Genomic DNA, 60948 nt, shown 5'->3' with positions numbered 1-60948 from the left:
ATAAATAAGTATTTGCCCAATGAAGAGGGAGGGCTTTGCCAGGGCCATACTAATTTATCATGTCAACTTCACTATGGGGACTGTTTTCTTTTCAAGGGCCAATGTAAAAAAAAAAAAAAAAAAAAGAAGAAAGCACAATGTGATGTGTTTCAAAAACTGCATATCTGAAAAGTTTCAGGCTGCAGTATGCCACCCAAGGAAATCAAATGTAAAGTTCACTGCCTCGTCCTTTTCTTGGCATTGTGTGAATCACAGCAAGGAGATTTGAAGATCAGCTGTGGCTGTGATGCTGGTGGCCAGGCTGTGGCATGGCCGGGACCCTTCCTCATCCCCACCGACCCTCCTGCACCTTTGGGCCAGAGCCCTGATCCTGCCTCTGCCTTCTGCGTGCTGTGGTGGTGGCACCTCAGGACAGGAACACCCCTCTGCTGTGCCAACCCTGCCTTGCAAAAAGAGATGCCAGTCCCTGGGGAGACCAACGGAAATTAATTATGTACATTTTATGTGCACTTATTTGTACAAATATTGTTAAGTAATAATTGATGAGTCCAGCAAGAAGAGCTTCAGCTGCAGCCACTCTTTGTGATTTTGCTTCAGTCTTGCTTATCTGAACTTCCGGTAGCATTTTACAAACTGCAGCGCTTGTGTCAGGTGTTGCTGAAGTCTGTGTCACTGCTGGAAATCAGGCGTGGCATTAATTCTCTCAGAGGCTGTCTACTTCCAGGTAGCTTTTTGACTATGACTGCAGTTTGGCATGGTTTTGTTTCCCTGCAATATGTTAAGGCGTGTAATTGTACAGGTGTATATAAAAACAAACAGTATTGGTGTAGTTGCAGATTTTCAAGGAATTTCAACACGGCATCCATGGGGAAAAGCATTCAAATTATTTAAATCTGAATTCCTGCCCCCAGCCCACAGCTTTTAAATCATTCGGGCACATGAGAAAGCGTTCACCCCTGCTGCTGTAGCACTTCAGTAGGATTTGGGTGCCAGGGTCCCTCTGCAAACGCCAGCAGAGCAGGGTCCCTCTGCTCTGCCTGCCGGCCACGGGCTGAGTGCCGCCCTGTCTCCCTGCCGGCCAGGTCCCTCCTGCCTGCGGGGCGGCAAGGACCCTGGTCTCTCACGTAGGAGCCCCGCTCTAGGTCCAGTTATGCGAGGTCAGTCTTGGTGCTGGGATTTGCAGAGCTGGCAGCCCGCAGCCTTGCGACTCTTAGGTGGGAGCGCTTGCCACAGATGGAAGCAGAAGCACACCTGTCTTGGTGCAGCGTGCAACCGTGTCCTGTGCGTAAGGTGAACACCAGTCTCCTCTTGTACCAGTACATGGTGGGTCTGCTGTGCTGGGGCTGGTTGGGGGCTGCATCACAATGCCAGATGTGATGGCCGTGCACCCGCGGTAGGCAGTAAGGCACAGCCTTGCCAGTCTTGTGCTGCTGCAAACTGCCCTGTGGTCGCCAGCACCCGCTTGCTCAAGCAGTTCGTTATCAGGGGTCACTGCTAATTCGAGCAGCGCCTGAGCTAGCACAGCCTCCAGCTGGGGTGACTGGCAGGCTGCCCACTGGCACCAGGAGCCCATAGTCACCTGCACTGGGCTCCTACTGCTCCCTTCCTGGGAGCCGGAGACTCGGCAGCGGCGCAGACAAAACCGGGATTTGCTGCTCTACGCGAGAGGGGTCGAGGGCCAGGGAGGGCGTGCTGGTCCTACAACAAGAGGGGCAGGAGGTTCCTGCCCTGCTTTGGTGCAGGCAAAGCCAAGAGCGAGATCAGTGCTCCCCGGCTTTGTCCCTGCCCAGAGCCTGGGCTGAAAGGCTCTTTGCAAAAGTCTGCCGAGTTCTCTTAACAAGGGCAAGGGCAACAGCTAGTCTTTACAAAGGAAGCTCACTTAGTCCTTTTCTAAAGTCTTTCAAAAGTCACAGTCTCCTTCAGAAAGGCAGTTTGCCCAGGTAAACAGTGTAGGCTGACAACACAGCAGTGAAAGAACCGAATACAGAAATATTTACCACCTTTTTACTTTCTGCTTCTGCCAGGAACCGCTGCATCCCAGCTGGAAATGCCTCAGCAGGGAGAAGGTGCGTCCATGAGGACACAGGGCCTCCTGAGCAGACCCGGCTAGCGTGGTGGAGCTTCATGAACACCTCTGCACACGGATTAAAGGTAAAGCGATTTCCTCATAATTTGTAGAGTTTTCTAACAACAGCAGCAAGTTCTTAGGGGCAGGAATCACTTTCTCTTTTGTCCCCAGGGTTTGGCACAGTAGGGTTTGTGCAGGCACAGCGTCTGTCACTAACGTGGATGCACATAAAGCACTGCCCTCTCACACTGTACTGCAGAGATGAGTAACACGCCTATCAACTGTACTTGCACTTACACCATATTTAATCCTGTTCTGGTTGCTCTGCTACGTGTTCATAAAAAACCAAAAAGGAAACAGAAGCACAGAGCAAGCCAACAGATGTCTACCTGACTCTTAATTGGATTTTATGTGTCCCCAGTGTAGCAAATACAGCATTATTTACAGCCAGGCTCTGAGAATTAGATACATCTGGAGGAGTGGCAAAACCTGAACCGGGCTGCAAGAGTTGATAGATGAACTGAAATGAAGAGCTGCCCCATTTTCCCCTTCTTATCTTCTCCCTTCCCACCTACGTACCTGTTCCCCAATGTGTGTTGAATCAAACCAAGATATTGCCCAAGGGAATGCTTATAAAAATGAAAAATACCAGCAAAAAAAAAAGATAATTTCTGCTCTTGTGGTGCTTCATCAGCATTTTCTACTTGTACGGCAATGATGGTAATAAAAAGGCTGCCCTCTGCTCTCAGCTATAATTTGGATAATCAACTGAAAGCTGTAATGAAACTGTCTGTGATTGCTTTCTGCTGGGCTGCTAGTGCACAGAAACTCACTGGTGGGGAGAATTAAAAGTTATGGCTCTTGCTACAGGGATACGCCACTGTGTTCCAGAGGAACACGTGCCTTGTGATTCTCCTCGGTGTGGCTTTATTACTGGCAAAACTTACAGCGCAAAGCAGAGCGGTATAGGAACTTGAGCCTTTTTTTTGCCTTTTTTTTTCCCAAAGTTGTTAAGCTTATCCAGGTTGACAGTGCCTAGGCTGGGTGGACTTGCACACACCGAGGATTTCGGAGGTGGTAATGAGGCCTCTGGCCTTAAAATCCCAGAGGACTTTGGAGCGCGGTAGCAGCAGTGGCTGCTCTGTCCGTAGCTGCCAGAGCCCAGGGAGCGATGGGCAAGCCAGGTTTTACCTCCGGGAGGAAGGCAGGAGCCACGCCGTGCTTAGAGTCTTTGCTTTCTGGGCTCTGTTGCGGGCATTTGGGGTGCACGGGACCGTGGGTGCTGGCGTTGCGCAGCAGCAGACCCGGAGCTGAGCCGTCCCGGTGCGTGCCGTGCCGCGTATGCCCCGGCGAGCGGACCCAGCGCGGGGTGTGAGCGCTCCGGCGCCCCCCCTCCGGCCGCTGTGCCCTTCCAGGGGAAACCCGGGGGTCCCGGGCGTCGGGAGGGCCCCGCTGGGCGAAGGGGAAGGAGCCGGGCTGCAGGCAGCGGTGATGCAGCGCCCGCACCGCCGTGCTCGGCCGCCGCGGGACTCGCTGTCCCCGGCGGGGGCGGGGCCCGCGGCGGCGGGGGGCGGGGCCCGCGGCGGGGGGCGGGCCCACGGGCGTGCCTGGGGCGGGGCTGTGGGCGGGGCGCGGGCACGGCGCGGCGCGGGGCCGCCCGCCCGGCCCAGAGCGCAGGTGGCGGCGGTGGCGGTGGTGCGGTCACGGTCCCGGTCCCGGCCGGGCCCCGCTCCCGGCGCGGCGGCAGGAGGTGCCCGGGGCATGCGGCGGCGGTAGGACGGGCGGCGGCGATGGGCGGCCGGGGGCTGCCGGTGCCGCTGGTGCTGGGGCTGCCGCTGCTGCTGGGGCTGCCGGCGGCGGGGCGCGCCGCCTCCAAGGCGCTGGTGTGCCAGGAGATCACGGTGCCGATGTGCAAGGGCATCGGCTACAACCTCACCTACATGCCCAACCAGTTCAACCACGACACGCAGGACGAGGCCGGGCTGGAGGTGCACCAGTTCTGGCCGCTGGTGGAGATCCAGTGCTCCCCGGACCTGCGCTTCTTCCTCTGCAGCATGTACACCCCCATCTGCCTGCCCGACTACACCAAGCCGCTGCCCCCTTGCCGCTCCGTCTGCGAGCGGGCCAAGGCCGGCTGCTCGCCCATCATGCAGCAGTACGGCTTCGCCTGGCCCGAGAGGATGAGCTGCGACAGCCTGCCGGTGCTGGGGGACACCGAGGTGCTCTGCATGGGATACAACCGCACGGAAGCCACCACCCTGCCGCCTTTCTTTGGGAAGCCCACGCGCCCGGCCAAGGATGCAGCCAAAAACCTGACGCCGCTCGGGGGGCAGCGTCCCTCGGGGCCGGACTGCGGCCGAATCTGCAAGTGCAAAGCGCCCCTGATCCCCATCTCCAAGGAGTCCCATCCGCTCTACAACCGCATCAGCACCGGGCAGGTGCCCAACTGCGCCATCCCCTGCTACCAGCCCTACTTTACCCAGGATGAGAAGACCTTCGCCACCTTCTGGATCGGCCTGTGGTCCATCCTCTGCTTCCTCTCCACCTCCACCACCGTGGCCACCTTCCTCATCGACATGGAGCGCTTCAAGTACCCCGAGCGTCCCATCATCTTCCTCTCTGCTTGCTACCTCTTCGTCTCCTTGGGCTACATCGTGCGGCTGGTGGCAGGGCATGCCAACGTGGCTTGCAACCCAGAGCACCACCACATCCACTACGAGACCACAGGTCCTGCCCTCTGCACCGTGGTTTTCCTTCTCCTCTACTTCTTCGGCATGGCCAGCTCCATCTGGTGGGTCATCCTGTCCCTCACCTGGTTCCTGGCAGCGGGCATGAAGTGGGGCAACGAGGCCATCGCTGGCTACGCGCAGTACTTCCACCTGGCTGCCTGGCTGATCCCCAGCGCCAAATCCATTGCTGTGCTGGCACTCAGCTCCGTGGATGGTGACCCAGTGGCCGGGGTTTGCTACGTGGGCAACCAGAGCCTGGAGAACCTGCGGGGCTTCGTGCTGGCACCACTGGTGGTTTATCTCTTCACTGGCAGCCTCTTCCTGCTGGCTGGCTTCGTCTCGCTCTTTCGCATCCGCAGTGTGATCAAGCAGGGCGGCACCAAGACCGACAAGCTGGAGAAGCTGATGATTCGTATCGGCATCTTCACCGTGCTCTACACCGTGCCCGCCACCATCGTCATCGCCTGCTACATCTACGAGCAGCACAACCGGGAGGCGTGGGAGCAGGCACAGAACTGCTCCTGCCCAGGGGACCCCCGCCGCCCCAAGCCCGACTACGCTGTCTTCATGCTCAAGTACTTTATGTGCCTCGTGGTGGGCATCACCTCTGGCGTCTGGATCTGGTCCGGCAAGACGCTGGAGTCCTGGAGGCGCTTCACAGCCCGCTGCTGCCGGACCAGGAAGCCCACGGGCGCGTCCGTGTATGGCGAGGCCAGCCCGGCGCTGGCGGGCAGGACGGTGCTGCCCAGCATGGCCTCCTACCACAAGCAGGTCCCACTGTCCCACGTGTGACCGGAGGGAGCCTCGGTGACCCCAGCTGCAGGGAGGAGAGGGTTGCAAAGACCCTGGGCCACAGAAGAGGGGGTGGCAGCTGGGCCACCCCCAGCATCCTCAGCCCCGATGTGGTGGCGCTGCCTGGGACTGAGCGTGTGCGCCCGCCGGGCACGGAGCAGCCGCGGCCCCGGGCAGGGCCGGGAGAGGTGCTGCCAGCGATTGGGGGCAGAGGGACAGGGAGGCCTGGAGCCTGGTACCGCTGTGTGTGCCCCATTTGGGGTCCCACACCCTGTCTGGGGTCCTGGGGTGCTGCTGCCTGCAGGCCGGTCAGGTGGCAGGGAGCCCTGGAGCACTGATTTGTATCCCACAAGGAGCTCTGGGCAGGTCCCGCTGGTGCCGGGGAGAAGGAGAGGGCTGCAGCAGGCAGGGCGGGTGCCGGCCCCCGACCCCGGGTGATGGGCTGGCACTGGCACTGAGCCGCTCGCCAGGGCCCGGGGGAAGGCGAGGGGCCCGGGAAGAGCTGGCTACGTCCGTGCCCCCTGGGCAGAGTGTGACGGTGCCCCCGGAGCCCCAGGCACCGCTGCGCGTTGCGGGGGAGAGGGCTGGGGGGCCCCCGGTGCCACGCTGGCTCTGGCCCCGCTGGGGCAGCAGCGCGTTGAGCTGAGCGGGAGCTGCGCGGGCCGGGGGCTTCACGGGCGGTGGCGGTGCAGGAGGAAGGGGCTGCGGAGGGGAAACTGTCACGCGGCCCCCGAGGCGGGCAGGGACAGGGTCCCAACTGTCTGGAGCGCAGGCGGGGAGCAGGGGACCCCAGACGCCCCTTCTCCCAGGGGGGAGCGTGTGCCGGCTCTCCCCGGGCAGGGGGCTCGGGGCTGGGCAGGGGCTGTGCCGCTGGGGCTCAGCTCTGCCGCACCGACTCCTGGGTTCGAGCCGCCGCTCTGCCGTGGGCAGCCAGCTCCACCACCGCCCGTGGAGCAGCTCGCCCCAGAGAGCCGGCGAGGGTGCCGTCCCAGCACGGGGTTCGCAAGGAACACGGGGCACCCCTGGCTCCGGCACCGAGAGCGGCCTCCTCCTGAGCTGCCCTGCACTCTGGGACGGGGCCGATGCTGTTCCACGCCTCCGCAGCGGGGTGAGTTTCTCGCGTCTCCCTCACGCCGTGCAGGTTCCCCGGGGTGAGGTGGGCAGCCCCGGCGCCCTGCCCGTGGGACGCGGCGCAGGAGCTGGGTAGGGCACAGCCAGCCCTAGGGAGGTGGTTGCACTTCTGCATGGGGGGGTTTTCCAAGCCAGGCGGCAGCCTGTCTTTCCTGGGGAGCAGCTGGGTTTACCAGTCAGCCAGCTTCAGCACTTCTTGCTGCTTGTTTTAAAGCTGTGCCTCTGTTGGAGACAGTGCCAGGCTTGAGAGTGAGCAGTTAATTTAGGAAAACTCAGCAGAGCGCTTGAACTCCCTTTCCTCCGGCTTTCCAAGCTTTTTTTCACTTTTCCGGGTCAGGCAGCAGCAGAGCACTGACAGGACCGGTGCCTGGCATTAAGCAGTGATGACAGCTGGGTTTAGATAAGTAGAATGATGAGGGGGTCGGGGGGGGGGGGGGGGTCGGAACAGGACACACACCCTTGTTGTCACCCTGTTTCACCAAACACGGTGAGGGGCTTTGTCTGCGGCATGGGATGGGGCACAGGGGGTGAGAGGTGGCTGCCTCTGGTTTCAGCTCGCTTGTGAAACCACTCGATGTTTTTTCCCCCACCCCCCCCCACCCTGCGTGGTGATCATGTACGTAGTGCCCAGCCATTACGTGAGTCCTTTTTGCCCTCCTTCAAGCGTGGCACCCTGACCTGGCCACTTGAGCACTGGAGAACAGCTGCTGGCTTTGCTCCCGTGGGACTGCAAGGACCCGAGGTTGTTCTCAACACCCTCGGACCACTTCAGTCGAGAAGGTTTCCGCCTCATTTTAAAACCAAAGCCTGGGAAGTGAGGGGAAGCTCGAGTGGCTCATCCACTGATAAAGGCCTTGCCAAGCCTCCACGAGTGCCACTGGGGCATTCTGGCCAGAGCAGCCAGCGGTGCAGGGACGGGGGCTTGGCAAGGACTGCGCTGCTGCACATATCAGCACTCCTGCGACAGAGTGCTCGCTCCTTCTGGCGTGCTGCAGTACTTCATCGTGGACAGACTTGCACCTTGTGTTCCACACTGTAAATAGCTGTATTATAGCCCGGGTTGTACATACAGGAGCCGTAGCGACCTTTGAGACAGGTTTGGGCCCAGTGTGTTCTCGGCAGCGGGGCAGGTCAGGCGCAGAGACGCTGTGGGTCATCTCATGCTGTGATCCAGGGCATTAAATGACTGCAACCTGCGCCAATCCACGCCTTGCTGGACTCCTCTCTTTCTATAGTGCCTTTTGTAGATACAGCTAAAACGCACATCATGCAATACAAGGAGCAAAACCATGTCAAAGGGGGTGCTTTGTTGGTTTTGTTTTTTTTTCAAAGTGCAACTGACTGTGTAAAGAAAGTTTCGTTTTGTTTTGTTTTGTTTTTTAAATATAAAAAAAATAAATCCAAGATTAGGTACAAACTGTTGCCTATTGAAAAATGCAAGAGCATTTTCAGTTTTGAGCTAACAAACAGTTGGTTAATACAACCAACTTGTGTTTGAGCCTGGCTTCTCAGCAACAAGTGGCCGGGGAAGGAGCCACTACCATGCGCCCTGTGCGCTGTGGCCGATTTACTTGTTGGTTTTTGCCTTTTCCGTTACAGATGGTGTTCAATGTTGTTTAAATAACTGTACTATATTTTGTGAAAAGATGAAGAAATTTTATTCAAAGAGAAGTATTGAGATTAGTTATTTATGAGGACTAAAAAAAAAAAAAAAAAAAAAGAGTGTGTGTTGTTTTCTTTGCTTCTGCCAGAGTATTAATTTCCATAAAAGCTTAACTGGGGCGGGGTTGGGGAGGCATGTGGTGGAGGGCCCTGGTCACGGGGGATGGTGGGGGACTGATGAGACACCTGCAGCTGCGTGGCACAGGAATAGCATGTTCTGTCTATGCGAGCCCCACACAGCGCTGCCCTCGGCATGCTCGGTGTGTGGGGGCTGTCATGCACCTATGCCCTCGCCGCTGACGTGCGGTGGCCCAGCACGGCGCTGTGCGTCTGGCCTGGGTGCAGCAGCCCGGCTCTGCACTGAGCTGGGTTCAGTCCTCAGGGGCTGCCGTGCTGCTGGCTGGTGCCCATGACCTCCCTGACAGTGTGTTTCCTTGACAGGCCAAGGTCACACTGCGCTGGTAGAAGAGGGTTAACTATCAACTTTTATTGGCGTTCTGCAGTTTGCACAGTATCAGTCTCTGCCCTGCGCTGAGATCAGGCCCTGAAGAGGTGCCCTTTGATACTTTTCAGGCCAAGCAGCTGACAGCTCTTAGCCAAGCAGGATGCTGCGTCCGTGTTGCCATCTGCTGTGCGCTCTCTGGTGCTGGGAGGAGCACTTTAGGGAGGACAGCAAGGGGTTAAGGCTGGCTCCGTGGTGACTCATGGTGCAGGACTCTGCTATCTAGTTAGGTGTGTAGGCACACACCAGGTCCCACTAGATAGGATCTCTTACCTGGAAGCAGCATTCCAGCACCCAGTGATAAACCTGACAGCTGCACAGCCTGACTCACCAAGTCCTCCAGTGATCTGATCTGCTCCCACCATGTTCACGTACCAGCAGAACACCCTGTCAGGGGCTAAGCCTGTCCTGCACAGGGCAACTGTTTTGGGATGTGGAGGGGACATGCACCATCTCAGCAGGGGGGTTCTTATTGAGGAGCTGTGGACACTCGCCACCTGCCTCCAGAAATAACTCTGGCAATTGGCTGGCCACCTTGTTGCCACCCTGGCCTCCCAGGAAGCCAGTGTGTCCTCAACTCCTCAGCAAACAGGAGTTTGGCACCCCTGTCAGCCACTACCTACCCTGAGCCACTGTTCTGGTGCACGGGAAGGGCCATTACTGCAGGCAGCCATTTGCAGCTCACCCACAGGATGCTGGTCCTGTGCGCAGACGAGTGGTCGCACACAGCCTGGCCTAATGCTTGTGCTGCTGTGTTGCTGTCGTGCTCTCCATGTCCCATTTGGTCAACGTCAGCCATCCTCAAGGCAGTCACTGGCTTCCCTGAACAGTGTAAATGCAGCACTTCAGGTGGAGTGGCACGGTGAATGACACCGACAGCCTAGGGACCATGCTGAGTCTCAAATAGGCTTTAATACTACAGAGCAAGAAGCGATTGATTCACAAAAAAAAAAAAAAAAAAGGGGGCACCTCAGAGGCAGCCCAAGACTCTTCTAATCCTATGGCAAGCAAGTCCATGTTCAGCCAGTTAAATGCTTGTTCCCCAGCTGGTCACTTGGGGAGGTGTTAGTAAGTGCACTACAGTCACGCTGTAATTCACTGCATATTGTCAAACAACTTACTTGGTGCAAGTGTAGTTTTCATAGCTAACATTAAAGAAAGTCAGTCCTACATAATGGTGCTGTGCCATCTTGCTGTGGGAAAACTAGTGCAGGATAGGGGCAGGGGCCCGCTCGGTGCTGAGCTCTGAACACTCTAGGCTCACCCTGCCCTACACACCCCTGCCAACCCCTGTGTGAGCTCTTGCCCCAATTGCGCTTCTATCCTCTTCTGCTTGCTCAGGGTATGCTTGCCACCTATACTCTCATCCAGAAGTGATGGTCTTAACATTTATTCCATCCCTGAAGTGCCTGTCCTTCTAACTGCCAAACCCACGCTGAAGTAGTTCTCATAAAATTCCCTTAGAAACAAGATACACAGTCCCTGTACACAAAGGGAAAGGGCTGCTGGAGCCCAAGGGCATCACATAGCCCACAAAGGCATCCATGACTTCTCACCCTGGCTGACCACTAGCACACGATGTCTGTGTTACTGTTGGTGCTCACGTTATTCCTGCTGGGCCATAACACAGCTATTGTCTCTGCAAACAGTGTTTACTGCCAGATGGAAGTGCTGCCCTGGAACTGAATGCAGGCAGAGGTCACCTCAACAGAGATTAAATATTATTCAGCTGTTGGGTAAAGAGAAACAAGGTACATGGATCCTTGTCAGCAGAGGTAGGTAAAAATCTAATTCCAGTATTCTTACTATGATTATAATTTTTCTTTTACCTTTTTAAGAAGAAAAGCAGTGCCAACATATAAAGAATAGTTAAAGCTAGAGGGTAACCCCCATCCCTCAGTTCATTTTCCAGCAGAGGCACCTGGATGTAATTCCTGCTGAAAGAGTCACTGCTCAGCCCTTCAGAAGGGAGCTGTATGGTTTACTTTCTATTGTTTACCCAAGAAATGCACTAGCTGTGTTTTCCAGATTCTGACTCTTTTAGGGGGACCAGAAAGTTAAATGGAATTGCTATTTTTCCTCTCTTAAAAGAAGCTGAGTTGTAGTTGAGCCCTGTTTAGCATCTGCTGAACAGATCAAAATCCTATTGTCAAGGCACTCTAGACTGTGCTACAGTAAAACCAAAGCCAGTTAAGGTTGGACGCAAAATTAAGTTTGGAGCAGCAGTCTCCCGCATGATACACTGCAGAAGCAGCCATCAGCTTAAGCTGCCATTCACCTGCCATCCACATCAGCAGGAAGAGCCTCCATCTCATCTGGCAAAAAAGGTAAGCGACTGCTCCGAGTTCCTGCTGAGCACCTCCCAGCTGCATTTGCCAAAGCCCGCAGCAAAGTGCATGCACTCACATCTCACAAAGGTGAAGGCACCTGGCAGTGCAAAGGAAGGAAAAGCTTGTTACCAGTTAGGTCACAAGTCAGTCCAGGAGTTGGTCACTTGTAACTTCCAATTTAGTGCCTAAGTGAGGACTCGACTTAAAAAACACCAAGTGATCCCCAGAGAGGCAGGCCCTAAAGGACATATAAGTGCAAAGAAGCTGTGAGTGAGTAGTTATTTGAGCAGCCCGAGTCAAATTCTAAATCCAAACAGCGTGTGGGAATAGCCAGGCAGCCACGCAAGACTCTATCAGGCCTGCAGCTGAAGCAGGCTGCCTGGCCCTGCCCCACGCTGCTGCCCCACGCTGCTGCCCCAGTGGCTCACAGTTGCCGAATGACCTCTGCTGCTGGCTCCCCCGACCTTCACTAGTCACTGTGCTAAAATTAAGGCGAGGGGCTGCTACTGGGAACGGAGAGACCTTAACACACACCACTGGGGATTTTTTTCTTTCTTTTTTCAAACTTGAGAGAAGCTGCATAGCACCAGACACTTGTGAGGGGGAATGAAGTCAGACAGCTGTACAGAACACACAATTCACCTTTAGCTTTAATTAAAATAGAGTTTATTAGCTTTTCTTTTAATACAAACATGAGAAAGGAAAACCACCTGAAGATGTAGCGTTATTTTCAAAATTGAATTGTGATCAATACCTGAAGTGCCAAGTTCCATGGACTGGCGAGCCAGGGGCCGGCGTATTTGCATACCGCTAAAGGCTGTACACATTGTTTGACAGTTGAGTGCAGCCACACGGGTGATTACACTCACCCAGCCCCACTCTCAAAGGAAGGCGTATGGGCTCGCGATTCAGTGTAAGTTTCTGGGCCTTGGCTGGAAGAGGAAGTGCACAAAACCCGTGCCATTCGGAGGGAGATCCGCTCCTAGGACAAACTGCCTAGAATCTATTTGGATCCAAGAAGGGAAGATACTACAAAGACTTGTAACAGGAAGAGTCTAATAATACTTATCCTGTTTAGAGTTCAGCTTCAGAGCCTGAAAGTAAGCTCCATTCCAAAGTCTCAGAAAGAGCAAAACCCAAGCCTCTAGAGCAGCTGCACAAGATAAAATTCACTTTGCAAAAAAAAAAAAAAAAAAAAGGTTTTATAGAAAGCTTTTTGATAATTCTCAATTGAACACTGTTTTTCAGTCTACCTTGTTAGGTAGTCCAGGATTCTCAAACTCATTACTGTCTCATTATGAATGTAAATCCCTCCCAGGAAACAAAAACCCGAGGAGAGCCAGATGGATGCACACTATCAGCTTTAGGAACTCCACTGTATATAGCACAAGAGATCTCGGCAGAACTCAGAGAAGCAGTGCTGCACACCTGCCATTCACCACTGGATTGCTACACTGTTTGGGATGGTGATGATGTTTCCAGAACAACTTTCTCATTCAATGCCTCAGAAAAATATACAGATTGCGTCTCTTCCAGAGCAATAGAAGTATCAGAAAATGAGAGAAGCACCATAATTCACAAGAAATGCAGCATGGACCCTATACATTTTAACAATACATAAAACCATATCTCTGCCCCTAGTCAAAACATTCAAAGTCTTTTGACAATCTCTACTGGAGTAAAGTTGTGGGTGCAGAGTGGGAATTCCTTCCAGCTCGGCAGCTTCTTGGTTATGAACAGATCACCAATAATAGCAGCTTTTAGTAGCCAAACCAGGGAAAAGCCGTCAACATGTGTCTATGCTACTGTTTTCAGGTCCAGAGTGGCTTTATACTTTAAGAGTCTCATGTTTTGTTTTGTTTTTGTTAACACTGCATCAACCTGAAATACAAATGCAGCGAGACTCTGGATGACAAGGGGAGAGGAGGGAAGAACATTGTAACTATAGTCATGTGGTTAGTGTTTAAATTCTAAAATTTAAAACTACTATTATTAAAAACTCAAGAGTTCACAGCTATAGGCCTACATAGTAAGCAAACATCTGTGGGGGAGAGGAGAGAAGTTTGTTTTTGCACCTCTGGATACATTAGGAGGAGAGAGTTGATATGACAAAAGGCCTTGTCTTTTGCACCAAGTACGCTCCTCAGGCTCTGGGCTGCCTTGGCCAGTTTACCCTCCTCTCCTCCTCTTGCTGGAAGACACCATCACCGCTGGCGTGTGTGCATGGAGTGGTGGTATTCCTCCGATTCATACAGATGCTGGTTTGTGGTGCTGCACCTTTCTCTCTCCTCAGGAGAGGATGGCATTAGAACGGCGGATACCAACTAAATTATCAGCACTGAAAGATCGCCTCATAGCAGCTTTTGACAAGTCTTTGTATTTGTCTTCACACAGCCGGGAGATAGCCTGGATACCATGTTCAGATAGAAAATGAAAAGCACGCATTAGAAAAAGTTTGAACATTTCAAGGAAGCTTTCATAAGTGTAATACCAACAGAGCGGGCACTCTGTAGCAGTGACGATGGCCAAGAAGGGAAGGTCAGCCCACTGCTCAGTGGCATGGCAATAGCCATGGCACTTTAATACAGCTTTTAAATATCAACACATGTGGACAACTTAGTATTTAACTGCTTTTTCACTCATTTATTGGCTTGCCTCTGCTCTGCTTATCTAGCTAGTCAAGCAGCCTTTATTCTGGTGCAGCTATTCCAGTAACAAGCCTAATTATTTAAATCCTAGTAACACATGATTGTCCAGAAAATACTGTGTTTCCCCCCTGCAAGGCCTATTTCTGATTGGAGCCTTCAGGCATTATCAATGCAAATAAGAAAGGATACCAGTAATAAAAGACTGAACTGAATTTCAGTCCTGAACATTTACTTCCATTAATAATTTACCACCTATCACCAGATGAACTTTGGGAGTCCTGCAATCGGCTATGAGCCTGCACCTTCCCTTTAAGGCAGCACCCATTCAGCACAGCCCAGTGTTCTGGAAGTTCAAAAGGTGAAAAGCACTCCGAGCATGAATAAACTCCTAAGTGTGTTTTAAAATAATTATTTACATTTATTTCTGGAGGCATGCATTTGGCTCAAGAGTGGCATTCTTTGAGACACTGGCTGCACGAGCTCCCAGTGCAAGACCAGACAGACTCTCCATCCTTTCTTAATGCTACCACATTAATCATAAAGCAACCTGGCTTGACATATTTAGCCCCAGTCGCCCATATGGTGTAAATCGGTTTTCAGTCCCTGGAATACTAATTCACTGCTTCATACAGGCTCCTATCAGCTGCTTGTGTGCTTCTAACCAAAAAGATAGAATTAAAGATTTTAGCAAATGGTTTAAATATTTATCATGTTTTAGAATTAAAAACCAAAATGTCCTATATACATGCATTAGTAAGTGCATTATGGTAAATCACAAACTGTACTGAAAATAATTACTCTGGTTTTAAATACCAACCCCCTAAATGCTAGCAAAGAAGAAACAAAACAGGCTCACAGTCTGTAAATCATCCACTTATGCCTGGGCATTGAGCAGTTCAGTAAACAATTTCCTGTGGAATATGAACTGCCCTACAACCACATTTACAATTAGTGACAGTGTTAGCTTAAAGTGCAGGTAACAAGGGTGAGACAAAGCAGAAGAGCTGCATTGCTTAACTTTAAATAGAGGAATTTGTAGGCATATCATACCTATCATTCCAAAGGACCAGGAGGGATCACACTTATTCCCAAAGCTCAGCCACTTCTGAGCCAAAATAAAAAAAAAGGCACTCCGCAAAATTATTGGGGGTGGACAATGGAACACTATAAGCCAAGAATATTGTAGCACACCCCTCTTCGAAAGGGGCTATGGTACACAGGGCCTGCAGTAATGCCTTTGTTGAAAGGTCAACAAAACAACATGCAGAGTCATCAATTAAACCTGGACAGATGAAAGGTTGCATTGATCCAACAAGAAATTTTGCCTGGGAACGCAGGTAATTTAGGTATTTTCAGAAATATCTTACGTATCTCCAACAACCAGGAAGAAAGACTGACTCTGCAAAAGTTCAAGTTTTTTAAAAATGAGCCTTCATACTGAAGAAGGCTGTGGGGACTCACAGATGGGCAGCCTTTCCCATCGAGCAGAAAGAGCCAGTAATCTGTATTTACACTCCTCTGGATATTCTGAAGGACTCCTAAGAAGTGGCTACTCCAGAAGTTTATCTTAAAGCAACATTTCTTTGGAAAGGTGAGGTTCTAAAAGTTGTGAAAAAAAAAATTCTTATTTCTGCAGCTGTCCCTAGACAAATGGTTTATTAAACCATGAGAGCAATAAGAGTGCTCCCTCTAAATTTAAAAGCGGCTGTGCAGTGGGATGCAGTGGGAAACCTTCAGCTGGTAGTATTTAGAAAGGTCTGAGTGTGACTGTCTCTAGGTGCTTGGAATACAGACTGTGACCAGGGAAGGAGAGACAATCCATTACATATGACACTAATCCTTTCAATCTTAAGTAGCCTAGCTGAGCTACAGTTCCCAAAATAACTTCCATTTTATTTTGTGATCCGCTAGACTTCCGTAATCTGTCCCTTCGTTTCCTCAGAATACTAGCTTAGCCTAGGCATGGTTTTAAGTGCTAACTGTAGTTATAAAGGGGTTAAATTAGCCTGTAATACACTAATTTAAAAGCTTTTTAGTTTTTCTAACTGCCACTTAACATGATTAACCACAGATGCTCTTACTGCACATACAGAGTCCCCCGCTCAGCCAATCTCAGACCATTACCTCCAGTTTCTGTGCTCTCTCTTTACTGAGAGGCTCCAGCAGAAAGCTCAGGTTATTGTCATCTGCTAGGGAGCGAAGATCGAAGTAGTATTTGGCGTAAACACTGGCAGGAACATTGATATTAAACTGCAGTAGCTCCAAGAAGTGTCTTTCCATCTCATTCCTAGGAGGCACAAGGGATAGAAGACAAAGGAAAAAAAAGATTGTTTTAGCTGGCTGAAAACACTGAGGAGACCTCAAGCTTGTTTTTAAAACCAGCAACTTTGAAATAGTCATCAAGAGCTCCGCATTATTAGTTTCGAGAGACAGGTCATTCACTAGTGCTCAAAACAAGGTGCAGCTTTTGAGTCCTGGCACCTCCGTCTCAGAGAGAAAGGTAAGCGCCCTGTCGTGCTCTCACTCGGCTGACCGGAGAGGTTCATTCTTCGGAGTTCCATTAGTGCAGCTGTACAATTCATACGCCATTCTCACTCTCATACGGCCCCACACTATAGTGATCAGATGAAAGGAATGATGTATGCTGTTTATTAGCTCTGAAGAACTTGCAGACATTTTCACCAGGCTGATAACAGGAAGGGGGTTTATTGAAGTAGAGGCAGACTAACAAAAGGAGTAGGCAGATCACCACGGCAACAAATGGATCTATGAAGAGCTGCTGCTATTATCTCACAGAAAAAAGCCTCTTGAAGCAACATGGATTCATCTCCAATAAATAAATAAATAAGCAGCATTAGGTGGGAGAAGGAATTTTCTCCTCAATAGCATTAGGCAGGATAACAAAGTACTATGTCAAAGGGCACTGTCCAGTTTTTACTCACTCGTCTGTTTTCACTGGGCAAAATACTTGGAGGAAAGTGGGAAGAGAGCCATAACATGAAAAAGGCTGCCTGAGCTACTGTACTGTGGTCAGCTAAATCGGAGATGTTCTACAGAGGAAAAATAATCTACAAATTAACCTAAAAGAAACTGGTGGTACTCAAACCAAGCAATTCAGTTCAACACAAACTCACAGTGACTGTTACTCCTGGTAGCAGACCTGTCTCTACAGAATTTAGCAGCTGTGTAGGCCAACCAAGAATACAGCAGGAGACAGGTTGCAGAAATTCAATGCCAAGGCTGTTCTTGCTTTTTGGAAGCTTTTAAAATGAATGTTTTCCCTATCAGAGAGAGGGAAATAAATGAAGGAATCATCCAGGTTGTGTCCTGTATTGGACAGCAGGTCTCAATATGAATAGCAGCTTTGTGCTCGTTTCCAGCATGGTGGACTTGAGTATCATTGAACCTAGTGCCAAAATTAATTTCCTGTTCATATGGTCATAAGCCTATAGAAATGTAAATCAGATAATGTTTTGATGATCAGCTGATCAGAGCTTGATTTACCCTGTGAATAAATGCTCTTCAATACCTCTTTTGTACTGACTACACTAATACATTTTAATTGTGTAAAAATACAATTCTTCATTGGATTAACAAGTCTATTAACAGTGGTTTAAAACCTGGAAAAGGATAATGCCCATGTGTTTTCTGTGCCTTATTTACAAATATATGTAGCCAAAAGAATGAACAGCATGTGTCCCCTTACAAGCAATCATAGCAAGATTAGCAGCTGCAGAGTTAATTTTTCAGTGATTATGGATTCAATCTCATCAAAGCAAGTAAGTTTTGACAGGAATTACTTCCAAATATCGATTTAATTTCCGTAGATTTTTTTCACCATAAGTAAAACAAAACACAAACCACCACCACCACCCCCAAAAGAAAAACCCCTTTAAGTAAAAAAACAAACAAACAAACAAAAACAAACAAAAAACCCACACCACACCTTTGCTGTGGCCAAATGAGAAAAAGGCTTATGATAGAAAACCATAAGATGGACACTTTACCAATGTTAAGCAGGAAGCAGCTATGGTAAATGAACTCATCTGCCAGTCGTAAGGCTTGGATCTCGTATCCTTTAACAAACTTTAATGCACTATAGCAGTTTCTGAGAGAGCCACACAGTTGTGAAGTGGGGCTGCCAAACAAGTGTCTTCAAGCAGTAAGGAGAGCGTGTTTGGTGGGGACGAGGTGCACCTACCTTCAGAAGAGGTGTCTGGCTTGTACACATACACACATGCGCACACACACGGATTTGCAAATTGGGTGAACCCAATAGCCAGATATAAACCCTTAGCCAGTTCCACAGTGATGTAACTCCCATGCTTGGCTTGCAGTGGCTCAACAAGAGCAACCATCAGATTAGTCAGACCATTCTAGATACATAGAGCCAAGAGGAAAATTCACAGAAAGTTTGTGAACAAAACATGCCACCAGGCCTTGTAGCCAAATCTTTACTGCACGGGAATGGCTCACCCAGGGAGCAACACCTGGTAGAGTCCTGCCAAGCAATCTTTAGCCAGGGAGCTGCTGGGGTTTTGTGTGGATCTTTTGGCAGCATCACCAGCTATCTCCAGCTTTAGAATGCAACTGTGCCTGGAATCTTTTGCAACTGTTTTCTCTCAGTAACACTTGTATTCAGAATACCCAATACTCACCATCAAGTGACTAGTTTAAAAAATATCAGACCTACTAAAGCTGACAATTAATTGTACCAACTACTAATTGAAAGTAGACTTACAAACTTAAAACTCAGTTTTGCTGAGTATTTTAAGCAGTTTTCCAAGGTCCTGATCATGGTGATGTTATACAGCCCAGGAACAGTGAAGTCTGCCAAGCTGCAGCACTGTGGGGACGGGGATGGACACACCTGGGCCACTGTCAGAAAGGGATTGTACAGTTTTTGCCATATCTAAATTCAAAAGTCTAAGTAATTTCAAATAAGATTGGATTACAAAAATCTCATCTTCAAATTGGAGGAAAAAATAAGCCTAAATTCGGTCTATTTTCCCTACCACCATCACTGCTTTGAAAATGTAAGTACTGACAATTTCAGGAGACCCAGCATCGACAATAGAGAATAAACATCCTGCTTGTTACAGATATTTTCAGTGCTATCAATTTGATTTGTCCCAAATAGGGCCAGAAGAAAAGACATCAAAAAGAGCAAGATGCATACTCCAGCACTCCTAGCATCGCTGACCCCACTTCAACCATCTCAGAGTTATTTGCAGCAATGCTTCAAGTATGTTCCTCAGACAGATAAGCACTCTGAGCCAGGCTGAGTGAAGATGTACATTGCATAAAACCACTAATTATCTTTCCTGAAAGCAGGGGGGGCACAGCCCTGCATTTGGAGACAAAGAAATCCCAGGCAAGGGGTATGTATAAAACAAGGTACTATGTTTGCTGTTGCTGTTTGCGATGTGAAGTAACCTGAATAACAGTAACTACTTTGGTGCAGATAACTCCTCCGTATTTAAAGATGCCACCCCCCACCTAAAAGGAGGAAAACTGGATATTCCTCTTCCTAAGGAGTCCCAGCTAAATAATTCCTTACTATATTTTAAACATCAGCTTCAGACTGAATCCAGGGAAGAGAGCCTGGGGTAAGAACAGACACTCTCACAAAAGCAGCCTCCAAGTGCTGTGTGCAAACCTGTACCACCTCAGTCTGCTCCTGTACTAGAACTCACTGTCACTACATAGGCCTGGACAATTACAGCACAGCGCTGTGATAAAACTCAAACACACACATAAAACCTGTCATGAAGTTTATTAAGGCCAGAAAGCCTGACATGAAGCTAGCCTTCTAGCATTTCTACCACTGTGATAAGGAAAATAGGGGAACAAGCTGGCAGATAGAATTAAAACAATGTTGACATCCCAGAGCTCTCAGAGATAAAACTTTGCAAGAAACAAACAGAAAATCTAATGGGCCAAATGCAGTCCACGTAAACACACCTCCAGCCGTCATATGAGCCTCAGGCCACAAGGGTGAACATCCTCTGAAACTGCAGGAATTGTAGGGCTTAAAGCTGACTGCACAAAGAAATGAGAGCAGATTCTAAATTTCTGAAAAACTGAAATCTACATTTGACACAAGAATATATACAAGGAACAGCCTTACATAAACAAGCAATAGTAAGATTGAGGATTTTGTTCTCAGAGCTGTATGCAAGTCTAAGAACTCACCCAAAGAGGATGAGCTGTAGCAGTAGCTGGATGTAACACATGCAACCACAGATACTGACACAAGTGACACCTGTCTGCCAGCAGCAGCAGCCAGGAATTCAGACCTTGAGATATTTAGGCCTTAGCTGGATACAAGAGCAGACACATAAGTCACAAGTTACGGCTTAACTTGCAGTTTTTCAAATTCTAAAACAGAAAAGGCAGGAAGCAAGTTTAGTTGACTTTTTTTTTCTTCCCAAAAAGACTTTTGATAAAACTACAGATTGGGCATTAAAACTACAGATTAGAGTTACACCAATGCAAAAAAAATCAGTGGAAACAAGCAGCCAGTCCCATGGTTCATCAGTGGGGGAAGAGAAGGTAAAGAAAACTAACTTTGAAGTTACTCACCCCTGTCATTAGAAATATTAATACAGATTTGTCTCAAAGCAGAGTTATCCGAAGTTTCCTATGTTAAAGAACGGAATGAGGCCAGACACCAGCTGTACATCACGTACATATCTTATAGTACCAGAAAGAGACATTTTTTCAGTATGATCACAAAATTTGCTATTCCAAACAAAAAAAAAAAAACACAAAAAAACAACCAACCCCCCAAAACCCCCACCACTGCAGATTAGCCAAACCTTGCAACTTACATGTCCTCAACAGTAATGTCCTTCAATATTTGGCAATAATCCACATTCCATACAGCCTGATCATCCCAGACTTTAGAAGCCAGCAGAATAGCTCCTAGGACTATCCTCTTCCAGTTACTAGGGCATATGTCAATCTCTGCATAGGTTAGAAGCCTTTCCAAATAAACCTATAAAAAGAAAAAACCAGTTTTATGTTTGTAATTAAGACTTGGAGCTGAGTTCTAAGCAGCAAACATGCCAGTCCTACTTTATCTCATTAAGTGTCAAAATAAGTATTAGTGATTACTACTTACACTTTAGAATCCAAACTTTCAGGAGTTACAGGTTCCATTTTTTAGTACAACACAAGAACTGGACCACCAAGGTATACAATAAAGATACTAAAGAATCAGTTCTGAGCAACGAGCATTGCTGGTTCAGGGAGACAGTGCTAGAGTTCTTTCTGTGGCCGAGTCACACAGTCACTGACAGGTTCTTATTAGGGCCTATCTGGGATAGTAGATCACTCAGCATCACACTGGCCTTTCATCACAGTGAAGGTTCAGCACTCGTAGCTTAAGAGGAAGTGCTAAAAATCGGCACTGTGATCTCCGGTCATGGGAGGGAGATGCATTAATTGCTATCTTTCCACAACAAAAGGCGTTATAGTGCTATTTCTACCTTACCCTGTAAAGAACAGACTTCCATCCTTCACCCACAACAATGTCATCCTCTGCTTTCATTTACATCACCAACTGCTTAGATAGTGAAAGATACCCAAATCCAAAGATCTGAATTGGTCTTTTACTCATTCCTCCCATGTAATCTCGAATCAGCCCAAAGATGTTGAATCAGTCCCTTCCTTAAAAGTTTTCTGCTATTTCACACTCCTATAATAATCCACATCCTAAGTAATTTGCACTTCAAATCTGAATATATATTGCTTTTAAAGTTCTATTCCATAAATGAAGTCCAAGCTCCTCATGAAACCTCAGATAAACTAGTGGGTGAAGGAAGCTGTTGTACAGGTCTAAGGGCAGAATCAATCTTTATTACTAGGGTCTCTCCACACCTTCTTCCCATCCTTTCCTTGTAGCCTTTAAGTAGACTAAATGTGTTCCTATAATAACAGAGCCATCTAGTGGTAAAATCCACTTTGGAAACTATTTCTATTTCTTGTAAATACTTCAGCTGGCTAGATTGCCTGGGGTTAGCTATCATCTTGTTCTGTCAAAATTGCTCATCTTTGGAAAAGCAAAAACATCAGACTACTTTCAGAGTTTCAATAGCTCTAACTATCTGGCCCTTCTAATTACTTATTTCCTTATTAAAGGCAGCTCTTCAAGCTGAGTTTGCTTAATTGCCACATTGTCTCTTGGTGACAGTTCTCTCTCCTGTTCTCCTGTTTTTAGACAGAATCACAATGAAGACTGAAGTCTAGTATGCAACGAAGTGCGGTTTGTGAGATTATCTAATGCAGCAATTATATAGGTTGTGCGGTTTTTTTTCTTTCCCTTCATATACGTGTATGCATGCACGCATGCATATGTGTGTGTGTGTGTGTGTGTGTATGCATAAATAATCAGTACCATCATCAGTTTTTTATATCCATCTTGCTTTCTGAAATCACACAACAAACCACAATAAGATTATTTTCTCACTATTGTTTTTGAGTTCCAAGTACCTCCATGTCACCTGGGGAAAAGAGTTGTAGCCTCTTTGGTTTAATGAAGAAAAGTTTGATAGAAAGGTGTGAATGACTGAAGAACAAAATAATGACAAAGTTAATCTCCTGGAGTTTCTACAGTATCGATCCTCGACCTCTTAGGTGGTGTTACTTGCACTGTTCTGGTTCGTATGCACTCAAAACTCCCACTTTCCCTTACACACAACTAAAATAAAAGATGTTTTTGTGTCTGACCTTTTTATAGCCCGGTTTACGGCGTCCCACTGTTCTGCCTTTCTCAAGGTTCTTCAGCAAGTTATATATTATGAAACAAACAGTGTTTGATTGGACAAGTAATTAAGCATTACACATTCATACATAGAAAGGGTAAGTTCCTTTTTAGTTAACCACTTCTGCAACTATTTAGAAATCTTCTGTAATGAATGCACTTGTAGAGAGTGTTTTCATTATTAACAAGGTTTTATAAGATACTGTAACTATTTAAATGTCAGTTCAGCCCAGTTGACTCATTGAGGGAAGAAAAAAAGCCTTCCAAAAGCTCTAGTTTCAGTAGTTGCGCATCTCTTACCAGTGTCACTATTGCACATTCAGCTGTCAGCTGCGCAGCGCTGAAAAGTGTCCGAACAAACCGGTAGATGTGCTTGTGATCAGGGTCATGCTTGTAGTAGTCGTCTGGAACTTCTTCCCGCTGAAAGAAAGTTCTCTGAATTACTGAAAATCTGTCTTACTTAATACTGACTTTAAAGAACAGACACACATGGTTGTTTCTTCTCACCAAGCAGAAGTGTATATCCCTTTTCCCTGTCACAGAGACAGAACAAAATTATGTATTGAAAGAAGCAAGTAGCCTTGCAATATTATGAATTTTCCAAACAAAACACAATAGCCTTAGCTGATAATGTTTGTTCTGAACACTTTTTTGATCTGTAAGGCGAGAAAAAGTATGAACTACCATCATTATTACAGGTGCTAACTACTGTCCATGGAACATTTTACAGACTAAGAGATTAAAAAAAAAAAAAACAGTTTTCTCCTTGCAAGAAAATCAGAGATATATACACACCAGGGAAGTACTGGCTCTTCAAAAGGCAGAATTAAGAGACTTCACAAGACTCCCCTTCAGGAAGAGCTGAAGAACACATGTCAATAATTCTGTCACAGGCAGAACTGGAAGGTAACTTATGCTGTCTTCACAGGACTCATTCTTGAGAGATTCCAGAAAGACAAAGCTAATGAACAGCTAGATTTATCTTTGACACGATGCTAAACTGTTTCTTAATACAGGGGAGAAGAAAAGCTTAGAAATAAACAGTGCATAAAACCAATCCTAAAATGAGACACAGCACTCTTCCTGGAGGGAAGAAACATCAAGAGATCCAGCTTTACATGCTGATTCTGCAAGACTGATAGTGCACTAGGTTTCTATCTACAGCCTACGTTAGGCCTATAGTACAGTAAAGATATCAAATGAGCACAGCATAGCTGCTTGACATTAAACAAGCAGTCATAGGGTAAGCAAAGCAGCAAGCATTTTCACGTAGTTTTGTAGTTTAAAATAGCCAGGTAACAGTGTCAAATAAAATGAAGGATATTAACTTTGTACTCTCCACACAGCCTTCTAATACACCACTAACCAATGGAGGTTACCTCTTCAAGGTGGGCATGCAACATTAAGAATAACACAAGCAGAATTGCCCTCGCATAATTCCTGAGCTAGAAGTAGTCCAAAAGCACACCTGGAAGTACATTTTTTGCTGACTGGAACTGAGGAGGAAAGGCCTGAGACTAGTATTTGTGACTAAGCCCTGTGATGCTGGTAACTTGAAGTTTGTTACTGCTGCTATTAGGGTCAACAGAGCCTGCATTTGAACTCCTTGTGACTGAATCTTTAGAGGACAAGGTGTGCAGAGAGTTTTCCAGCAAATTAACCTTTTTAAAGGAACTGTAGGTACCCAGCCAAAACCCTATTGCTGTAGAAACTAACAAGCCATTTGTATCTTTCCCCTCATACAGCCATTACTCTATTTCAGTCTCTATACTGTAGTAAGATAGAAGAGACCTTTAAATGTTCCCTAAAAGACAATTATTTTCCTCTGTTCATGCTTATTAAATAGGAGGTAGGCTATATGAAAGGATCAAAAGATATCAGGTTGCTAAATAAAGAAAATAAATTGTCCGATGAAGTGGAGTTCATCTTGTATAAATAATTTTCAATGTGAAACAACAGATTAAGGCAGTTCAAACAATTTTAGACCAGACTTTTCTCTTCAAGTGCCACAGTCCATACAATAAATCTTCTATATAGCTCTCCTCCTGAAGTTAATTATTTTTATTGAGTAAAGAGTTCTACTTATTCAATGTACAATTCCTAGCACAATGGATCATATTTAGGGTTGAAACTGTAACAACCTTAAAATACTTAATTGTTTATTAAAAGCTGTTGTTAACAAACCAAATCTGTGAGATAGATTAAGCTGCATTCACTCAGATAAGTCCCAGAGCAAACTGAATTTTTAAAGCCACTAGAACTTTGCTAAATTCATTTCAAATTAAAACCAAAGGAAGTGGTCCTATAGGACAGACATTAAGCTAGTAGTGCTCAAACTGGACATAAAAAGCACACACTCTGCTCTTGAGCTGGCCTGTACTATGAGATTTTGCATCTTCAAGATTATCTAAAAAGGTGTACCAGGACGAGCCACATTAAAATCACATGCTGAATGCTCCTAGCTGTTAACTGCAAGCAGCATTAAGTATATTTACTTTAAAATTTTGCCTTTCAGGTTTTTTAAAGACCAGACTAGTCTTCTACTTTGTGTGATGCTTCATGTATTACGTTCTCCTATTTGTAGTCATTTAAAAGGTTTGGCACATATTTACCAAACACGTCTTCCTAAATGAATAGAAAAGACTCAAAGTAGAGTTAAAGGTGGCAAGAAAGGAGTCAGACAAGAAAGTTCAGATATGAAATATGCAAGAATCAGCACATGCCTACTTTCTATTTATATTCAAAGCATAGAAAAAAAAATCAAACACACTTTGCAACATTTAGAAAGACTGGGTTCTGTTCATGATCTAGCTGATACCAAAAGTCCACAGGACACTGTCTGCACTATGTTTTATATATAAAGACACAATTTAAGATCAATTTGCTTGTGACCTGGTGTTAAGACATTTTTGTGACTTATACAATACAAATCAAGATGTTAAAAATTATGTATATTGATACACATTCAGAGGATCAAAAGTTACACTTACTGTGAGAGGATGAGATTTTTCATCAAAAATATCCAATGATCTGTCAGAATCTCTACAAAGTAAAAATCTCTGTTTTAGCAACAAGTGTTCATTGGTAATGCTATGCTCCCCTAAAAAAGTATTATTAATTAAAGAGGATAAAGGGACATATTTTATAGTTCAGCTTTTCCTAGAATATGGTATGAAGTTACATTGTATTTTTGCAAAGCATTTAAATGATGAGATCTCATAACTAAGTATTTAAAGAAGCTTAATAATGAATGTTCTCATGTTCTCATATTATGCTTAGTACAGTTCTCCCTTAAAATGTGAAACTGTCTCATTAACAGCATTTATTTCAAAAAGGCACTGTAATTGTGAAGCATTTGCTCTAACTAGCTATAACGGCAAGGGTTATTTGTACAGGGGACAGAGCGTTCCTTCATCCATCAAAACCGATCTGTACCTCTGTATTCAGGAAAGGCTAAACAAAGTTCAAAGGCTGATTTGTGGCGAGTCAAGCGTATTCTCCTCACTCCCTCCGTTTTGACTTTTTATGCTTCATTATTGATGAAGCATGTGCCACTGGATGAGTGTATTACTGACCTTTCCATATCAGCTCAAGAGGGGGTACAAACAGGAAGTAGATACAGCCTAAAGCATCAGATTTTTCAACTCCTTTAAGTTATACTACCTGTTCCTGAAGTGACTAAGATCATATCCCTGGCTCAAAAAGAAAGTTGTTAGATTTCAGGGGAAAAAAGTTCACTCACCTGTTCTTTATATGGTAGAATATTGCTAATGTTACACTAAAAAGGAGATAGAAAAAAAAGAAAAAAAACTTAGCAAAGCACATTTTGTGCACACTATTCCACTGCAGAAGCTGTTGTTCAAGGCAAAATGTTCAGAATCTATTATGTATTTGCTTCCTCTCACATTCTTAAGTACTTTATGTCTCATTTCTGATGTTTACATGTCTGAACAGGAACTGCCCAAATCAGCTTTGCTATCCAAACTACTTTTATATTCATTGTACAGATATCTGTGCCACAAAATGAATATTATACCACATTTTAAACACACATCTTCATTGCCTGATTAGGTGACATTTATTGAAAATGTGGACTATTCATAAGTAAAATATAATAAAATTTCTACTTGATGTTACATACACTGTTGTGGACATTCTGCTCACGTTTCAAATCTGTATCTCTGGCTGTCTAATTTAGGACCCGTCTTAAAGAAGAGAATAATAAAGATTATACTATGCCAGCATAATCCAAGAAAGGGACAAGAACAGATCTCAGTTTCTGCTGAGTCAAGTAAGGCAATAGGTGTAATACGGACACTCATCTACTGTGGCCAAATTTAAAATACTTTACTGGCAGTGACAACAGGAACACTGCCACCACAGGAATCCATCATGGGGAAGCTCTGATCTCTTGCCAGCTGTACACCACTTCAAAAATCACACAAGCTCTATCTTTTAGGTTTTTTTTTCTCTAGAAAAGGAGAAGTGACATGCTAAATATCTCTGAAACCAAGCTTGAAAGTGACAAATCAACTTAGGCATTTCCGAACTCTACGAAGTGTTAAAACAGTAAAGCCTTATGGGTTTGAATCTACTTTGCCTAACTTTCCCTTCAAGCACAGTAAAACTCTTTTCAATTTTTGGCTGGTATCATCTGTGCACAAAAGACTCCTGTGGTACCCACAATAGGTCAAGCAGCCATTTCCATTTGGAGAACCAAGAAAACTAAACAGTTATCAAACTCACCTACATGAAGTAACAAATATATGAAGAAAAAGTAGAAAGGCTAGAACGGAAACCAAAGCCAGCAACATACTGTTATCCACAACTAGAGGGCAGACTAATACCACTGGCAAGTAGCAAATACAGCCCTACAAACTTTTCCTGCAACTCCATACAAAATTTAATTCAAGTTTTCACAGATCAAGAGTTTCTGCATTTGGCTTTCAATGTGAAACCTTTGAGCTCCGTGCCCCAACACACACTTTTAAATCCAAAATGCTGACACACTTCTGCATTGCCTCAGATTCTCAAGTGCACGATGATAACCAGTTTGAAATACAAGAGTACAGTAGCTCTGTAACTAAAAAGCAAACAAACAAAAAACCCCAAACAAACAAAAAAACAAACCCAAAACCCCAAACAGCTCACTTCAGCACTCAATTAACCAGTTCTCTACCTCCCTTCCATGACCAACAGCAATGCTGTGCTCCTCTCATTCAAGTGTATGACTGGCTTTGAAACAGACAAGACCACAAAAAAAATCCCAAATAAACCTTGCAATGCTACTCAGCCCCTTGTTGATGACAAAGGTTCTTACCACTTTATTGTGCTTCTAAGGTTAGGTTGACTGACAGTGCTGTCATCTATAAATATTGTTGAGCATGAGCTGTATTTTTTCGTAAGCTGCCCAGGGGAAACCTTGAGGGGGGAAAAAAAAAAAAAAAAAAAAAGAACAAATACATTCAAGAAGAGAAATCCCACGAGCTTTGGTTTACCACTCTGAATACTAGCTTTACACCTCAAGTAGTGACTGCAGAGGAGGTCTTTGTAGATGATTGCTCCTGCTATGTAAGCTGTCCTATAGCCATCGAGTTCCTGAGGACACCCTTTGTGTAAGACAGGTTTATAAATCATGCCTTTTAATACATAACATGATGTTTTTAAGTAAATAACTTTCAACAGAAATAGCTGCAGCTAAAGCTGCAAGTCCTCTGATTTTCTCAGTTCTTCTCCATTCCATCCTTGCCAGTTTGGGTCTCAGACTTCCCTCTCTATGATATACTTTAGATTTCGCTGTGACTCCATAATCATCTTCTCCCTTCTTTTATATCCCATACTTCTAAATTTTCTGGTTATCCAGGATCAGTCCCTGTAAAGACAGTTTTGCATTTGAGGTTTTCTCTTGTTTTATTTTAGGGAAGGAAAAAAGAAAAAAAAAAAAAAAAAAAAAGAAACCTCTTCTTGACATTGCTCACTTCACTCATGTCTTGTTTAGCTTCTGGAATCTGGAAATTACTAAGGGAAAGTAGTAAAAAGAAGTACTGCCAAGTACCCTTACTTTTATCATTTAGAGTTAGCAATATGTTCCATCATCTATCTTAATTCTGTAGGTTTTATACTGCAAGATATCTTCCCATATAACACTAAGTTAGGCTTTTTTAGAGAATGCCTTGCACTACAGCTAGGACATCATAACTGACAGAGGAGTTTTAATCAAGCAATTCAAGATTCATTAGTTTTTGCCATTATCTTTTCTAAAAACTTTAAAGTCTTCCATATGAAAATGCTGGCACCCTTCACAACTCAATGGCTGCCTGGGAATATCTCCCATTCCAGCTGAGGTTTGCCAGCAAAAACAATCCAATCACACTTGACCTTGGTGCTGAAGACTAAAGTTGGAACTATCACTGAAAAAGAATTACAAAAGGGGGGGCGGAGTATCCCCCATAATCATACGACATACAACACACTTGAAGTATTATCTTACCAATAACTTATCTGTAGACACCTCTGTTAGACAGTTTTTTTTTAACCTTTGTGTTAATAACTTCCATTCTTAGCTTTACTAGTCAATAATTTTTTATTCATTTATTAGTGACATTGTATCTATTTTGTTGGGGTTTTTTGTTTGTTTTTTTTTCCCCATAAATGAAATGTCAAAATCCACCAATATTTTTGGAAGAAGCTTAGAGTATATTTTCAGATTTTAAAACTAATGGATTATCATGCTGATCATAATGTTTGTTCATCATTCTCTTTTCATGCTGGATACACTTCTTACAATACATCCTGTAGTGATGCTCAAATAGCAAGTCGTTTAAAACTTGTAATCTCAGCTGAGAAATTAATCGAGTTTTAAAAAAAAAAAACAACATAGGCAGTTTGACTTATATTTTCTGTTTGAAATACTCAAAACTGATAAAACAAAAGAAAAAATCCATTCTTACTCTTTTGACATCAGCCATTCTACACTGTGATACTTTATTTTTTAGAGACAGGCAAAGATAATTCAGTTTCATCTTGCTAAGGAGGATTTTGAACATGTGTAGGACTATATGCCTAGAACTACAACAGTTGTTTCTTGACTTTGTCTTTGTTCCAATATGCTAATATTATCTATCTAGCACACTAAGAATTTTACTTACATGATTGATGTGGTTACTCTTCCTCTTCTCTCGCACTAGAAAGAGGGAGAAAGAATGTGAACTGAAAGGTTTCTAAAATACAATCCCAATTTTCATTCAATAAAGTCATTCTATTATCCAATCTTCTGAAGTACATGAGTATTAGAAGTTTCATATTTGATTTTAGGTGTCTAGAAAAGTAGTTTGAGTTTAAATTACCAAGTTTCATCAAGCTAGTAAACTACATACTACTTCCAACTATCCACATGTATATTTAGGAACTACTTCTACCCATTGCACTAAGGGAAAAATGTCTCAGCTTTGAAAAGATGCTGTGTATCATAAAAAACTCAATGATTTCAGATAATTCAAACAGACAATGTCCAACATCCAACAGCAAACACTTAGCAAAAAGAAATAAAAACATCACACACTGAACATGCCAAAGACACACAAGGGAGAAGTGAGGTGCCCAGCATTGTATGTGTTCTCTCTCCTCCTACTGGACAGCAGAAGGTAAAAAGGTATTTCACTATACAGAAGATGCTAGCACAAGCTATGCCTATTTATCATATAACTACAACCATGTTATTTGATAATTTTAAACTGCCAGCCTTTCAAAAAAAGATTGTAAGGTTTAACTTTCAGCTATTACAGCAGCAGTAAAACACTGCTGTTAAAGGAGAGCCGAGTTGCATACATAGAGAAAGCTATAAAAATGTGACCAGCCTGGACAGGTGACTTCTCCAAAGTTGTGACCTCAGATCATTACCGCTTGTTAGCAGGACACATTCTCTTACATATTTAGAAAAAAACAATTGGAAGAGAATATCCAATTTTTTTTTGTCTTTTTGCATAAATCAAAACTTGCAATCCTGATTTTTTTTTGCATAAATAAAAAACGCATAATCTCTCTCACATCTCAGTGAGGGAGAACTTATGGATATTAATGCTACTACTCCTATGGAAGGTTAACTAAAGAAGATCTAGTGAAAGTATAAAATAAATTATTGTGCCTGACTTGTCCATAAAAATACCCCATAAAAATAAATTCATCCAACTAACACAAACTTCAGAGAATAGTTTAAGGCTGCACAGTGAAGCTGCACTACGATGTTCAAGAACTACGTCAACTTGCTAATTGCAACTTAAGCAGTGCTCATCCAAGAGGTGTTTGAAACGCGCAGGCCAGATCCTCGGTCTGTTTGAAGACTGACCTTAGAGGCCTCATGAAAGAGAGGCCCATCTTTCCTTGGTATCATCTCTTCAGGAGAATCATGCTAGCACTTTTTTTCCAGTGCTTACAGATTATCTGAGCATTGTGAAGTTGATACAACTGACAATTTTACTACTTGCCATAAGACTCTGAGTAGCAGGACTGCAACTGAGAGACCTGTCAAAATAATTCTACTTTTCTGTAGCAAAACTACGCCAAGGTAGAAGACACACTGCAGGTTTCCATTAACACATCCAGTCTCAAGTGCAACACTCTTAGAATAAGCAATGCTTCAAACAAGAACCAACTAAAAAAGGAACAGAAGCATTTTTAAAAAAATATCATAAACTCCTTTCCAGTTGCAACTTCAAAATATACTATAGTCAGAATTCTTTTTTTATTATGCAACATGGAAATGTCTCCACTTTTTAAAAGCGTTTTGGAATGCACAAGCTACAGGAATTATTCAAAATTGACTTTATTAAGTAAACAAAGGATCTGCAAAGAAACTGAAAATCCCAATACATCCATGTAGTTAAAAGCAGGATACAAAATAATTATGCTACTGAAACTGCTCAAATAGTTTAAAACAACATATTCCAAAGCAACTGATACAGACTGATGGCTTAGGCTTATTATTCCTTACACAAGTGTCGGGTTTTTTTTCCTTCCATTTAAAGTAATTTTTAAAACAATCCTTAGTCATAAAAAACCCGCCACTGCTTGAAGCTTGAATTATACTAGTGAAGAAAGCTCTGCTCCTTCAGACTCTGAAATCTGATATTTAAGCATTTAGAAGAACAAGTGATTTTAAGTGTTAAGTAAAACAGACTACAAACACATTTCTGTGTAAACATGCAAATTATTAATCCCTATGCTTTGAAAGAATTAAAGCAGTTTAAGTTGTCTCTAATTAAAATAGGCAGTTATTTTTCCAGTTTTTCTCCCATCTTTTTTTTTAAATCAGAAAAAACTTAGCTTACCATCTGTTTGAGACTTGCTCAGGAAAATTGTGCTTGCTCTGGGATGATCAGATGGATTAGATTCCAAGGCTAAATCTGAAACAGGAAGGACAAAAAAAAAGGGGAGACCTTTAACAGATGATGATTACTGCAACGATTCCCACCCAGCCTTAAAACGCTCAAGCAGTCATGGAGACAAGATCAGAAATACATAGAACAGGCTGTCTCTCTAAAGCAAAACTTCACTTTTATCAAGATAAAAATCTGACATTTTCCCTGCCTGTGGACTCATTCCTACTGCCACAAAGCTCTGAAGTAGCTTATGGTTTCTCTCAAAACAAAATCTGAAAGGGAGATCTCTGAAAACAACATACATCTTCAAAAGTTAGTATGCACCCCTGCATGTTAGGGTAGCAGTAGAGGGCAGGAAGCTACAACTTTTATCAAGAGCATAATTTAAAAAAAAAAAAAAAAAAAAAAAAGAAAAGGACACTGCTGATTTTTCACTCTATGCTTTAAGTATCCAGTACAGCAGGAAACAATCTCTGTGGTGTAATAAAAGAACCTAATGAGTAACTTTTTACAGTGCTGATAAATATCGAAACATGCATCTTGCACTAGTCTGTTCTTTTGGAATTTCAAGTAAAACCCTGTACAGCTAATATGTAATTACTGAAGAACAAAACGATTGTTTTAATCCTTTGCCACAATGAACCAGTGATGACATTAGATGACAATATATTACTCCCTTAGATTAAGATGGGAGTGATTACTAAAAAGTTTGCCGATGAAGCTGTAAACATCACAACGAAATTTTGAGCTGCATTAACTTTGAGAGAAGAAACAGCTATTCTGAGGAAGTCACGCTACATACACACTGACTTATGGGAACATATGAACAGAATAATCTAGAACTGTGATCCTGTACATCCCGGAAAAAACAAATTCGCATCCATTTGCATTTGTCATTCTGATCTTCCTGTGTGCTACTTATGCCATGCTAACCATAAAAGCATGCAAGCTCGCAAACTTGCACGTCAGTATTTCAAGGTGGTATGCCAACAGTTGCCACACCCTTAGAAACCAAAGTCACCTAAGAATCACCATCAACTTTTAATGAAAAGAAGAAAAAAAATCTTAAGAACTTTTTATGCACTCAACCAACAGAACTCTAGTTAAACAGTAGCCAAAGTATGCACAAACTGTCTTGGTGCTGTAAGTCTTAATTATGTAGATGTTTTATGCTACTGCACCTAACCCATAGCACAGACACAGCCCTCATGCATCAGCAAGTGAACGTAATTGCAAAAGTACGTGTGTCCCCAAGACTTCTCATTCCAGATTCCCACTGGTACGCAACACTGGTATCCAGAGCTGGATGTTTTCCAAGTACTTCGCTTACAACATCACTGATCTTAGTCCAACAGTATTGCTCTGACACTGGTCCAGGATGCAGGCCAATGTAATTTTGAAGCTCTACTGTAGTAGGGTGGCTAAGGTCTATTTAGGAACACAAAGATTGTTCAATGAGGAATTTCCCTCACTCTCAAAAAAGGGCAGAGTCAGCTGCGAAAGCAGACCATCTTGAGCAGTTTTTCAAGGTTAACTTAAAAAGCAGTATTTCTATTTTCACGTTAATATGCTCATTGGGGTTTAGAAGCCGTAGAATGGAATTTGCTTTACAGCTCATATGTGAAGTACCACTAATACACACTTGATTCTCTGAAAAAAATCCAGTATGCCATAGCAGCACATTTTAACTACCTTTTGTAACATCTCAACAAAATAGCATAACTGTTGTTTAAAATTTGTCCACAATGTTGACAGATTTCTAACACTGATTTAGCAAAATCACTTTTAAGAGACAACATAGAGACCAACTCTTAGCTTCTAATGCTGGCACTCAAAAAAAAAAAACCAAACAAATAACCCACAAACAACAAACTTTGACATAGACCAAGGAATTCACTGGTAATAGTGAATATTAAACAACTTCTTAGATTTGAGAAAGAAGTGATTCAGAAATGAAAGTAGTCTACCAAATAACTTAAATATCATCAACAGGCAGAATTCAGCTGCAATATGCAGATTTAAAATACAGATTATTATTAGCAAGTTATGATGCAAGCAGAGCAAACAACTCCAAATTTATTTATTTACAGTTCCGCAGCAACTTTTAGAATAACTGGATAAGTCAGGTTAGAAAAGACCTCAGGAGGTCTCTAGTTTAATCTCTTGCTGAAAACAGGGTCAGCTATGAGGTAGAATTAGGCTGCTCAAGGCTTCATCCAGTTGATTCTTGAAAACCTCCAATGAGGGTCCACTGAGTCCAGATTACCTTTCCCACGGAGGGAGGATAATGTCTACAGAGCTGTGGGACTCACTATGGAATGGTAGGGAAGAACACGTGGGACTGTACAAGACTTGCATGATATTTAGGTAGCATGGAAGACTGGAGAGGAACAAGTACAGGAAAACAGAGGGAAAAGGGTACTGAATTCAGTAACTCCTAATACAGGACTTTGTGTTTCTCCTTGTTGAATTTTGCAGGGTTCCTGTTCACACAATCCTCCAGCCTATCTAGGCCCCTCTGAATGAGCAGCCTCCAGCATATTGACTGTTGCCCAATTGGGCGTCACCTGAAATCTGGGCACACTCCATTGCCTCCTCCAGGTCACTGACAAATGTTAAACAGGACAGGTGCAGACCAACACATTCGGGGAGAGGAACAGCAGTGAAAGGAAAATAGACTTTACTGGCTCCAGTTCCACAGTGGCTCTGCGAAGCACAAGTTGCTTTCTGCTGGACAAAGTCAGGTGTATCAGCACCCACAGCACATTCATTAATTCCACAACACAGATTATACGACCAAAGTTATGGTACTAATGAAGTCCAAGACACATTGTGCAGCCCTAGGTACAAAATTCCACAAGAAGTGATCAAGACCAGCTGTAGCTAGGATTCTGATCCCAGAATAATGTGGTATTAGCAGAAACAGTATATCTGCTCTTGTCTTGCAAGAGACTACGAAGAAAGAAAGATGCATGTAGTAGACTGTCTCCCTGTAGCTTTCCCCTTCTAAGCAGCCACAGAATTTTAACCATCCATTCTGTGCTATTCTCCCTGGACAAAGCTTTCTTCCAAGCAATGGAAAAATTAGTCATATGATTTGCTCTTCCTAAACTGACAGTATTACTCACAAAATACCAAAAAGCAAGAGCAATACAGCTGACGAAGGAAGCATATGGCAAGAGGCAGATAAGGACACAAGAAGCACCAAAATGCAATGGGAAAGGGAGCAAAAGAAGAGCCAGAGGAAGAGATTAATCTGTCTACAAACAATCTGAATCACAACTAACTGTAACTCCTAATACTTCATCCTGGTAGCCCTTACGAGTCCCAAACCAAGATATCTAGCCCTGAAAATAAGGGTAAGTCTTGATTAGGAGCTACATCAGAAGATGTATGACAGAAAGCTCAAGCTTCACAGAAAGATAACAGAAAAAAAAAAAAAGAAAGCAGCATGGTATGCCACAGGATGAACAGAATTAACAGGAATTAAAACATGCAAAAACAGCAATAAGAGAAATGAGAGAATCAACAGGATGATATAAAAAGCAAGAAAACAACTCCAAAACATTTTTCTTCTAGAGGCTATCACCTCAATAGAAGTCAAAACACATTTTCTGTTGAACACTCACACTCAGTGATAAAGGGAAGATCGCCACCAGAAACGAAGTCTGTAGGAGCGGCACAGTAACGCTGCCATGCTACAAGTGCCCTCTACCTCTCTCTGAGAGCTGCGTATTAAAAATAACCTTCCCCCTTATTTCTCTCCATCTCCCAGTGCCATTTACTCACGTGGTACTACCAAGCTTGTCAGATCAACCCTGCCTCTAGCCGGAGCAGAGAGAAGACTAAACTTGCTTCCCTCTCTCACCATTCTCATTTTAAAGAATCTCTAACAGCTTGCTTACCCCTCAGACAATCTCAGCTACCTCTGCTGCTGCTGTGTGCTCCATGGGGTGACAAGAACATAGTCCCCCACAGGGCAGCTTGTGTTACTTTTAAAAGCAGACCTCTGCCCCTAGCTCAAGATCTTATGTCCTTTCCTCAACATAAAATCCGCATGAAGACTTTACTTTTATTCATCTATGTCATAAGAACTTGTGTGGGTTTTAGGAATTTATAATGCTAGCTACTTATCTACTGTTTTACACACCTCCATGGGTAATTTCTAACTATTAAGAACACATTTTACACACTGCATCGTGCTACATATATTATCACATGAATGAAGCTGACAGTCAAAGATGTCACTAAGTAGCAGCTCTTTGACGATTTCTCTATTTTAGAACACTAAAATACTGCATTTCCTTTAATAGTTTTAGGCTTATCCTCTGCTTTACCAGACAGCAGTAATATTTTGATGCAGCATATATTTAAAGCATTAAATCATAAAACCATCTCTTTGCCGTAAATTGAGTTTCTTCCCTTGCTCAGTGGGCTACTAGCTTTGATTAATGGTTGAGCTTCCCTTATATTTCATTACCTTACAGAGTGAAAGATGTGAGTTACTTAACACTCCCAATCAAGATTAAAAAATTAAAACAAATCAGACTAACAAATTTGCCCATATAGTTCCAAAAGCCTGTTATTCCAAACAGTAACTTCATATAAAGTTGATTTGTCCTTTTAATTATGTTATTCTATTTCTATTCCCAAAAACATTCCTTAAAGTTACTGTTCTGGTGTCTAAATCCAGCCTGCTTTGTTTACTCTTCACTGGTCACACCAAACGCACCACAGAACCCAGTACACATAGGTTGGTTTTCCATTTGCCTTCTCCTGTCATGTCCTCAGTTACACACAAGTCAGTCTATCCTTTAAACGCTGCATGGGGCTTCTTCCTCAGAATTGGACAGAATGAAAGCACTTTGATCTCCTAATTGTTCATCTTAAAAAACAAAACAAAACATGTCTCTTCCATAATGAGACGGAATCAAAAGATACAAAATCTGCTCTGTTTTTATAAGTAATACAAGCAAATTTGAATACATAAAGGACTGTTTTATAACAAAATGCTTTCAAACACAACCAGTTCTCGGAAAGGAACTGTATTTTGAGGGAGAATCTTGGTGAAAGCAATGTTAACCAACACTTGGATATGCCCAAGTCCCTTAAAAACACTCCTGACTCCTCAGAGGAAATCAACTCTTTACATAAAAAGGAAAACAACTGAAAACAACCCACACAGTTGGCCTTTGTTCACAGAAAGACGAAACCACTGAGGCTGGAAGAGACCTCTTGAATCACCTAAGTCCAACCTCCTGCTCAAGCAGGGTCAGCTGGAGCAGGCAGCCCAGGCATCTCCACAGATAGAGTCTTCACAACCTCTCTGGGCAACCTGTGCCAGTGTTTGACCACCCTCTGTGTTACGTGATTATTTCTGAAGATCATGACTTTACACAATACACACAGAAAGATGTTGTAAAGCTATTAAAAAAATAAAATAAAAATCTCTCAGTTGTTCCTTATCACACTACCATGAGAACAGCAATATCATTACCAACACCCAGCACATATTTAAGCGCACTGATGTTTTAGAAGGCCACAGAAACTACTTCAATATATATCGAGCTCTCTTAATTAAGAGCTAATTATTTGCTCTTTTACACCACACTCCTAAGTTGGGGTAGTTCAACAAGAAACTGACACAGTAAACACTTCAAATTTACTACTAAAATCTGAAGAATTTAGAAAGCAAAAGTGTAGACCATCTATTAAATGTTGTAGGCTAGCCAGGGCTCAAGTTATGTATTCATTTCTACAGTTTTAAAAATAATCAATACAGTATTAGTGTTCTTGCATTTCTTAAACTGCAGAAGGATCCACAGTGCCATGATGGCCAGCCTCCACAGCAAATCCCGACATGGTCCCATTGCACTCTGTTCACAGTCCCCGCTGGGGAAACATGATCGAGAGACCTGTTCCACTGTACACAATACCTCGCCTTTCTGGGACCAAACAAATTTGAGTAGGCTTCCATGCGTTTCATCATGTACCTGCCAGGATTATAACAACTTCTACATATTTTAGCTAGGCAGAACAACAGGATGTCAAGAGTGCCCCAAATTCCACAGTAAAGGCAGGACCAGTTGAAAGGGAAGAAAAGTAGATGTCCCTAAGATTTCATGTTGGAACTAGAAGGGAAACAGTAGATCACAAGCTAAATCTTAGAAGTAACTGAGATTCTCTTAGAGATGTGTTTCTGTACTGCATTCTATGTAGGACCGTTTAAAAAGACAAGGAGAAAGAATTGGTCCCATGTTGCTCACTTTTTATTCCTCACATATTCCCTTCACATGTAACACAATTCACTACCAAGAGAAGCTAAAGCAGAACTCCACGGAGGTCTATTTTTTTAATTGATAAGCCAATATAAAAATATCTAACTGCACACATTAAAGATCAACTAAATTTTATACTCCTACATCCATCCTACCCAAGGGTAAGGGAAGCTATCCTCCTAACAGTCTTCACATGCTGTCTGCCTTACTTCTTTCTCACAAGAAAAGGTTCACAAAGAAAAATAGGTGAGCTCCAGAAATTCCAGTCTCACCTAGTGTCTGCAGGTAAGCAAAATAAGATGCACTCTCTGTACTGTGTGCTAGGTGTCATATGCCACCTGATGGACTGGCATATGTTAAGTTTTATCTCCAACAGCTCACATTAACACAAACATCAAATGAAGTCTGGGCTTTTATGAAAGTTAACTGTTTCATCAAGTTTTGTGCCATTTCAGGCACAAGCTCAAATATTCTTTATAGCGGCTTTGTGGATTCTCAGCTTACCAGCAGTTTGTTCTATAAAAGTAAAATAACTATCTGCATAACAAAACACGTCCAACACTTCTACAGAAAAGCCTTTTTTTTTTTTTGCCTTTGAAAGAAGCTAGCATTCAACAGTTTATTATCTGAGTCTGACTGAAATGTTTGATGACAAGCCAGTGTTACTTTTCACACTGGAAAAACCCCAACAACTATGTTTGATTACTGCAATGACTCAAGACCCTTTCAGAACTCCAAACAGAAGTAAAGCTGTGCTATACAGACAGAGTTCATCAAACACTGCAGAACACTACCTGGTTGGCAGTGGGAGTTTTGTGTAAGCTGTTGAGGCAACCCTGATATTTGCATCACCCGCAAGTATGATCTTCACTTTTATTTATCTGGCTTTACCACACATTCAAATAAGCAGCACCAAGCTTTTTAAGCCAGTTGCATCTTTTTTTTTTTGTCCCTTCAAGTGGAAACATTCAGAGTTTTCTTCTGAAAACATTATTTTTACAGTGAGTGAAACAAAAGTGCACATTCAAACTCTAGCTGTAATGAAGAAAAAACAAATAGTTTTAGAAATCTCAAGATTAGCTTGTCGGCAAGGATCTACGGATTCAAGGGCTGGGTTCTTAATGTTTGGCAGCATTTTCATCCTGCCTCCCAGAGTCACTTCTTCCTTCTTCCTATATGTGGAAGAAACATTGTCAGAAATCTTAATTTAATGTGTAATGCAAATCTGGGAGGAGTAGGTTTTGTGTTTTGTTGGCTGGTGCAAGAGTTCATTCCCCTGTTAGTCAGCTTTTCAGTATGACCTCACCACACTGATCCCACTTGAGAGTGCACATACTTTTAGCCACAAAACTTCTGCTGCTCTACATCTACTGTACAGGTAGGAGGGAACAAAGCAAGTCTCCTGAAGAAAGCCAGAAGAGGAAAGACTACTAGAGATAACTTACAACAAAATCGTTGTAAAAAAGAAAAAACGTCAAGATGAAAACTAATTCTGTTTCCTTAATTCTGTAAATTTCATCAAATCCCTCAGGTTAGCCACATATTTCCTTTCAGTATTTCCTATTTTATGAAAGTCTCTTGGTTATAGTAGCTGTTATACTGGAAGCCTGAAGAAACACACCAAAACAAACAAACGAGTTTCCTACATATGAGCTTCATGTATATATATTCCATATCAACTATTCTTAAAAACCTATGGTTTACCTAAACTTGCTCACCGCACAAATCTCCAAGATTTAGTGAAATGAGAAAAGGAGAGAGGATTCCCTAGATGTTAGCAGTACCCAAGCATAAGAACAGAAATACAGACACTGTATTATATGTATACAGATATTATATTACATATATGGTGATGATTTTGTCTATTAGCACATTTGTAGATCAATTTCATCACTGTTTCTGAACTACTTACTAACTCAGTCATTTCCACTGCAGGCATTTTATATATCATTTCGTAAAGGCCATGAATGACATTAGGCATCTTAAGCCAACAACATGGAAGGTGTTTCAGGCTTGTAGAGAGTAAATTCTTTCACATTTGTCAAGATCACATCCTATTTATAACTGCTACAAATATATTTGTAATTAATTCCTAGTCAGTTACAGGAAGGAGATATTGAGAGTTCTGGGGAAAGAAGACTGAGCATAAGTTAGGTTAAAAACTCATTGAATACAAGGGAAAAAGGAGAGGGAACACCAGAATAGGGACCAGATTACCAGCTGGTTTTCACCCCCAACTTGATATTTATTTCACTAGACAACGGTATTTGTCAGCATCTGCAGCTACAGATCTTCAAATACACAAAAACCAATACAAGATGGTTAAGCCTTTCCTGTGCTGAAAACTGCTGGCATCAAAAAGCTGGCTCCTGACATCAAAATGTTTATCTTTTTCTTTAACTTACTAACATTTTAACCAGGATCAAAAAAAAAAAAAAAAAAAAAAACCAGGAAAAAAAACCCTCCACCCACATGCCTGAAGTAAACTGACATATAAGAGAGGAACAAATGAGCAATATTTAGACCTTCTGCAAGGAGGTTTATAGACAAGCTGTTGGTGAAATCAGATCACAAACAATCAGTATATTCAAGTATCTGTTCATCTTTAACACTGTTTAAGAGCTGCAGCATGCAGGCAACTTGAAGCTTGCCCCTCTCAACATGGCACGGCCTCTAGAGAGCCAAGGGGCTGTTGAAAAAAGAAAAGTAGACTCACAGGTGCTTCAAGAGTTATTCTAGGCACTAGTCTGTCTGAGTGTTCAGGTAAATCTCACAGTTCCCTCTTCAAAGTTTGTTTGTTTTCCCATCTAAACTCTGTGTGATGATCACATCCCATTCAACGCCTCTCCTGATGCCATTTGCTCTTCTCTCTCATCCCTGATTGTCTTTTCCCCTGCCATTCTCTACCACCCACGCACCTCTAGTTCTCCAGGTGAAGGTACCAGGTCATTTTGTCCCACCAGTTCAGCAGGTCAACAATCTTCCCCTTGGTTCATGTGAATCAGGCAAACTTCTGCTCAAAACTGCTGAGCTCAGTAAACAGCAGCGGTGGAGGGAGATAGTGTTTTCAAGTAGAAGTGAGAAAAGTCTGCCAAGTGAGGCCTTGTTCTAGTTTTATCCAAGGATGAAAGAATTTATGAAAAATTAGATCTATGTTTAAACATAAGGAACTTGCAAGAAAGTCTCAGCCATAAGTTCTCTCACAAATAACAACAACAAAAAAAAAACCCCAACCAACCAAAAAAAAAAAAAAATCACAGGAGAAAGAAGCCCCAAATAAAGATTAGCAGACACTCATTTGGAGGGGGGGGGGGGGCTGGGGAGGGTGTGTGGTAACAGTAATCAGCACAGCCCAAATGGCACATTAAGATCAAAGAGCTGTCATTTCTAAAACTACATAGGAAAGCCTTTTTCATCAATTCAAACTGCTCTGGACTGTTGCTTGCACGCTAAAAGAAGGAACACTTAAAGCTCAGCTGAAAAGTCAACTAGCAGCTTTAGGTTCATTTTAGTTTCTGATATTTTAGTTTCTGACATTTAACATTAACAGTAGGCACAAACCTATCCGGAAGAAACTATCATTTTCAAAGTTATGTATTAAGTACACAGGAATAAACAACTTGGCTTAGCATATTAAACAACAAATGCAGGCTTATTTCTCATTCTGATAAAGCATGCACTGAACAGGTTATGGCTCAGGATCCTGAGAACCATAAAATACAAAGTCATCCTTTAAATTACCTCTTAGCAGTGGATCTGACAATCCCTTCCCATTTGAATTAACTTTTGATGAAACATTACACTTTCAGTTTCACAGTGTTTTATCTCCATCTCACTTACCACTCCTTTTTTATCTTACATAAATACCACTTCATAATCTCCCCATTTTAAGAAATTGAGATTTTTCTTGTTTAATTCTGACCTGATACAGACAAATCATAAGCAGTGCTGACTGGAAAGCAGTGCTTGTTAAGTAGTGTGCTGGAGAAGCTACAGAACAATCCTCATTTAAGAGCATAGACCTGTGAGGACCACATTCCACTTGCTATGAAAATGCAAGACAAAATATCACAACACAAAACTCCAAAGCTCAGTTGGTAACTTCTTCGCTCCTGATACAACCAGATATTCAATTTTAGCAGAATCAGTGCAAAAGTATTAAGACAGACTTAAGAAGAACAAACAAAGATAGCAATTTAAGGAATGAAGCATCTCTGTCACATTTGGATGCTAACTTTTTACATATTTAGCTGTGTTCTTAGAAAGTCCTAGAACTGAGCAGCATGGAACAAAAAAAGCCAAGAGGATTTTGACTTTTTTTCTCCTGCAGCTTTCTCTCTTTTCCCCTTGCCAAAGCATTCAAGAAAAGGCCAGTCAATAGGTTCCCAGCATTCCTTTATTGACAGAATTGGCATCTTAGCTAACCTATGATATTATACAGTAATAAAAGTAATATTAATCTCTCAAATGAAACTGTTGGACTACTTACTACTACAGCAACAAACTAAGGCTCTGTAGTAGTCAACAGCACAGAACCATGCAGACTGCTTGCATGGTTTGGGTATGCTGACAGCTTTTATATCCTGGAGTTAAGAGGGATAAGCATAGCTATCTGGCATATGCAAGTGCTGCGTTTACAGATTTATTATTTTCATAGAAGGTCTTAAATTAAACAGATAGCAGTATCACTTGAAGTTTATTGTTAACATCTGTTTCATAACACTCCATTTCAGACTTCACAAATAATGCTTTACATTTTGAAGTTAACTGCTTCAGTCCTACACAGGTAGTGATTTATAACACTCAAAAAGGAACACAAGAAGTTTTACTGCTAATATTGACTGTCCAGAATTGTATTTTCATAAAGATATCAAACTTGGATATTTTTTGCAGCCTGAAACAGTTACATCAGTCAGAAACCGTAGACAGATAACATCTATCATTTGTGGCAGATCTACTTCTGAGGTGATGCAATAGTGAACCACATACCACTGTAAAAATGATCTTTAAAATTATCTAAAACATATAAAACTTGTCCAGTTCTAATTTTAGGATCACCTCCTGCTTCAAGACTGAAGTTTTCATAGTAAAAAAAGTAAAATTTGTGATAGACAGTTACTATCTTATTGTTGGACTATACAATTTTATTGTATAGTCTGCAAATTCAAAAAAATAATTATTTGCCTACTTCAAGGCGAGTTCTGACATGAATTCACAATTAAGCCTAGTTACTTAGCAGTGCTGACATGATCACATACTAAAGATTCAAACAAATAAACCCTTATTCCTGAGGAGATTTATTTAGCTTAGGCATTTTTGCTTGGCTTATTAGGATCTTTAGAGAGTTTAGCTCCTCCTCCCTTAACAAGTACAGGAGAGTTGAGAGATTTCTGTAATATCTTCTCACAAAAATAAAGTTTTATTTCTCCTAAATGGCAAATACAATATCTCCTACTGCTGTATTGCACAGCTGTCTCAAAGGAGATCTAAGGGCCTGACTGTTCCCTCTCGTTTCTGTAACAGCTGCACCATATGGTACTGTGCAGAACCATGCAAGTTTAATAATTCCATTTCTGAAGGTCTCCTCACACTCTTCTGCAGCCAGTTTCTGATAGCCAAATTTTTTTTTCTGAAGTTCAAGATGAGTGTGGAGGGCCAGTGATAATTGTTATTGTACGCATTGTACATTAAAGATGTCAGACAGGCTATCTTTTTTCAACTGAATATATTTCATATAGGTGTGCTTATAATTATGAAAAGGAATAGCAAGATGTTTGTTAATTAAACTAAGTTTTGAATATCATAAGCTAATACACTGTGCTGTATGCTTAGGGTATCATGTGAGCACACAGACAGGCTAGAGCACCCCAACCTGTTAGATGTTGTCTCGGTAACTCTCACTGCAGCACAAACCTGCAAGCTCTTCCTAGGCATGTCAGAAAAGGAGATGCATTACAGAGCCAGCCTGTGTGACACCAGTGCTCCAGGTATAACCGGAAGGAATCTGAACAGCAAACACATACTTCCCATGAGCTCCGAGAAAAGAATTCGGGAACAGAGAGCTCCACGACAAGGAATCTCGGTGTAGCAAGTCGACAGCTATAACCGAGCACCCTGCATAGCCGGGTTATAAATTACCCACGTCCAGCCACAATGATGTCATACGCACACAATCTTTGTAATTCTTAATTCCCTTATTCCCCACACACCCTCTTCCTTCCTCCTGTTCAACAGAGACTGGAAACGCAGCAGCTTTTCCAAACTGCCTGAACATTACAACTGAGTCACGACTCCACAGCTAAGGAGAAACGAGCCTCCAGACCCCCACCGCAAACGGCAGCACCCGCGGGCTCTGCCATGACTCTCCGAGCTCCCCGAGCCCTCTCCCCGGCGGGCCGGGAGCGGCCAGGGACCCCGGCAGGGCGCTGCTGCGGCAAGGGGGAGGACACACACCGTTACTCGTTAAGCGGCGGCCCCGCGGCTTTCACCTCGGGAAGAGGTCCCGGCCCCGCAGCCGACTTCCCCCGCCCGGCGGCCCGCCCGCAGGGAACCCCGGAGCTGTCAGAGCCCTGACAGCCGCCGGGAACTTTGCTCGGGGCGCGGCGCGGGGCCGGGCCGGCCACCCTCCCCCGTTCTCCCCCGCCCCGAGGGGCTCGCCAGGCTGCTCGTTCCCCCCGCCGTCGGGACAAAGGCGGCGCCGCGGGCCGGGAAGCGCTGCGCCCCGGGGCTGCCGGTGCCGCCGGGCACCCGCCCGCGGCGGAGCGGGGCGGGGGCAGGCACCACGGGGACAGCCGCCGCCCGCCCGCTCGCCCGGCCCCGCGCTCGCCCCCCGCCGCTCACCATCCGGGAACTCCCGGTCGCTGATGTGCTGGAGGTGGGGGCCGCCGCCGCCGGGATCCGAGTCCCCTGACTCGGCCTCCGCCGATCCCGAGCCGCCGCCGCCTGCCGCCGCCGCCGCCTGGTACGCGTCCGCCCAGCGGTCGGGCCCCGGGGCTGCCCCGCCGCCGCCGCCGTGAGCCCGGCTGAGCTTGGGGCTGGCGTCCGGGGATACGCAGCAGGTGACGGTGTTGCCCATGGAGCTCGGAGCTCCCCCGCCGGGCCCCGGCTACGCGGCTGCCGGGCTGGGGCGGGGGAGGGGGCGGAGGGGTAGCCGAGGCGCCGGGCTGAGGGAGGGCGGGCGATAAGGAGGGAGGGAGGGAGGGGCGGGCCTCAGCGCCGCGTCACCGTCACCGTCACCATCGCCATCGCCGTCGCCTCCGCCCCAGCCGGGCCCGGCGCGGCCCCCAACGGCCGTGCGAGCCCCCCCGCCACCTCCTGCGCGCGGCGAGCACCTGACCTCCCGCTAGCGGCCACCTTCCCCCGGGCAGGGGGAGGGGCGGTGGGGGGGGAAACGGGGGGGGGAGGGGAGGCCCGGCCCCGCCTCGCTCCCACCCAATCGCCTCCCGCCGGGGCGCCGCGTGACGCCGCCCCGCCAATGGGCGCGGGGTTCGTCACGCGGCCGCCGCCGCGCCCTTCCTGGCCTGCCCCCTTCCTTCCCCACGCGCACACGCGCACGCAGGGCCGGCCGCGAGCCGCTCGGCCCCGCCCCTCTCCCCGCCCCTCCGGCGGGGCCGCACCCTTGGCCCCGCCCCCGAGGTGGGGACGCCCGGCTCGCGCTGCACGGCTGCGCACGTGCTGCAGCTGGAGCGGCAGGAGCGTAGCAGTGTGACGGCATAATAACGGAATGGTAACAAGCAATAATACGGTATAATGAAATAATCCATAATGCTGCCCCGCCTGTGCGCTGCGTGCTGCCCCCGCGGTGGCGGCGCGCAGCAGCCCGAGAGGCGTCGCAAGGGATGCGCGCAGCCTTCGGTGCCACTCTCCTGAGTTCAAAAGGGCGTTGGCTCCTTCCCCCCGACATTAACAGTTTTAAGGGCTTCCGGCCTGGTCTGGGGCGTTTTGCCCACCTGCGCCCACGCGTGCGGTGCCGGGTACCTGGCTGGGCTGGGGGTTGCAGCGGCCGCCGGGCCACTCTGCGGTCAGCTCCGGTGACTTTACGGTGAAGGCCCTCAAGCAGTCGAGCGTAAGCGATGCTGCGTCCCGCTGCTGGCTTATGGCTTGGGCTTCGCTGCTCGGCGCGTTAGCCGCCTGCCGTCTGGGGCGGAAGCGTTACAGGTGGCCACTGGGATTCCCGGGGGTTTCGCTGTGTGGAAAGTCCCCAGCAGCTGTGCTTTTGTGCGTTTGTGAGTCTCGGCTACCTGAGAGCTTCTCAGGGGCTGGAATGCTCAGAGGCGCTCCAGGGAAGATGGACTGGAGGCTGAGATACCCACGGCAGTCAGCAGCCCTGATAAACAGGAACGTGCGCCGTCCTGCAATGGATCGCCTCGCTGTCGCTACAAAATTTAACTCTGGCCCCTGATAAGAAGAATGGCTCTGCAGAAGACTTATGAACACACAAAGTGTTACAAAACGCCGCTATCATGCTGGCAGTTATTCCAGAGATAGGCAGGCTCAGGGTTTTTACTCCATTTTGCAGGACAAATCCTAAGGCTGGCTCTCCCATGTGATTGCAGACCCAGAGTTTTCAGATGAAACCATGCCCAGTTTCTCTGAAGAGAGGAAGTCATAGATGCTGCATTTCTAGAATCTGTACAACTTAATCCCAGGCACAATAAAAGAGAGGAACAAAATGATTTATACTCTTATATGGGGATTATTCCCTCAGACTGATGAATTATACTTTTTCACTTGCCGGCAAGTTCTCTAAGCTGTGTTGGCTAAGCCTCTCTACACGCTACTGACATTTTGCAAAGCTTTGTTACTCCGGAGAAATCTGACCTCGCCGTGGATTACACAAGGGCCTCAGAGAAGATTTGCTTTCAGCGCTTTTTGAACCGCCTCAGCCCAATGTCCCTCCACAGCCTCTGTGCTCTGCTTGGAAAGCTGTGGGACGGCGGGTCCTATTCCCAGGTCTGGGAAGGACCGGGACGTAACCATCGGGTGGGACAGGAGACTCGCCCGAGTCAGGGAGGGAAAAAAGGGGCTTCATGCAAAACAGCCATGCAGAAGTTGGTGTTTTCTCCCCTGTGGCATTTAATCCACTGATTTTTGGTGATGATGGTGGGGGAGGAAAAGAAAGCTGGAGGGTTGGTGTGGTTTAGCAAAGTAATTAATTCTCAACCAAGAATAAGAGCTGGCTTGCATCTGCGCTATTTAATATTAAAACTGGCGTAATTTACGCTCTTACACCAGAAAAGCAACACCCTTACTTGCTTGCACCTGGCTGACTCTATTTTTAAAAATGGCAGTGGCTGAGCAAGCTGCACCCGTCCAGCGTCTCAACGCCGACGGACGCGAGCCCGCTCCATCCGGAGCGGTGGTAGGAACCACAGGCAGATCTGCACACCTCAACCAGACAGCTGCAATGCCAAGCATCTGCTTCTTAAACCGTGTCCGACCCGTTCCTTTCAGCCACACCAGGGCATGTGATGGGGCTGCCCAGCTTGGGTGGAGGGAGGTACAACCGTGGCACGTGCTTCGTGGGATCCCAGCAGCAAGCTGGGACCTCTGCTAAGGCTGGGCAGCCTCAGGGAGCCCTTTGCCAAAAATGTGGCTTTGGGCAGTGGAAAATCCTTGTTCAAGGGTGAAGAAGTGAGCAAGAGTGGCTCACCAGGCAGCTGCGCACCAGGACCCAGGCATTGAGGGTGAGAGCCAAAACCCCACATACTTGTCCCGATAGATGAAAAATGCTGGGAACTCAGAGTGGCTGGAGTATGTGACGTGTCTCGTTGCTATTTGGGCGTGAAGGTTTTAGTTCCTCTGCCTCTCTGAGGCTGAAGTTTCCCATGGGTCTCATACTTGTTCACGGTGTGTAATGCTGCAAAGGGCTGCTCTTCCCCCGCATTGGCGCTGTCATAGAGTATCAGGATTTATACAAACATGCAGAGGGAGGAAAGAAATCAGCAGTCTGTTTCCCTGTGTAGCCTTATTCATGTAGTTCTTAAGTAAAAGGAAGCTGATTTTAATCCCTGGAAATCCCAGAAACAGCAAACTGTCCCACCTCCCCGTCATTCCAGGAGAATTTAAGCTTCCGCTTCCACATACCTAAGGATGCCAGTAAAGAGTATTTTTCCATATCTGTGCATGTTTCCCTGTAGCTGCAGTAATGAGGAATATTCATTTCCTCCTCCATTTTCACAAAGTAACTCTTAAAGCCTTAATATAGATCTGATTTATCAGGATAATATGAGAAAACCTGTTGCTGTGCATATTTTCTGTAGAACCAGGTGATCCTTTTAATAGGTGAAGCCTGAGCAACACCCTGCAGAGATGAAACACATTATCTTTTATTTATGCAGTTTAGCACTCTATTGACTTACTGCTGTAGCAATATACTGAATACCACCTATCATGATTTATTTCCAATCCTAGTTCTTTTCCTATTTCCCGTCTCGTCTTTCTACTGTTTTGCTTGATTTACCCGGGTGAATCATCAGACAGTTTCCATTATAAAAAAATCAATTACTTTGATGTACAATGGGCAGCACATACCTAGTTCCGCATTTTGCATGATAAGTAGGCATTTTGGATGGTGTATCTTGGCAATAACAAATGTATGAGCTGAAAATAGCTTACTACAGACCGCTGAGATTTAACCCCTTATCCCCCTGCTCCAGGAAGAGAGATCTGTGCCGCAGGCCCCTCAGTTATTGTCCCTTCTTTTGAGGTGGGCAGCAACCCCGCCTTGCTCACAGACACCAAATACCCTGATTTTACATAACGCATTGGACTGCGCTGTTTTTCCACCCTGCTTGAAGCATTTCCCATTAGTTGCAGTGTTCATCCCCCACCTGGTTTCAGGGCTGTCCTGGTTCACCAGGGCTGCGGCTGGGGTAGGGCCATTCCCAGTGTAGATGATGGTGCAAGGAGGGTGGGTCAGTTTTACTGAGCCCTCCTGATCACAGGGCTAGCCCATAAAGATGAGGAAGTCCTAGTGCAGTGTAGCAATAACGATGTCGCAGGTAATGAAGGAGAATCGCTGCCGTTCCTGGGGATAACACTGGCAAGCGCCAGTGCCGCTGATGGCAGTGTGCCGTTTCTGTGCCTCGCTTGGGAAGGACACTCCATCTGCAAGTTGTACTGGGTGAAAACCACCGTGAGACTTGCAAGTTGATGGAGATGAGATACAAGGGTGTTTTTGCTTGCTTGCTTCGAGCTAGAGGCAGACACTGGGGAAGAAGCCTGATCATGAGCTACAGATTATTCTGAACAGGGCTCAAACCTGCATACTTGCAGACAAAATTCAAACCAGCTGGGAAGACCTTGTGTCCTCTTCTGCGCTAGGCAAGCGCTTCTTAAAATTGTGAAAGCTTCTTCTTATGGGATAAGAAAACAGTTTATTGCTCAGCTTTAAATGCATCCAGTATTTGTAGTTTGGATTAGTGCTGAGCATTCATGATCAATTAACCTCTTAGGGATTACGTTTGGTTTCATTTGAACACTGCCTCAATCCTGTATTTGGCCAGGATAACTCAGGCAAGGAGGGCACAGACCGAAGTCCTGGATTTTAGGCAAGTGTGAGCCTCAAATTAAGGCATTCTGGGATTTTTAATTTTCTCTCTTTTCCTGTTTCAGTTGCATACCTAACAGGTTTCAGTTGCTCACTATGCAGAAGAAGGACCAGCTCTCAGCGCCGTCCTGAAAGCACACAAAAATATCCCCCCGGAGTGCTGGCTTTGAGCACTGCACCGCAGCCCACAGCCATGCACCGTGCCCGGCTCGGCTCGGGGAGAGCATCCACTCTTCCACCTGGCAGGTATTCCCCACTGAGGCAGCCATGCCTTAATGTGAAGACAAATGCTTCCCAGTGAGTGGGTTAGAGCAGGTTTTCTTGCAAAGTGCTGCCCAGCTGAGCCACAGCGGACAGACCAGGGATTTGCAGTGCCTAGAACATGGACAGATGCTTTTGGGGCAGGGACACAGGCCCTAGAGCTGCCGGCGGGTTAGATCACCTCTCTGGAAACCAAGGGTGGGAGTAACTTCAGTAGAGTCCCTAGGTCTATTCCTCAAAATCATGCTGCATCTTTCTCCCGGGGAACAGAAAGGAGTAGAGCAGCTTTTGACTTGTTCTGGCATTGTAAATTTGGTGGTTTTTTGGTTTTTTCCCCCTAAATGCTGAATCTTGCTTTTATGAAGATAAAAAGTAATTCTCTTGCATTTGTGTTCACAAAGAAAATGTGACCTAAATATAACCTGCAAAGTAATAGCTCAAAGGTGCTGACTGTCGACCGGACTCCAGCGGGTGTTAATGCCAGCGCGGATGGGAGTTTATAAATTTGACACTTCATGTCACTGTTCCCTAAGGAGAGCAAGTTTGTTATACAGGCCTTCATTCCTCCTCCAAGTGACGGCTCATGTTTAACTTTTAATAATGCGTGGTGGGGAGAGAGTATGTTTGCTTTAATTTTCACAAAAGGGAAAGCAACTTCGCAGAATGTGGGAAATGAATCCTAATTTAAGCCCTCTGGGGAAGTTGCTGTAACCACCAGGAGAACACACAGCCTTTAAGGAAGGCCGGGGGATCCTGAAACAAAACCTAAGTCAGATCGTGATGGCAGCTGAAGGAGGAGCAACCTATATTCCCGAGTTGTGGAGATGAAAACCTATGATTTATTCGGAAAATACAAAGGACCAGATTCACTCCCTCTGTGAGTCTAATGAGGTCAAAGGATCTATAGCAGCGAGGAACATACCTTGCCAACTACTGAATGCAGCTTCTGAGCTATAAGCTTAACTATATGTATAATTATTTGCAGGGTGTATAATAAATGAAGACTGCCAGGCTTGACAGGAGTAATATTAGTGCTACCAGCTGTGTTTTGGCTTGTGGGCTCACAGGGGAAAGTAATTCTGTCTCTTTACTTGGCCCATTTGCCCCATACACGCGAGCCGCTGTCTGCTTGTGTTCAAAGGAACTCCACTTCTCAGACAAGTCTTTATATTTCCTACCTCAAGCTTTCCCTGTGATGGTTACTTGCAGGTAAGTTTGTGCTTTGTGTTTCTTTAACTCCCTCTCCGAAAGCGTAGCACTTGTGTTCATAACCACACAACTCTGCAGTCCCTTGCTTTGTGATGCAAAACCAGGCTTCCCTTCATCCGTGAGCAGCAGTATCCCTGAGAGGAGACGTCTGAAACCATAGTTACCAGCTCCTATCTGAATAATGACTCTTGAAAAATTCCCAAATCCAAGGGTATGTTCTTGCCCACACCAACTGCAACAAGAAACTGAGAGTCTCCTAAAATGCTTGAAATTAAACTGTAGGGTTTTCCGTGAGCCATTCAGCTTCACGGGCACTATTTGTCCCAGAAAGGGAGAACGGCTCCTTGCAAATGCTCGGTTGTGCTTCACAGGGCCAAGAATCTTAAATCCTGTAAATTCTGCTGCTATCTTCACCTTGACTTAGGACATGCCTTTCCAAGGCCATGTGTCTCCTTGCTTGTCTGCAGGGCGATAACACCAACTCTGGGATGTGTTTTGTTCCATTTCTCGCTTCTTAGAAAGTGTCCCAGCTGTGGGAGAAGGAGTGCTTTCTGATCTTACTCTCAAGCAGTCTACGGATAACTTGGAGAAGAGCCAGGACTTTGTCTTTTCCTGGAAACATAGCTGCAGGAAGAATGAATCACCAGGTTGAACCTGTATAACCAACTGAAAACAAAAGCTCAGATTTCTGTTTCTCACTGTTGCAAATAATGGGGGGGAAAATAGGCATCCTGTTTTGAAATCCACTGCCAGCTGACAGGACAAAAATATTGCATGCGTGATTGTCTTTTGAAGCTGACAAGTAATGTAAGACTAAGGCCATTTAATGGGAAATGCCTGAAGCAAAACAGTAGTTAGGGAAATAGAAATTTCCAGTGTTTTGGGGGAAAAAAGTAACCAGTGAGGTTGTTCAGAACACACAGGGTGGATATTTAGTAGCCCTAAATTTTTGCACTTTTAAATCATCTTCTATACTGCCCTTGGCTAGCGGTGAATACATGCAAACCAGGGCTGGCAACCTGTGTTCCTTAGCGTAAGGACAGACTGCAGTGCTGGTGTCATTGATTAAATCCGTCCTTTTGCCTCTGCAGCAATCTTAGATGTCATTACAGGCAATGCAGAGGCTGCTTGCCGAGCATGCGAGCATCTGGATCACTGCAGGGACACCAACAGCACAAACATATGGGAGTTAATGTTTCCTTACCTTAGCTTCTCTACCTTCATTTTGTCTTAAGGAAACACAAAACTAGCTTTGCAGTTATCAAAAACTAAGGTAGAGTTAATGGAGACTTAATACCCGAGAAGAGTATTGGAGATGTGCTGATGCCAAGAAAGACAGAGGCCCGCAGTTTGTGCGCTCTTGGGCAGATGGCTGGCAGAACGATATTGATGTACCAAGTGGTAGAAATAGCTGTTACCGCAGGTCATGGATCCAAATTTCCTATGAGGAAAAGGAAAATGCTTTCCAGTATTTTAACACAAACATTAACATGGGTGCGGGACTCCATTCAGAAAAGACAAATTGCATGTGTAAGCCCTGCAGTAAGTTTGTTTAGGGCAAACTTCTAAAGGTTTCATTCTAACCCTGGGCCGCCAAAGCCTGGAAGGCGGCTCTGAGGAACCCTTCCTGTTAGTTTCAAGGTATCTGAAATTGCTTAGACGTGACCCTTCCTTCTTCTCCATTGTCTTCTAAAGAGTGGAGAAGAGAAACACTGCCAATACTGTTACAAATAACACTAAAACTCTCACATTTTTCATAAAATTGGATTCTGCTTGGTTTTAAAAGAGTAACCTTTGCACTGATGCAGATGCTCTTGTATCTATGTGAATGCTAAGGCTGTTACCTGCTTGTTCGTATAATTGTTTTTAAATTGTTTTAAATGACTTGTTATTAACTAGTTTTAAATTAATACAGTGCATTGCTTGCACTGTAATTTCCTCTCCAATTATATAACACTACACCTATAGAGCACATCAGAAAGTTGGGCATCTAATGTTAAACATCTGCATCCATACTCAGACCCCACAGAAGAGTGGTTTGCAGCACTTTTCCCCGCGCCAGTATCCCACACACCAGCCATCAGCAAGTACAACTAGCTACAGCGAGTATAGAAGCTGCTGGCGGAGGAGAGAAATCCCAGCACTGCACCATGATCTCCCCACCACAGCCCCACGCTCCCCAGAGCACTGCTGGAGCAGCCCTTCCTGGTGTGCACCGATGCCCACTCACGTATCAGTTGTGCTCTAGTGGGTTAGGGATGCTCCCATCACAAGACCTGACACGTGGCATCTTGGGGCCTGGAAGTCGGATGACTGGAGACTTGTGTGAGGCTGTAGGTCGGTGAACATCTGAAAGCACAGTGGTACATGGAGGAGGCTTCCAGAAAATGAAGCGCAGCTGGAACTGCAGTGGTTGCTTGTGAAGAAGAGCTTACTCATTTTGATTTCTGTTCCTTAATTAAAACTTCAGAATAATGCCAGCTTTCAGACCTGGAAGGCCTTTGAGAGATCAGTCACATAATTCCACTAAAAGCTAAGTGATCTTTCTGTAACAAGACATTTTAATAAACGTGGTGATTATGTATGACAGTTTATCAAGATGCGAGGTTGAAGGCGTGAAGGTGACGGGAACTATTCCCTCTCCAGAGGCTCCAGAAACTTCCTGCATTTCAGCTCACAAACTTACAAAATTATACATCTTCATATTTTTGATCATAACTTTCATTGTTTAATGTAACTCTGTGTGTAAAGGAAATGACACACTAGATCAGACCATACATTTATTTCAATATTTAACTTTTTTTTTGCAAGGCTCTTGCTGAAGCAGCAAGTTATAAAGTCTACTGATAACGTGTCAGTTTTTGCAGAAACTTAAGTTTTCATTTTTAATTCACCCCATTAGTTTCAAAGATGATCCAGATCAGTTCAAGCTGAGGCTGTCTTGATTCTGCAATTGCAAGCTGTCATCAGCCAAATTAATCTCTGGTTTATTCCATTTGTGTTAAACAGTAAGCAATTCACCGCCCCATCTATCTCACTGGTGTGAGAATCTGAAGCTGCTGGTGAAGATGAAAATGTAAAAATTGTTAAATCGTTTCACTGCTTGTCATTTGAATGGCCACTTATGGTGATACTTATGGAGAAAGACAGCTGTCTTTTCCAAGTTTTCCTCCAAACTTGTGTTAGCTCATGTTAATTTGGTTGATGAAAGCTCTTAGCAAAATAGATATTTGTCCAAACTTTACTTCATATACAGTTTTTGTATTTCAATGGAATGACAACCAGAATTAGCTGCTGTTTGTTTAGAGAGGAAAGGATTAAATGTGTACAACCAGAAGTTTCTGCACAAATGGAGAACAGAAACATTTGGAATAAGGCATTGCTGTCAGAGGATTATCAAAAACACAGGTTTCTAGATAGAGTTTAAAAAAAAAAAAATCAGATTGTTTCTATTTATACCTGCCTTTGCCTTGGTAACCAGAGACTGCATGAGGGATGCAGTATTTTCCCCCTGTCGGGGATGGCTCAAAAATCCATGCGCAGCCATGCGGTACATGCAATGCCTGCAGAGCTATCACAAGAACTGTCACATTCATTTCTAGGAGAGGATTTTAAATATTAAGCAGGAAAGAGAAGATTTCAGATAGGGAGGTATATTAGTATAGCTTCAAAATGATTTGCTCTCACATCTGTCTTGTCTACTTGATTCTTTGATCTTCTGAGTATTACAAGGACCACTGCTTTTAAACACTTTTTCTTAATTACCGCAAGCAGCTTACCTACATCTGAGGTAGCAGGACTTATAGTTGGACACCTTATGCCTTTGCTCTATCAAGGAGTTCAATGAGATAAGAATGGACTTGGATCGGTGTTTCTTTATACTTTAACTCATTCTTGCTTACCTTAAAATCAGCTGTGCCCTGCTTCGCAAGTTTATCTGCAGCTTAGGTGTCCTTATAGCCTTCTGCAGTGTTTAAAAGGTGAAGCAGGCTATGTTCCTGCAACTTTATTGTTGTGCTAAGCTCCTGTCCTGCTGGGAGAAAAAACATTTCAGTTCTGGGCAACTGTTTTAGGCATAATTCTTTGTTGTTGTGTTTTCCTTATCCTTTTACTGTCAGGAAGGGTGGAACAAACCAAGTCTCTTTCTCTGTCACTATAATACTTGAGTAGCGTACCTTCTTACAAAATGGATTTGGAGAGGGGAAAAGCAGGTAAATACCAGCTTAGAATGACTATGGGGAGTCAGGGCCCTTACTGAACTTCTGGTGGACTTACTTCCCTTTTAATAGCTTCACTATCCAGTTGTGATCTGGAAAGTAATTTGTGATCTCCTGTATAAGGCTCACAGAAATCAGTGCCAAAGTGACATCAGCAGGGAAGAAGGGGAAATGGTTCTGGGAAGCGGAGCAGGACTGGTAGAGAACCTGCTGGCCTCCAAAGCTATTCAGGGATATCTGACTTACAAAAACATGTTCTTCGGATAAAAGCACTCACTGCGTTACTGTCTTAGAGAACAAATGTATATATTTTCACATACAGCTCGCTTTCACTCTAGCTGCCGTTTTGCCGGGCCCTAGGTCTTATGAAATACTGCAGGGGAAGAAACGGCTGTAGGCGGGGGACAAAGGAGGCAGTTGGGAGCACTGGAGCCCTGCCGCACTCCTCCACAGCTCCTTGGCTGGAGATCCCAGGGCTGGCATGCGGTGCCGGAGGTGGAGGCAAAAGCTTTGTGCCATTTGGGAGTTTCCCTCCATTTGCCTGATGGAGTTTTCAGTTTAGGCACACCATAAGAGATTCAAAAACTCATCCAAGCAGAGTTCTTATTTCAAGTATAATCACTCTGATTGTTTTTCCCACACTGCCTATGTAAATAATAAAAAAAATAATCGATATAATAGCACAAGCAGTTTCAAACCCTCAAAAGCAGGAGTAGTGGCAAGGGACCAGCACTTTAGGACATAAAACCACAGTAAGCTGAATCATCGCACCTGCTCTGGCATGTCTATGAGCAGAAGTCTAAGTTGCCATAAGACAAGTATGAACTGGTTTGGGGCAAGGGAAATTCTGGTTTCCATTCCCCTACAGCAGCAGAACCCTAAAAACAAGCTTTGGTTCCTGCTACCCCTGTGCAGCCTGTAATGCTCCTCAACAAAGGCTTTCATGAATCTTGAGCCCCTCTGTTGAAATTAACAGCTTTCAGATGTAACCACATTTGCTTTTGTCTGCCAGCCAGATTTGCTGCTCCCTGTGGGAAAGAGTAGGGATGTTTTCTGGAGACGGTTACGCTCCTCAACTTTGAGGACTGACCTTGCCTTGTTGGTGGTGACGCTGGGAGCTGTCGAGCCACACAGCCACTGGAGATGGGTGCACAGGAGGCATGCTGCTACTCTGCCCTGCTTCCCTACGTGTGGCCCTTCACAAATGAGGCCTGGCCCCTCGCAGAGGCTGAGGAGCATGGCTGGAGGCCCTCTGCCTTTTGGTAGAGTACCTGCAACAGCCCCTCCAGGCAGCCAGAGTGCAAGGGCTGCCAGGACGCTTCCCCAGCCCTCCTGTGGCCTTTAGCAGCCTTTGGAGCAAGCTCAAGTAACTGGAGATGGAGACACACAAAGGAGAGCAGTGCTGTGTTGTTTTGCCAAATAAGAGATTAAACGGAGACAAAGGTGAAGAGAAGGCCATGCACAAATAACGCCATGGGAGTGTTACTGCCACACCACCACCTGAGAGCAACTTTGGCTTTACTACCTTGGTCAACGCTCTGACCGAGATGCACAAGAAGTGTGGTGTTTCTGTGACGTTACCCAGGCGCCGAGGGACCGCTTCCAGGCTGGTGATGAGCACCTATAGGGCAATGTTCACCCTGTGGGAAACAGAGGGCAAGCCCAGTGGGCTGGACAAACGCCTTGACTTACAAAAACCCCTGAAACAAAAGCTGCAAGCCAGCACCACAGAGAGGCTGCAAGGACAGCAGATAGTGTCCCGCAGGGCGTTTCAACCTCGCACCTTTTTGCGTGGCACATGGGTCTGGAAAGTGTGAGAGGCCCCCCTGGCCCCAGACTCTGTCAGGACGAAGGGCGATGCTTTTCCCCTCCGGGATGGCCCGAGGAGCTCCCGGGGACGGGTGCAGGCACAGCCCGTACCCGACCAGCGGCTTCCCACCACCATGCCCCACGCTGCCAGGCCCCTGATGGCGGGCACCAGCATCACCCTGCCGACAGCCATGGCTTGCGCTCTGCCTTGCCCCCCACCCCTCTCCCGCCGTGGCTGAAGGGCAGGAGCGCTCTGGGGCCCTTCCAGCCCCGGCCCCGGCTCCGGCCCCAGCTCTCTCCACCCGCCATTTGGTCGCGCCCCCGGCTCGCCGGTGGAGGCCGCTGAACGCCGCCGGCCCCGCCGCCGTTCCCCAGCCTGTGCGGCGGCCGTGGGAGGGCCGGGCGCTCCGCGGCGGCCCCGGGCCTGCCACGCGTGAGTAGCGGGGGGGCCGGGCCCGGCCCCAGGCCCAGGGGAGCGCCGGGCCCTTCCCCGTAGCGTACCCGGGCCTTCCGCTGCCCCCCGCAGCGGCGGCGCGGGGCGGAGCTGGCCCCAGCCCAGCGGCGGCCGGGGCGGGCCGAAGGGCAGCGAGGCGCTCAGGAAGGGCCACCGCCGGGCGCGGAGGCGGCGGGAGCAGTGAGGCGGCCGGGGCTGGGGCCGAGGCCGCCGGGATGGCCTTGGTCCCCTACGAGGAGGGAGCCGGCTGGGGAGCGCGGCAGCTGCACAGCCCGTCGGCCACGTACCGCTTCGCCCGCCGCACCATCCGCCTCAGGCAGGACTGGCGGCGGCTGGGGGTGGCGGCGGTGGTCTGGGACGCGGTAGGTGTTCAGCAGGCGGAATATTTCTGTACTCGGTGGCTTCCTGTAGCGCTTGGCCTGGCTTTCGGAATCACCTTAGAAAATGGTTTCACACTGAATTGTTAAGGGAAGGCTTAAGGTTCTGTAAGATTTTATTTTCTTTTTAACAAAAACAAAAAGCTAAACTCTGCTTTACCTTTTTTTTTTTTCCTCCTCATAAGGGAGGGATCCTGGAGGACTGCAGGGCAGACGGGCCACCTTAAACCTGGCGCGGCCGGTGCCAAATACAGGAAATATTCCGGATAACTCAGAACTCTCACCCATTTCTCAACAGTGGCCGGTGATGTTTGCTTAATGCCCTTCAGAGCACAGCACGGATCCTGCTGCTTGTAGCGTCGAGAAGGACTGCTGATAGACATTATCGTGGGGATAAGAACCATCCAAAACACCTGGGTCTGTGGCAGGCCCAAGGCTGCCGGGCAGTCGGTCGCAGTACCGCTGCAGGAATCCAAGAGTTCCTGTTGGTCGGGTCTCTGTCCACGCACAAATTGCACTTTTTCCTCTAGTTTTAAAGAACAAGTGTAGCAATTTTAGCAAACTCCTCAAATGAATTGGTGCACAGGGCTGTTGACCTTTCTTGACATCGGCTTTGACAGAACTTGCTATGGAGAGTGGCTCCTTATCAAGATTTCTGTAAAATGTAACACACGTTAGATACAACCAGACAGAAGTGTTATTCCTGTACTTGCGCTATGTCTTTCCTGATGGCATGCCAGTGTTGGGCAGAAACTTTTTGAAATACCTTGCAAGATACTATGATTATCCCAGACTTTTTCAATACTGTGTTCATTCACTACTGCTTGACACTACCCGGCTTTTCCTTTCCAAATGCAACTCTTGTTGCCTCCTGTTACGTGTGAGGATTCATGCATTGTAGCCTCTGTGGTTCTTTTTTCCTTTTGCCTCTAAGAGTCTTCCATAAAACTCATAAAAATACCACGCGTGCACACAGGAGGCAGAGAAGGGCTGAACAAAGTCTTACTGCAGATCTGAAGTACCTAGCCCTTCCCATAAGCTTTTCTCTCAGTGTAAATTAGAAATTCAGTATTCAATATGATTGAAATGAGCCCTGTGCTTAATTGCCCTTGTCTCTTGGTTCAGGCTGTTGTCCTGTGTGCTTATCTGGAGATGGGAGGCGTGGATCTCAAGGATCGATCTGCGATTGAGCTAGGAGCTGGAACCGGGTTGCTGGGAATAGTGGCCACGTTATTAGGTAAGGGCTTTTTGTTTGTTTAAAGCAATTTACAAGTGTAGTAAAACTGGCACTTTCACATCTACATGCCTGGTATAGAAGTTAGCACCAAAGCTACATATGTGAACTGTGATGTTTCCTGCCTGAGTCATCTTCCTTTCTTGTTAGACTTCAGAGCCTGCTGCGTTATTTATTGTAGCGATGGTGCAGTTTACTTTATGGTGGGACCCTATTAAGGCAGACGCCTGTTACCATGGTACTCTGCTCCGCAGCATTCAGTTCTGCAGCTATTCTCCCCCAGGGAGCAAGTGTCGAGCTTGCAGTCTTCCGCTTGTCCTCCTGTGCAGAACAGATAAAGCTACAGGCAGAGACCACTCTGAGCTTGCATAAGCCTTGTTAGCCTGTCTTGCAGATGGGGAAACCAAGGTCTGGAGAAGTGAAGTGATTTGCCTATGATCTGTCTGTGGCTGAGGTGGGGACTGGGTTCTATGTTAAATTTGTGCTAACTGTCCCAGGTTAACTTTGTAATTCAAAGCTCTGGTGGCTGTGGAAGGTGCCAAATAACAAAAACAAAGCAGTTTGAAAAAAAGACAATCATGCCATGCAAAATCACACAGGCATAAGTTTTGTCTGACTTGTGAAATAGGCTCTCTAGCTGCCTCTTTCCTACTGAAAAAGTATGGAATTTGAGCCACTTAATTGTAACAATCCCTGTAACTTATTTTGTTGTCACCTATGGAAAGGCAGAAGGGAACTTCTCTACTTTCATGCACTAAGGAAAAGCTCCAGAAAACACTTTTTGTTCCCTACCCAACTTAATGTGTACACTTTATGTTCTTAAGTGACTGATGAAGGGTAGGATGTACGTAGATAGTGGGCTTTTTGCTTGTTTTGTTCTTTTGTTTGTTTGTTTTTAATCAGGCAGCTCAGGGGAGTTGATAATGTTTAACAGGAACTAAGGAGCCTGCTTTATGTAGAGCATTGTATTACAAGTGCTGTATTTATGGGCATCGACTGTTTGTCTGAGACATATATCCCTGTACTGCTTAGGTGCTCGAGTTACCATCACGGACAGGGCGGCAGCACTGGAGTTCCTGGAGTCAAATGTGCAGGCTAACTTACCTTCCGAGCTACGCCCGAAAGCTGTGGTGAAGGAACTGACTTGGGGAAAAGACCTGGGCAACTTCCCTCCAGGAGCATATGACTTCATCCTGGGTGCAGACATCGTTTATCTGGAAGAAACTTTTGCAGAACTACTTCAGACACTGGACCATCTGTGCTCAGAGCAAACTGTGATTCTTCTTTCCTGTCGTATCCGCTATGAACGGGACCACAAATTCTTGAAGATGCTGAGAGGCCGTTTCTCTGTATATGAGGTCCACTATGATTCCAGTAAGGATGTTCATATCTACAAAGCACAGAGGGGTACTCGCAAGGATGACTTTTGACTCTATGCTTTGTTACTAAACCACTGATGCTGTTCAATCCTCCCCTTGTTTCTACTCAATACACTTGTTCCTAAGCATATAATTGCAGTTGTGTTATTTCACTGGCTTCTTGTTCTGATGGT

At 45.2% G+C, this 60948-nt stretch overlaps 3 protein-coding genes and 1 long non-coding RNA gene across 4 annotated transcripts in view; 3 read left to right on the top strand and 1 right to left on the bottom strand.

The window, feature by feature from the left end:
- The first annotated feature begins 1710 nt into the window (after nucleotides 1-1710).
- On the top strand, nucleotides 1711-19529 carry LOC147600225 (uncharacterized). The gene is made up of 3 exons (XR_015258995.1): nucleotides 1711-2151; nucleotides 10534-10659; nucleotides 19003-19529. It is a non-coding gene; the product is annotated as an uncharacterized LOC147600225 (long non-coding RNA).
- On the top strand, nucleotides 3859-8088 carry FZD5 (frizzled class receptor 5). Its single transcript, XM_010115638.2, has one exon. The coding sequence runs from the start codon at nucleotides 3859-3861 to the stop codon at nucleotides 5587-5589; it is 1731 nt and encodes a 576-aa protein (XP_010113940.2). The 3' UTR covers nucleotides 5590-8088.
- CCNYL1 (cyclin Y like 1) lies at nucleotides 11864-45652 on the bottom strand. The gene is made up of 10 exons (XM_086751581.1): nucleotides 45125-45652; nucleotides 31956-32030; nucleotides 29778-29812; nucleotides 27950-28050; nucleotides 26372-26407; nucleotides 25620-25671; nucleotides 22930-23049; nucleotides 20696-20862; nucleotides 15987-16149; nucleotides 11864-13620 (listed from the first exon to the last, which is right to left on the bottom strand). Exons 1-10 carry the CDS (start codon nucleotides 45357-45359, stop codon nucleotides 13504-13506), a joined length of 1101 nt encoding a protein of 366 aa, XP_086607707.1. The 5' UTR covers nucleotides 45360-45652; the 3' UTR covers nucleotides 11864-13503.
- A 12081-nt stretch (nucleotides 45653-57733) lies between these two features.
- The window catches only part of METTL21A (methyltransferase 21A, HSPA lysine), a 4400-nt gene continuing 1185 nt past the window's right edge, over nucleotides 57734-60948 (top strand). Inside the window, exons 1-3 of the mRNA XM_086751582.1 lie at nucleotides 57734-58147; nucleotides 59288-59399; nucleotides 60429-60948. The exon at nucleotides 60429-60948 is cut by the window's right edge and continues 1185 nt beyond it. Coding sequence (XP_086607708.1) covers nucleotides 58001-58147; nucleotides 59288-59399; nucleotides 60429-60826 — 657 coding nt within the window. The 5' untranslated portion in view covers nucleotides 57734-58000 and the 3' untranslated portion in view covers nucleotides 60827-60948. The remainder of the gene's footprint in view (nucleotides 58148-59287; nucleotides 59400-60428) is intronic.

This window comes from Chlamydotis macqueenii, chromosome 6 (genome assembly GCF_036417535.1).
Source record: "Chlamydotis macqueenii isolate bChlMac1 chromosome 6, bChlMac1.mat, whole genome shotgun sequence".
Lineage (NCBI taxonomy): Eukaryota > Metazoa > Chordata > Aves > Otidiformes > Otididae > Chlamydotis > Chlamydotis macqueenii.
The sequence above is the reverse complement of the archived record's forward strand: the minus strand, read 5'-3'. Positions and strand labels throughout refer to the sequence as shown.

What these genes read in the sequence shown, in the direction of transcription:
- CCNYL1 (XM_086751581.1), bottom strand. Translation starts at nt 45,359, where the DNA reads ATGGGCAACACCGTCACCTGCTGCGTATCCCCGGACGCCAGCCCCAAG. An exon ending in AGAGTAACCACATCAATCAT is followed by an intron (nt 28,051 to 29,777) that starts GTAAGTAAAATT and finishes TCCCCCCTCAAG; the next exon opens with GTTTCCCCTGGGCAGCTTAC. An exon ending in GACATTACTGTTGAGGACAT is followed by an intron (nt 16,150 to 20,695) that starts GTAAGTTGCAAG and finishes TGTGCCTCCTAG; the next exon opens with GAATGAGATGGAAAGACACT.
- FZD5 (XM_010115638.2), top strand. Translation starts at nt 3,859, where the DNA reads ATGGGCGGCCGGGGGCTGCCGGTGCCGCTGGTGCTGGGGCTGCCGCTG.